Source organism: Eumetopias jubatus, unplaced genomic scaffold (genome assembly GCF_037043125.1).
Source record: "Eumetopias jubatus isolate StellerSeaLion01/CBP00866 unplaced genomic scaffold, mEumJub1_p1.0 scaffold_7, whole genome shotgun sequence".
NCBI classification, from domain to species: Eukaryota; Metazoa; Chordata; class Mammalia; order Carnivora; family Otariidae; genus Eumetopias; species Eumetopias jubatus.
In genome coordinates, this window is record NW_028274813.1 from 73,083,789 (window position 1) to 73,155,877 (window position 72,089).

At 42.0% G+C, this 72,089-nt stretch overlaps 4 protein-coding genes across 4 annotated transcripts; 3 read left to right on the forward strand and 1 right to left on the reverse strand.

Annotated features, from left to right (window-relative positions):
• Positions 1–15,819: 15,819 nt before the first annotated feature.
• On the forward strand, positions 15,820–16,239 carry LOC114202106 (large ribosomal subunit protein eL33). Its single transcript, XM_028095155.2, has one exon. It carries the CDS (start codon positions 15,870–15,872, stop codon positions 16,200–16,202), a length of 333 nt encoding a protein of 110 aa, XP_027950956.1. The 5' UTR covers positions 15,820–15,869; the 3' UTR covers positions 16,203–16,239.
• Positions 16,240–20,159: 3,920 nt separating this feature from the next.
• LOC148163921 (uncharacterized) lies at positions 20,160–27,818 on the forward strand. The gene is made up of 5 exons (XM_088025175.1): positions 20,160–20,252; positions 24,144–24,253; positions 25,441–25,592; positions 26,979–27,230; positions 27,460–27,818. Exons 1-5 carry the CDS (start codon positions 20,160–20,162, stop codon positions 27,816–27,818), a joined length of 966 nt encoding a protein of 321 aa, XP_087881301.1.
• A 16,005-nt stretch (positions 27,819–43,823) lies between these two features.
• OR4E1 (olfactory receptor family 4 subfamily E member 1) lies at positions 43,824–44,783 on the forward strand. Its single transcript, XM_028095175.1, is given in 3 exon segments — positions 43,824–44,372; positions 44,374–44,461; positions 44,464–44,783. Coding segments are annotated over 3 exon segments (957 nt in total).
• Positions 44,784–48,321: 3,538 nt separating this feature from the next.
• OR4E2 (olfactory receptor family 4 subfamily E member 2) lies at positions 48,322–49,248 on the reverse strand. The gene has a single exon (XM_028095176.1). The coding sequence runs from the start codon at positions 49,246–49,248 to the stop codon at positions 48,322–48,324; it is 927 nt and encodes a 308-aa protein (XP_027950977.1).
• Positions 49,249–72,089: the final 22,841 nt, after the last annotated feature.

A 72,089-nucleotide genomic window follows, 5' to 3' on the forward strand; every position in this document is an offset into this window, starting at 1 on the left:
GGATGGTGTTATACACACCTCCTGGCAGAGTTGTCCTATTAAACAGTAGATTATAAAGGCAATAAGAAAAGCCCTCAATGAAGGAGTTGAAAAATCAAGATTTTCCACATGGAGAGGCTGTTTAGAACAGAGTTCAAAAAAAGTGCATATTGAGTAAAGATTGATGGTTGACTGGGCTTGCGGTATTATGATGATAAAATGCTCATTTTAATGGGAGAAGAGAATAAAGTTTTTTACTAAAAATGCCACAATAACAGTAGAGCAATGGTTCAATAAATCCCATTGAAATGAAACAAGGAGGGGTACCTGGGTGGCTCAGTCATTAAGCATCTGCCTTCTGCTCAGGTCATGGTCCCAGGGTCCTGGGATCGAGTCCCGCATTGGGCTCCCTGCTCCGCAGGAGGCCTGCTTCTCCCTCTCCCATTCCCCCGCTTGTGTTCCCTCTCTCACTGTGTCTCTCTCTGTCAAATAAATAAATAAAATCTTAAAAAAAAAGAAAAGAAAAAGAAATGAAACAAGGAAGTATCAATATAAAGAAAATGTTCCTCTGATTTGCCTTAGTTTCCCTTTAAATAATGTCCAAATAAACCATATATTTCAGAAAGAGGATAGAAAATCTTTGCTTTGAATCAGGAAGAGAAGCGGATCATAGTTGTTTCTGAAAGTTTTGCTAAGTATCTCATATTTTAATAGTTTAAACCTTGACCTTATGATAATGTCTTTCTTTGGAATATGTAAATTATCTTCAGAGTACTCATCTTCAAGCCCCAGAAGGCCTGTGATGAATAGGAAACATCTAATAAATTTCTCTTTCTGCCTAGAGCCTAAGATGAGTGTTAAACTTGTGTCTTTGAGGGTCCTGGCAATCACCTCAAGAGGATGACTGGAACAAAGCTTAATGAAAGGGTTATTTTAAATTTTTTGTGGGCAGATTAAAGGGAAACATGCAAGAGAAGGTGAAGGACCCTGGGGCTAGCAACAGCCAGAAGACTTTACTGCTTCTAGGCCTGACAGGAAGGAGGAGGAAGAAATGATGGTCACCAGGGGAGGCCTGTGACTGAGGATGAATACCATCCTGTGGGCTTCAGTATAGGAAAGAAGATACAGCAATGTCCAGGAGCTTCAATCTGAGATTCCAGGTACTTCTTTAAGACTGCCTACCGCCTCTCCCAATAAACTATTTAGAAACATCAGAACTCTGTAATTGTCACTGATTTCCCAGGAGACAACAAAAGATGGCTCATGTAAAATAACGAGAAAGCCCTTTGCAAACATCAGACTCTGAAATGTAGGTTATATACGTTATAGAAGTATCAGAGAAAAATCAGCACAAAGTAAAGTTGTTGAAGCAAAAAGGCATTTTTTTTGGTCTTCTTTTTTTCCAATGCAAATTCTTTTTATTTAAATTTAATTAACCAACATGTAGTACATCATTAGTTTCAGATGTAGTGTTCAATAATTAGTCAGCATTTTTTATATGAAATTCTGACAAGGAATACAATCCAACTAAGAAAATTGTACTTTCTTCACAAGATATCCTGATGGAAGGATTGAGGTTCCACACTCATGGCTGTTGGTAGAGTTTCTCACTCATTGATTCCTTTCAGCTTCTTATGATATTATCCAGTGTCAACAAAACTATTCTTTACAAGATGGACATGTGTCTTGATAATACTCCTGCAAAGAGACTGAAGCTAGCAGATGCCATTTAAAAGCAAAAATAATCTAGTAGTCAGATCTCAAAAGAAATTCATCAAGAATGTTTCAATCATCAAGAAAACTATTTGAAATGCAGATTTACAGCACGCTTATTGATTCACTCCTTAGAAGCATATTTTCTTATGTACATTTGCTCATGTACACTGTGTCTGCGCTCAAAATGTTTTCTGATAGTGCCGAATGGAGATGCTTGGGGAGGAGAGCAGTTATTGCTCATCTCTTTTCCACCTCCTGCAAAGGCTGTGACCCTCCCTGTTTCTGTTCAGCTCTTCATAGGCTCAGTGCCTCTGTGCCCTCCAGAGCACAGTAGTAAATGGCAGCATCTGCCACCTGCACTTGGAGGATGAGCAGCGAAGACGAGAATCGCTCATATGTCATGTTGTAGCGTCCCTGCTGAGAAGGCCCTGAGCCCTTAATCAGGAGTCTTGGAGCCCTTCCTGGGAAGTGAAGGTACCAGAAGAAGTTGTAAGCAGTGGATATAGAGTGATTGCAGGAGATTTCCACCACAGAGCCCTCCGAAGCAGAGACGGCGGAAGGCTGAAGCACTTGGTCCTTGCCCTCTGCAACTGCAGGAAACAAATAAAGAAGGCTGTGACTTTTATGCCGTTCTTGGGCTTGCTGATTGCCCCTTAGATGAGGGGAGTATCAATAAATCTGGCTTTTCTGTTTTTTTTTTTTTAAGTGAGCCCAAATTTTAAACCAGTGGCATATGTTTTCCAAGACCAGATGGCAAAGGAGCCTACTCACCCTTCCAGGGAGAGCTGAGGAGGACCCCCAGCCACACTGCTTCCAGAGTGCTCTGCAAAGCCATGGTCAGAGTGCAGCTGCTCTCAGGTCTCAGCTGTCAGTGTGGTACTCCCAGGGAAGCTGGTTTAAGGCTGCCGGTTTTGCATTTTCTTCTTTGTGTCAGTGACATCATCAGCCAGAATTTGCCAACTGGAGAAGGGTGACTCGGGCTGAGGCTGCGTACTAGTTGCTTCAACGGTGCTCTGCTCTGAAAAGGTGGTTTTTGTTTGTTGGTTTGTTTTAGATTTTATTTACTTATTTGACAGAGAGAGACACAGCAAGAGAGGGAACACAAGCAGGGGGAGTGGGAGAGGGAGAAGCAGGCTTCCCGCGGACCAGGGAGCGCAATGCAGGACTCGATCCCGGAACCCTGGGATCATGACCTGAGCCAAAGGCAGACGCCCAACCACTGAGCCACCCAGGCGCCCCTGTTCTGAGAAGATGGTCTTAAAGGGAGTGTAACCTTTCAGAGGTTATAACAATTGGACAAGTTCATTTTAGAAGCTTGCTTTCCTTCTCTCAGAGTGTCAGAAGGAGTCCCATGATTGATGAAAGATGGCTTCATCATTCAAATTAAAGTGATGTATTCACACAACAAGTATGCTGAACTTATCACATGGGATAAAATGACATGCTAACCGTAAAAGACTCTTAATCTCAGGAAACAAACTGAGGGTTGCTGGAGTGGTAGGAGGTGGGAGGGATGGGATGGCTGAGTGATAGACATTGGGGACAGTATGTGCTATCGTGAGCACTGTGAATTGTGTAAGACTGATGAATCACAGACCTGTACCTCTGAAACAAATAACACATTATATGTTAATAAAAATAAATAAATTATAAAAAAATAAAAATGAAAATAATGATCATGAAATCTTAGTAACTGTGATGGATGAGAGATGAGTTGTTTTAAGGCACAAAAATTCCTATGCAAACATAGTCATCAAAACTTGTTATGTACTCCTGCATCCAAGATGGTCTCTGGAACAAGTATGGAAAGAAACTCTCAGTTATACATTTTCGTAACCAAAAGAAATTGGGTCGAGAAAGACCCAAAAGCTGCCTTTGGAGATGATCTCTTTTGGATGGTACCTCTTTTCATTTTGTAGCCTGACACTGTCCCCTCTGTTATTAATGCAAGACTTAATAGTTCTCCCCCTGGTTTTTATTGTTTTATACAGCTTTTCTTGGGACTTTATTTTGAAAAGAAAAGTAAACATTTGTGGCAATACGAAGTTTTTTCAGTGAAGAGTTTTATGTACACCACCACCTAGTGGACGATGTGGGAACTGATGGAACATCATTTCCCCTACATGGCCTCTGACACAGCCAGTAGCTTCTCACGTCTTGAAGTCATTTCATGACCTTTGCTTTTGTTCAAATTCTTCATCTTTATTCAATTTCCATAGAGATATGATGGTTAACCAGAGAAAATAGCTGCCTTCTTGGAAAGCTTTCTGATTATGAAAAGATGTTCTTTGTTCAGGTGAGTGGTTATTTAACACATACTTCCATGCAGTGAAATATTTCTCTTAAGATGGTTGCTTTATTCATATCCTTTCTCTTTTTTTTGATAGTCTCCCTTTCAGGTCAGGGGAAATTCGTTTCTTTCTTTCTTTTTTTTTTAACATATAATGTATTATTGGTTTCAGAGGTACTGGCCTGTGATTCATCAGTCTTAAATAATACCCAGTGCTCATTACATCACATGCCCTCCTTAATGTCCATCACCCAGTTACCGCATTCCCCTACCCCCCTCCCCTCCAGCAACCCTCTGTTTGTTTCCTATGATTAAGAGTCTCTTATGGTTTGTCTCCCTCTCTGGTTTCGTCTTGTTTTATTTTTTCCTCTCTTCCCCTATGATCCTTTGTTTTGGGGGGAAATTCATTTCTCTTTTTTTACTCTCCTTTCTCTCTTCTTTTTACTGGGAGACTCCTTAATAGTGATAAGACAATTATTTAGGTCCAACAGAGAACTTTTACTTATATTTTCAACCCCTCAAAATTTCCAAATAAAATAGAGAATACCAATATGGCTATAAAATTAGGATAGAAAAATCAAACATAAGTGGGCACAGAGTCATTAAATGGAAGGACTAATATAGCTACTGTGATCAATTTTTTTTTTTAAGTAGGCTCCATGTCCAGCGTGGAGTCCAACATGGGGCTTGAACTCACAACTCTGAGATCAAGACCTAAGCTGAGGGGAACTTGGGTGGCTCAGTCGGTTAAGTGTCCAACTCTTTATTTCAGCTCAGGTCATGATATTAGGGTCATGAGATTAAGCCTCTCCTTGGACTCCTGCACTGGGTGTGGAGCCTACTTAAGATTCTCCCCCTGCCTCTTTTCTACCCCTCCCCCACCACACGGGCACACATCTGCTCTCTCTCTCTCTAAAAAAAAAAAAAAAAAGACCTGAGCTGAGATCAAGAGTCAGATGCTTAACCTACTGAGCTATCGAGACACCCCACTACTGTGATTAAATTGAGCTCTGAAATTCCTGACAACTGAAACATAAAAGGAAACAGAAAGGGAATACAATTATTCAAATAGTTAAGTGTCCAAGCAGCTTCTTCCTGAAGCCAAGTGACATATAGGTATTGATAACTTAAAACTCTTTTTAGGTCACTGGTTATGTACTCCTGATTCAAAGTTTCCCACTGCTGGACCGTATTTTAGTATGTGCTTCCTCCACATTTACTTATACAGTCCCCTAGTGGTGGATTCATAGGCTGCCTCTAACCCACCAACACAGAAATGAACACATTTTTATATTTTCCCTTATGAACTATGTAGGAATTTTTTGGGGGTATGTGTCCAGCAAGGACTGTCCAAACATAGTATATACACATACTCCATTTCACTAAGAAATCATTCAAAGAAGTGATAGCCATTTACACTTCCACCAGCAGTGCATGAGCATTTGAGTCTCTCCAAATCCTCAAAATTTGGTATTTTAAAAATTATGAAAAAAAATTATAAAGTTGTCTAAATTTTACCAATATGGTGAGTGTGGAGTCTCATTTTAATTAACATTCTTTATTAGTGAAATTAAGCCATTTGTCTTTTCCTTTCCAATATTACCTATTCAAATGATTTGCCCATTTTTAAATTAGGCCTGTCGTTTTTCTCTAGTAAATTGCAGGAGTTCCTTATAGATAAATTCCTTGACATGTTTGACGTCACAAATACCTTCTTCTGGTATACCCTTAGTCTATTAACTTTATCTGTGGTGTCCTTTCTTTCTTTAATGGAAATCCTTAATCTTGATGAAGTCAAAGTTATCACTTTTTTCACTTATGATTTGAGCTTTAGGGATCTTGACTTAGGAATCATTCTCCACTCTAAGGCCACAAATGTATTTCCCCCATTTTATTTTACTATCTTCATCAGTTTTTCTTTTATATTTTGGTTTTAATTCATCTAAAATTTGCATGTGAATACAGTGTAAGAGGAGATGCAACTTTATTTTTCTCCATAGAGCAAGACAGTTTTCCCAGCACTATCCAATAAATAATCCACCTTTCCCCCTCAGATTTGTGGTACAATTTTTATTACATATAAAGTTACCTATGAACTTGGTTTCTTCCTGAGTTTTGTGTTTTGTTTCATTGATCTAGTTCTTTCTTTTGGCAACACTACCACATTGTTTTTATTATCTTAGCTTTATCAAGCAATGTGCTTTATCAAGATTCCCCTTTAATCAGTCAGAATTTTAGATGCAATTCAATGAGATCCACACTAGCCATTTTAAGCAGACAAAGAATATATTAAGAGGTATTAAGTAGATCACAGACTCTCCAGAAGAGGCACTATGTGTAATGAGGACTCAATGCTATCCAGGCAGAAACAATGCTCAAACACACCAGAGGGAACACTCTAATCAAGCAATCAAATATCATCACTGCTCAACACCAGCACTACAGATTCACTCAACCAGCAATGAAGACAGTACAGAATATCCAAAGCTCTTAGATTGCTACCCTGCTAAACACAGTCCCTGCTATACACACTAAAGGATACATCTGCACACCTACTACTGGAGAATGATAATGAACAGTAATAGTAATAGTGGCCCATCCCTGTCTTGCTTATGACATAAAGATATTGCGTTTAAATACCTCCATTGTAGAGACTTCTTTCATATATTAGGATATGCTCAATTTTTGAGACTATTCCATGTGTTTTGGAAAAGAGTACAATTTCTGTATATCTCACAAAATTCCCTTTGAATATATCTCAGTCAGCTTCCATCTCTATACTCCTGTCTCTGCAGAGAACTCAAAATCAGTACAAGAAGACTAGTGGAGAACAGACGCTATGCCTTCCCACTCCATTCTTCTCTTTACCTTAGCCCCTTTGCTCAGCAAAATTTTCTCTTCTCTCTCCAAGTGCCAAAAAAAAAAAAAAAAGTCTCATATTCATGAATGGAGAAAAAGGAATTCAGATGTGGAAGAAAAAGAAAGGAGGAAAAGGGAGATGTTGTTGATTTCATGGATAGTAGCCAGCCAGAATGCCTTGGAATAGACTGAATAGACACTATGAAATGGTCTATATACATCTCATCCAAGGATGAACTTAAATATAATATGTATAACAAGATTAAAGGATAGTCCATTTGAATTCTTCCTAAGAGAACTTCAATTCTTTATTTTTTTAAAGATTTTATTTATTTATTTGACAGAGAGATAGAGAGCACAAGTAGGCAGAGTGGCAGGCAGAGGGAGAGGGAGAAGCAGGCTCTCCGCTGAGCAGGGAGCTGGACATGGGGCTCGATCCCAGGACTCCAGGATCATGACCTGAGCCGAAGGCAGCCGCTTAACCGACTGAGCCACCCAGGCGCCCCTTCAATTCTTTAGAGTAGTGATTAGAGGGGAAAAAAATACCACCAAGTAGGTTTCAGAGGGAAAAGAATATGCTTATTATTACAGGGAGGAGCACACAATGACAAAGTGAGAGATAACTGAAGGAAAAAAGAAAGGGAAATAATGATGAAGTCCTCAGCTTGCAAAAGCAGCATACATGCAAAGTGACCTTATCTGTGAATTCTTCAGAGTCTTCTAATAGACTTTTATAAAGCCTACTGAAAATTACTCATTGTAATTGGAATTTTTTTGTGGAAAGTGCTGAAGAGACTCTGCTCTAGGACCCTGGCTGATTGAGACACAACAAAACATCATGAGGGAGGTTGGTAGAAATGGCAGAGTAAAGACCTCCAAAAAGTCATGCCTTAAAAGCAATGAGAACACTGACAAAAAAAGAGATTGTCAAATTGAATTTTTTTTGAACCTTGGAAATGAACCTAAGGCTTGCAACAACTGATGGAGCATTTATTCAAGAAAACTGGCTGACTTTTGGTAAGAACGAGGAACACCTTTGTGGCATTTTAATTTGCCCTGTGTTCAGCCCCTTCTCCCCAGCTCTGCAATAGCCTAGAAAGCCAACAACCTCCCAACCTGGTAATAAATAAATAAATAAATAAATAAATAAATAAATAAATAAATAAAATAAAAACAGCTGCCTAGAAGCCCTGGAGAAATGGAAACTGGTTTGGAACTCTAAAAACATATTCTCAGAGAACTGTCATTATCTGATGTGTCTGGCACATCCCTCAAACCTCCATTGCTAGCACTTGCATTTGTTTGACCTGACTCAGCGATCACTCATCGCAAACAACCTTTTCCTCAGGGGAATTAGTTGAAAATAATCGGCACCGACTGTTTAATATTCCCACTGCCTGAGAAGAGGATAACAACAGGACACACGAGAAGCTGACCAAAATACTTAAAGGGAAAAACTAAGAAATAAAATGTCCCTATGGGGCCCTGAGAACTCCAACCTATTCCTGGGAATCTACAGGGCCACACACAAGCATTGAGAAAGCCAAGGGCCATTTGAAGTCCCATGAAAGATGTAAAAAGGCCCTATTCTTTCAACTAGGACTAACATGAAAGCTCTGTGAAAGCAAGAAGTAAAGGCTAAGAAAGAGTTGTAAAGCCTAAATATTGAAAGAGTGCCCAAACGTGCACACAGAGCCCTTTGGCAAAGGGTAGGAAGCCTACTGTCTCCAGGCACTTAAGAAATCTCTGTCCAGTCATGAGCTATTAAGCTAATCAAACAGGGCACCTGGGTGGCTCAGTCATTAAGCGTCTGCCTTCAGCTCAGGTCATGATCCCAGGGTCCTGGGATCGAGTCCCGCATCAGGCTCCCTGCTCTGTGGGGAGCCTGCTTCTCCCTCTCCCACTCCCCCTGCTTGTGTTCCTGCTCTCGCTATCTCTCTCTCTGTCAAATAAATAAATAAAATTTTTTAAAAAAAAGCTAATCAAACAGAAACGCTGGTCACCACAAATGACAAAAAATACAGACTTGACTTTACAAATTATTTCAGGAAAGTGGACAAACTCATAACACAAAGAACAGCAACAAAATCTGATTTCCAGTCTTGCCATATTACATTATTTCAAATGTCCTGTTTTTTAATTTTAAAAAAAATGATAATACACGCATAGAAACAAGGAGATACAGTTCATGCAGAGAAAAAGGAGAGTCAAAAAAAAAAAGAAGAGCTAGAGGAGGTTACATATTAGACTTACCAGACAAAGACTTTAAATCAGCTATTTTAAATATGTTCAAAGAATTAGGAAAACCATGTATAAAGAACTAAAGAAAAGTGCAAGAATTATGCCACACCAAATACAGAATATCAATGAAGAGATAGAAATTTTAACAAAAGAAAGAAAAAAACTAATAATTTTAAAAGGATTGAAATCATACAATTTTCTTTTACCATAATGGAATGAAATTAGAAATCAATAAAAGAAGGAAATCTGGAACATTCACAAATATATGGAAATTAAACAAGACACTCCAAAATTAAGCAGTGAGTCAGAAAAGAAATCACAAGGTAAATTAGAAAATAATTTGAGATGAATGAAAACAAAAACATAATAAAATCCCACAACAAAGGGGCGCCTGGGTGGCTCAGTCATTGAGCGACTGCCTTCGGCTCAGGTCATGATCCCAAGGTCCTGGGATCCAGCCCTGCATCTGGCTCCTCCTTGCTCCGCGGGAAGCCTGCTTCTCCCTCTCCCTCTTCCCCTGCTTGTGTTCCCTCTCTCGCTGTGTCTCTCTCTGTCAAATGAATAAAAAATAAAAAATCTTAAAAAAAAACTCACAACAAAACTTATGGGATACAACTAAAGCAGTGTTTAGAGAAAAACTTGTAAACACTTTTACTAAAAATACCCCAAAAAACAAAACAAAACAAAAACCTCTAATCAATAACCTAACTTTCCACCATAAGAAACTAGAAAAAGAAAAGCAAACTAACCTTAAAACAAGCATAAGAGGGGAAAAACAAGCATAAGGACGGAAATAATAGAGTAGAAATAAATGAAAGAGTATAAAAAGAGATTAACAAATGAAACCAAAAGTTGGTTCTTTGTAAAAATCAACAAAAGTGACAAACCTTTAGCTAGATTAATCAAGAAGAAAGAGAGAGAACATTAGAATGATTAAATTTTGGAATGGAACCATTACTACCAACCTTACAAAATTAAAAAGGATTATAAGGAAATGCTATGAACAATTATATGCCAGCAAAATAGGTAACCTATGTGAAATGGACAAATTTCTAGGAAGACACAAGCTACCAAAACCAACTCAAGTAGAAGTAGAAAATCTGGGTAGACCTATAACAAGTGAAAAGATCAAGTTAGCAATAAAAAAAAAAGCGTGTCCCAGAAAGATAAACCCAGATCCAGATGGCTTTCACGGTGAATTACACTAAATACTTAAATAATTGATTCTAATCCTGCAAAAACTCTTCTAAAAAACAAAACAGAAGGGAATATCTTCCATCTTATGATTATGAAGGAAAAATGCTGAGAACTCTCATGATACTGCCCAAAACTAATTCTCCTAAAACTTCACAGACTATTCCTTTTTATTCTCCTTTCCCGACTTTCTGTCTTTTCATGGGCATCTCATAAGTTCCCATTTCCAGACCTCTCCCTCCTGCCTTTAACTCCTAGCAGTATCTCTATCTCTGATAGTCATTTCAAGGATAAAACTTTGGGGATGTAGGTAAACCATTTCTTTTTAAATAACTAATCTGACAGGGCTGTACATGATCGTGCAAGTGTGCACTGCCCAACCCCAGGAGAACTATTCATATCACACACCTATAGATGTGGATCTCCATTCCAATTTTTCACCTAATGGTAGTTAAGCAACTTTATTTCCCAAAAATCAGTAATCGCAACCACATTATAACTAACTGTAATTCACATAAAAGTGCCACAATGACCCTGATTTTGATATTCTTAGTGAGCTAGGACCAAAAAGGAAACTAATGATCTCTTAACAGAAAAATTTGATGCTCGGGACGCCTGGGTGGCTCAGTTGGTTAAGCAGCTGCCTTCGGCTCAGGTCATGATTCCCAGGGTTGTGGGATCGAGTCCAGGATCGGGCTCCTTGCTCAGCAGGGAGCCAGCTTCTCCCTCTGCCTGCCACTCCTCCAGGTTGTGCGCACTCTCTCTCTCTCTCTCTCTGACAAATAAATATATAAAATCTTTAAAAAAAGAAGAAGAAAAATTTGATGCTCTATACTCAAGACATATGATTATTATTAAACAAGCCAAAATCTAACTTATCCTTTTCAAACGAAATCTCTCTTTCTGACTTCCCATTTCTGAAATTGTTTCCAACATTCATGTAGATTTGAAATCTCACTAGCTAGCTAGCTCACTCACCCCTCCGATCTGTTATTCTACATAGCAGAGGAAAATTAATCTGTCCCTGAGACATAACAAGTGGCACAACAAAGGGGTTGGTGATATTTGCTGACTGCAAATAGGATGGTACCAGGTACACAGTGGTAGCTTGAGGACAGCCTCTTGAGCTGACCAGCCTCCCCTAACCACAAGGATTTTTATTTTGCTCCAGGAATCTATGCTAACACAACATGTACAAATTCTAGAACCGTTTTTTTTTATTTTTTATTGTTATGTTAATCCCCATACATTACATCATTAGTTTTTGATGTAGTGTTCCATGATTCATTGTTTGTGCATAACACCCAGTGATCCACGCAGAACGTGCCCTCTTTAATACCCATCACCAGGCTAACCCATCCCCCCACCCTCCTCCCCTCCAGAACCCCCAGTTTGTTTTTCAGAGTCCATCGTCTCTCATGGTAGAACCCTCTTTTAATTGTCTGTCATTTCATGTTGAGTGTTTTTGAATCAAAGACATCATTCTCAGGGGTTTTTTGTTTTTTGTTTTTTGTTTCATTTTTCTTCTGGAATTCACCTTTAAATACTACACAGTGTTCTCCTGAGTGTGACTAGGCTTTGGGATTCTCTGCCTCCTGGATATGTTCTGTGTGCATAGCTTGGTTCATTGGCTACATTGATTCATTTACATAAGTTAATCACCTCTTAACTACAACAGTTTTAATAAGGTCCACTGGGAATCCAACATACCTTTGTTAAGTGCTTATTCTTACCACAAAGAAACATTTAGAAACAGAGTAATCAGTGAGACACGAGTTATAATGAATCGCTAGAGGCATCCTCTGGACTTATCTATGATATTGGCAAGAGCCAGAGGACCACAGGAGATTAATTAAAAAGTTGAATTTTCCTCTGGGTCATCTTAAGAAATAGTCCCTATTGACCTGTAATTTGTCCAAAGTAACCAAACTCTAGGCTTCTTCCTTTCCTGAACTTTGTGCATGTTTGGATTAAAAACACCTAACCCCTTGAGTGCCATTTGACCCAGCAGGGCAGAAGCAAATTAGTACCCTACCCTATTCTTTGTGCACAGCTTCCTTCATTATGAAGAGAAAACACAGTGTGCACAGAGAATTTTTAATCTAGATTATAGTTAACTACATCACCAGGACCCTGGGTGGGTACTTAGTCCATACAATTCACTTAATCTTTTCATTTCCGTCTGAAATGGTCTATCATCTTAGGTCTAATTAGGGAGGAAATTCAAGATAATAAATTCTTATCATATAAGAAATTTGGAGCTGGAAGAAGCTGTAGTACCTGTTTTGTCCATTCATTTTACAGGAGAGAAAACAGATGCTGCAGAAGGCTATACAACTTCCTTATACTCACAGAAAGTATGTGATTGAACCAGGTCTAGAACTCTGGTCTCCCAGAACAGTGTTCTTCCAAAAAGAAAAATTGGAAGAGCATCTGGTCCCTGAAGACAAGTCTGGAAAAGAATTAAGAGATTGCTTTCATTGAGTTTTGGTTAGAAAAATAAGATGCATATTATTTCTTCCTTTGAAATTGTGAACTCTATTTCATAGTTTCCCCTTCTTCTCCACTCTCATTGCCATTGTTCTTATTAACTCATGCTCCTAAATGCTACCACAGCCTCCTTGCTTTGGCTTCTATATGCCAATCATTCCTATTTCTAATCTATGCTGCATACCACTGCCAAATAATCTTCCTAAAAGATCATGTCCCAATCATTTAAGAAAATAAACTGTATAATCTTAAAGTCCTTGCTCTGCTTTGTTACCATGCTGTATCAACTGAGGGGAGAATCTAATTATACTTTTGCTCCAAACTCCTGTTCAATGACTCCAAAATAATTTGTTTAAATTCATCTAATTCAGGGGTGCGTGGCTGGCTCAGTCTGCGTTAGGCTCAGGTCATAGTCCCAGGGTCCCAGGTTTGAGCCCCACATCCTGCTCAGTGGGGAGCCTGCTTCTCCCTCTCCCAACCCCCTGTGTATATTTTCTTTCACTCTCTGTCAAACAAATAAATAAAATCTTTTAAACATTTTTTAAGAATAAATTGATCTAATTCATTGACTTATGCTTTCCATTTTAATCACATGTGAAATTCTTAGATATGGCATCATCTACTATGGCCCTTTGCTGGTGATGTTCCATGCATCTTTCAGTTAATTGTTCTGTTCCCCTTGTTCTGACAACCACATCGGTCTAAACTGGAAAACAAACTGTGGTATATCTACACAACAGAATACTACTCAGTAATAAAAAGGAGTAAACCTCTAATACAAGAAATGACATCAGTGGATCTGAAAATAATTATGCTGAGTGAGAGAAACGAGACAAAAAGACCATACATACTGTCCATCTATATAAATTCTAGCAATTCTGGAAAGGACAACAGATCAAAAGTGACAGAAAGCCCATTTGTCGTTGCCTGGGAAAGGGAGATAAGAGGCAGGAAAGGGCAGAAGGAGATTGCCAAGGGGCACAAGAAAACTTTGGGGAGTTATGGTTATGATCATTAATTTAATTGTGGTGATAGTTTCATGGGTGTATATACATGTCAGTATTCATCAAACTGTACACTCAAAATATGTTCAGCTTCTTCTATGGCAGTTATTCCTCAGGAAGGCTATTATGAAAAAGACAAAAAGCATTTTGAACTAACCATTATGAGGTCACATCAAAAAAATGGGATCCACACGTAGTAGGTGTTATGGACTGAGTATGTCCCCACAAAATGCATACGATGAAATCTTAAACCCAGATATGATGGCATTTAGATGTGGGGCCTTAGGGAGGTAATTAGAGTTATATTAGGGTCATGAGAGTGGGGACCTCATGATGAGATTAATGCCCTTATAAAAAGTGGAGGAGACACTATCTGCTCTCTGCCATGTGCCATCTGCAAACCAGAAATTGGGCTCTCACGAGAAACAAGTCTGCCAGCACCTTGGTCTGGGACTTCTCAGCTTTTAGAGCTGTGAAAAATAAATGCTTCATGTTTAAGTCACCCTGTCGATGGAATGCTTGTTATGCCAGCCCAAACAAGGCTAAAGCAGATATAGAAACCCAATTGCAAGAAGAAAAGTGTGAGTGGATATTCAGGTATTGGAAGCACATAATTTGTCGATGAAATAAAGAAGAAATAAGAAAGTAGCCCGATCAGGCAACAAGACTGAGATTAGAAATTTTTTGTAGGGAAGTTCTAAGCATGTTTACAGGCTGAGGGAATTGATTCAGTGTGTATAAAATAAAAGATGTCAATGAGTGAGGCAGTAATTGATGGAGTTGCATCCCAGAGGAGAAAGGAAGATATTTACCACAAAAATTCAGAACCTCCTTCAAACAAAGGATTGGGGAGATGACCCCAGATATACAAGATAGAGATATATCTCTGAAAGTCTCCTTACAACATCAAAATCTACATGCATTTATCCAGTTGTCTTCAACACCAATTCTACCCCTGGGATGTTTTCCAAAAGCATCTTCACTAACTTCTCACAAAGTTTACTTTAAAGCACCATCTTACTACAGTCTTTGAACACAGACTGTATATGGATCACAAATTCGATTTAAAGCCTTGGCAAATTTCTCTCTGCTCTAAGTCCTGTTTTGTTAACTTCACCTTGCTGTGTACTCTGAAGCAAAGGGTTTCAGTCTCTGAGCTCTTCTCATAGTATTTGTGACAGCACAGAAATCTGTGCCACTCTGACTCTATTCTGCCCCCTCCCAAAGAGAGATTAGAAGACGGAGGGGACATTCTTGTTTTGATGAGAAAAATTCCCGCTACTACAAGTCCATAAGTAGGATTCCCAAGAAAATGGAGCCCTGTCCTCCAACTTCCCTTGGATTTCCGGGATCAAGACATGGTATCAGGGATGATGGAACCGTGGCTGCAGGAGATCTAGATTTTTCCCCTTTCTTGAAAGATCATCAGAGGACTCTAGAACTTGAAAGATAGCAGGTCTGCATTCCACTGAAGAAAGAGAAGAGTAAAATTGTATGGAATAATGGAAAGATGGGCACAAGAATTTCATGCAAAGAATGCTCATGAGTTGAAAGATAGCCAAACCAAATGTGAAAACTTTAGCATATTTAATTCTGCACTCAGCATCTCACCTTCATAAAAACATAATGTTAGAGCTGGAAGGTATCCTAGAGGACTCTAATGTAACTCCTTGATTTTATAAATGAAGGACTGAAAGCAAAAAAGGTGAAGGCAACTGTTCAAAATCACACAGCTAGTGGGTGGCAGGCTAGAACTCAGATCCCCCAACCATAACCAGACTCCACAGCAGAGCCCACAGTCAGATTTGTTCACACCACAACCTTCTTTGTCATTGTTAGCCTAGTTTCCAAGAGCCCTGGCTAAATTCAGGAAGTACTGAGGTGAAGACATTAGTAGAACTTCCTCACTGCAATCTTCCATGTGTTCATCAACATTTCACACAGTAAACTCTCCTAAACACTGTCTTTATTGACTACTCATCAAAGAGCAAGATTCATATTTAACTATATGGATTTAATTATTTAAATAACTAAATTATGGCCATCTTGGAGCCTGTGGAGGCCTGCTGGGAACAGGACTCCTGTAACGCCAAATAATGTCTGGAAGGCTGTGGTCCAAGGCCATTTTTGCTGGCTATAAGCGGGGTCTCCGGAACCAGAGGGAGCACACAGCTCTTCTTAAAATCGAAGGTGTTTATGCTCGAGATGAAACGGAATTCTATCTAGGCAAGAGATGTGCTTATGTGTACAAAGCAAAGAACAACACAGTGACTCCTGGTGGCAAACCAAACAAAACCAGAGTAATCTGGGGAAAAGTAACTCGTGCTCATGGAAACAGTGGCATGGTTCGTGCCAAATTCCGAAGCAACCTTCCTGCTAAAGCCATTGGCCACAGAATCCGTGTGATGCTGTACCCCTCAAGGATTTAAATTTAATGAAAAGTAAATAAAGGTGTAGATTTGTTCTCTTGTTAAAAAAATAAATAAATAAATAAATAAATTATTTCCATTTTAATACATCTATTTTAATTATATATACAAGCTACACATAGAGTTTCATGAATGTATTCATCTTTATATCAATCCCATAAAAGAGAAATATTACCATTTTCAATTTTCAGTAAGAAAAATGAAGCTTGGAAAAGTGAAGCAAATCTCCCAAGATCACTCAATTAGTAAGAGGCAGAGTTAGGATTTGAAGCTAGCTCTTTGTGGCATCGATTTCTAGATTCTTCCCTCTTCCACACTGCCATTCTCTCCCATGGAATCATCATTATAATTCTTGCCTATAAACACATTATTTATATTGGAATGAATATTTGTGCCCACAATTCTGTATATGTTTGTCAGAATCCAGGTGGTGAAGCCAATGAAAGCAATTTTTTTTAAAAATTGCTAATGATTTTGTTTTCAAATTAGTTGGACAACTTATCTCAGGATGGGAGTAGGGATAGACTAGAATCATATCTTAATTTGCTTCTGTTTCCATAGTTGCCACAAATAAGCACTTCACAGATATTTTCAAGAATGTAGATGTTGATAAAATTATATAATATAGGGATGCCTGGGCGGCGCAGTTGTTTAAGTGTGGGACTCTTGGTTTTGGCTCAGGTCGTGAACTCAGGGTCATGAGATCAAGCCCCAGGTCAGGTTCCACACTCAGCACAGAGTCTGCTTGGGATTCTCTGCCTCCAGCCCTAGCTCCACTCCCTCTCTCTCTCTCTCTCTCTCAAATAAAGAAATCTTACAGATATATAGATATATAGATACACACACACACACACACATATATATAATGCATATATATTCAGTAATGGATATAATCTTCAGAATAATGTCTCCTCCGGAAGCATTTGTGGTCTCTAATAATGGGGTATTAGCCAGTTTAGATACTTCCTGAACTAGGATCAAAAACACTGAGCACAATGGTCATGGCTTATCTGTTAACACCCCCCACTTTATTTCCATTTCTGTGTGCAATTATATCGTTCTCAGTAGAGTCATTGCCACATTGACAAAAAAGGGAACATCTAACAACTCAAGTTATTTGGCACCAACACCCTCCACCCCCAGATAACAGCCACATCACACTGTCTTCTCCCAAATCTGGCTCTCATCTGTCTCTTTCTGGAGTGAAGCAGTCCCCTTCATCACGGAAACCAGCTACAGTGATTCCACAGAGACATGAGGCTTTTTTATTTATGCTAAAAAAAGGAGAGAAAATTATCTCTCCCCAGGGCTCACTGGTTCATGCTATCCATCGGTGGGTGAGAGAAGTTCCTTCAGAGCTAGGACAAACGTGTCTCTAAGTAGTAAGTCTGTGGTTTTGAAATTGGTCATGATTTTGTGTTATAGAGGCTATTCCCACTGCTATGAAAGGAAAAGGAAGAAAACAGAGTTACATTTAAGCATGTTTGCATTGTTATTGAGTCCATTTTTTTTTGAAAGCAGATCAGAATGTAATCTCTAGAACTAGTCAAATTAAAATCATAGGATGTTGTTAAAAGTTGAAAAACTCTAATACATTCCTTTTTTTGTCGTCTTTAGAGAGAAAGAGAAAAAAAGATAGAATGAGCATGGATGGAACTGGAGGAGATTATGCTGAGTGAAATAAGTCAAGCAGAGAAAGACAATTTCATATGGTTTCACTCATATGTGGAACATAAGCAATAGCGTGGAGGACATTAGGGGAAGGAAGGGAAAACTGAATGGGAAGAAATCAGAGAGGGAGACAAACTATGAGAGACTCTGGATTCCAGGAACCAAACTGAGGGTTACAGAAGGGAAGCGGTTGGGGGGATGGGGTAACTGGGGGATGGGTTTTTAAGGAGGGCATGTGTTGCGATGAGCACTGGGTGTTATACACAATGAATGAATTGTTGAACACAACATCAAAAACTAATGATGTACTATATGTTGGCTAATTGAACATACTCTACGCCAGAACTGAGAACGAAGACCAATATATATTTCTTATTAAAAATCACATTATCATAGGTCTTCGTTTTTATGGCTACAGTGTGTTCTTTTGCATGGATGTTCACTAAGTTTTTTAATCAGTAATGTCTTACTGAGGGATATTTAGGTTATTGCCTATTCTTTGCCACCACAAAAATTCCACAATAAATCACCTTGTACTTTTTAGATGTGTGCACATAGCTAAAGAATAAATTCTTCGATGGGGCACCTGGGTGGCTCAGTTGGCTGGACATCTGCCTTCGGCTCGGGTCATGATCCCAGGGTCCTGGGATCGAGCCCTGCATCAGGCTCCCTGCTCAGCGGGAAGCCTGCTTCTCCCTCTCCCACTCCCCCTGCTTCTGTTCCCTCTCTCGCTGTGTCTCTCTCTGTCAAATAAATAAATAAAATCTTTAAAAAAAGAAGAAGAAATTCTTAGAAATGGGGAAGTTGGTTCAAAGGATATAGACATTTGTACTTCTGATAGATATTGCCAAATTGCCCTCCAAAGGCAAAGGAAAAATTTATATTCTCACCAGTATCAGAGAGGCATGCCTGTTTTTTTGCATCCTCAAGTATTAACCAATTTTTAGATCTTTAGAAATCTGACAGGTGGGGGCACCTGGTTGGCTGGGTCAGCAGAGCATGCAGCTCTTGAACTCAGGGTTGTGAGTTCGAGCTCCATGTTGGGTGTAGGGATTTCTTAAATAAATAAATTGGACCTCTGTGGCAGCATGAACCCTGACAACAAGCATGCATTCTCCTCTCCACTACTCCTTGCCTGCACTCACTGCTTACTTTACTAAATACCACAAGCCCTCATCTAGTGTAACCATTATAGAAATGCAGAAGGGATTGATGTCAAACTTTCTGGTTAAAACTCCTAACCTTTTTCAATTTTGAGATATTTTCCCAATTCACATCTCTCTTATTCTCCAGGACTTTTCAAAGATTAAAAGAAACAAATCAGTATCTCCCCCAGTGTTCATCGTTCATCAGCAGGATCACCTGTGACCTGGCTCAGGAAGATGCAAGGAACCTGACAGCCACCCGCCAGACCAGAGAACCAGCAAAGTCAATGCCAGACCCCATCCTGAGTGGCCACCACCAGCCACCACACTTCCGAAGGTGCTCGGCTCTTTAGAGGTCCCTCGCTCCCCACCCTACCCTGTCCCACCCCTTGAACTGGGCAGGCTGCAAGAAGCAGAAACACTTGGGTGCTTTTATGTCAAAATAGCAAACCACCAAAAAGGAAGTTGAGAGAATCCCACTCTTTACTATCCAAGCCACAGATGAGTTTTCTTGACACTTCCTTAACTGTGTGCCTTGCATCAAGTGGAACATAAACTCTAAGCAGCCAGCAAAAACAAAACAAAACAAAAAAAAAGCAGAAATAAAAGAAACGTGTTTCTCTGCAAACAAGTCCAGTCCTCTAGGATCTATTTTATCCAGGCCTAATGACATACGGCAATTTTCAATGGGTAGGTAGTCTTAAGAGTATCTCTTTACCTTTCTTGGACTTCACAGATTTATTAACCATGTTCAGTTTACCATTTTCAGTTTTAGAAGGATTATCCCTGATTTGGAAAAGCATTTCCTAAACTTTTGTTTAGGAAGATTGGAGTGCACCTTGCATCAAGTGGAACATAAAATCTAAGCAGCCAGCAAAAACAAAACAAAACAAAACAAAAAAAAGCAGAAACAAAAGAAACGTGTTTCTCTGCAAACAAGTCCAGTCCTCTAGGATCTATTTTATCCAGGCCTAATGACATATGGCAATTTTCAATGGATAGGTAGTCCTGGCTGGCTCAGTCAGTAGGGCATGTGGCTGTTGATCTCAGGGTCTGAGTTCGAGTCCCACGATGGGCACAAAGAAATGGAGAAAATTTTAATATTAGTGCCATGCACAGGAACAAACAGATATACCCAGAGATGACGGGTACAGGGAGTTTAGCCAGCCCGGATCCCCCTGGCTGTCCCTACAGCAAAATGGTCAGTATTTCTGAACCCTCACAATACATCCAGGTACCTCATGTGGTAGGGAACACTTCTGACATGGAATGTGTATGCTCAGCCAAGATTAACAAATTATGCCAAAGTTTCTCTCTTATTCTCTGTTACAAGTTTTACTTTGGTTTATTCTGTGTTTAAAACCTATTTACTCTATTTTCACAGCTTCAGGAAACAACCCTATAGATAATTCTTGGTTACCTGTGACTTCCTTCACCACACACACACACACACACACGCACGCACACACACATTTTTACTCTGCTTTCCTTCATACAGACTGTACTTTAAGTAGAAAATTTTCCTTCAGCAGGAAGAATTACCTTTTGTATTTTTGTGGTGAAGCTCTAGAGATGCATTTTCTATGTTTTGTGGGAAATGGTTTCTTATACACCGCTATTTACAAATCCTTGCCTTTAAAACAAAGAATGAGCATCACGGTAGGCATTTTAGGCCTTCTAGACCAGGCTGGAAACACCCTGCCGTGCATGTTTCTTTGTCCTCTTTCCCCTTGTCAGCACAAGGGGACCTCCAAGGGAGGGAGAAGGCCCATGGTGAAGGGACTCTGGGGTCCTGAATGACCACACGAAGGAGTTCAGTCTCCGATCTGAACAGCCACTCAGCACTGTCCTGTGGGGATATCTATGTTGACTCGCTACTGAAATTAGGGGAGTTATTTGGTAATTCAGCATAATGTAATATAGCTACCAAATGTGGAAATCACTGAGTTAACTTAAATAGTTATCCACCTAGTACATGGACATTTAAAAATGTCCAAAAATAACCCCACTCTTTACTATCCAAGCCACAGATGAGTTTTCTTGACACCTCCTTAACTGTGCACCTTGCATCAAGTGGAACATAAAATCTAAGCAGCCAGCAAAAACAAAACAAAACAAAACAAAAAAAAGCAGAAATAAAAGAAACGTGTTTCTCTGCAAACAAGTCCAGTCCTCTAGGATCTATTTTATCCAGGCCTAATGACATACGGCAATTTTCAATGGATAGGTAGTCCTGGCTGGCTCAGTCAGTAGGGCATGTGGCTGTTGATCTCAGGGTCTGAGTTCGAGTCCCACGATGGGCACAGAGTTTACTTAGAAAACAAAACAAAAGAAAACAAAAGTATTTACAAATGACCAAGGCCAATTAGGCTCTAACAACTGAGCTGGTCAGTGGTGGGATGGATCCTCTCACCTGTTCTTTCAGCCACTGGGCCCTGCGCACTCAGTGCCAATGCTGCTAAGCCAACCAGGTCCTCCCGCTAGGAGCTCAGGGTCTAGAGGGGAAGATGGACAAAACATGAAACAAAACCGTGAATGAAAAGAGCAATTGCTCTACAGAAAAAGAGCAAGGTGCTACAACTGGGTCCTGAACTCCCACCAGGTGAGGGGTCTGAAAAGGCTGACCTGAGGCCACAGTGAGATTTCCTACAGCAGGAGGAGGAGGAGCCAGTCCTGAACCAATCCGAGTCTATGTCGCCCGGCAGAGGGCACCATGGTGCAGAAGATTGCTGGAGGCAGAACTTGATGTTGCCAGAGTGGAGGTTAGACAGGAGGTCTGGGTGGCTGGAGGAAGCTGAGGAGAGCAGAGGCGGGGGTAGGAGGGGCAGGGCCGGGCCAGCTCGACAGTCTCAGTGCCCTGCTCCTCCTGCTGTGGGACCCCATTTCCCCCACACTCAGTGGCTTGATCAGAAAACATTTACTGTCTCACCGTCTCAGGGGACCAGGAATCCAGCAGTGCTCAGCTGGGGGCTCCTGGCAGAGCCTCTCAGGAGGTTGGGGTTGTTGTCAATCCCTAAGCAGGACCTGCTTCACTTAGAACCTCAGTTCCCTCAGGGGGTGTTGGCAGGATTCAGTCCCTATCGAAGGCCTCAGTTCTTCTCTGTCTGTTGTTGACGCTCAGGACTAGGCTATGTGCTTGTGTCTGTGTCATGGTTCCCCATAGGGGCTTGTTCCCCAGTGTGGGGATCTGAGAGAGGACACAGGTCAGAGTGAGCACGTGGCTGGGCACTGAGCTATTCAAACCAAATCTCAGAAAGGGCTTTGGTCATGCTGCCATCTTTTGTGGCATGGAAGTGTTCACTAAGTCCAGACCACATTCCAGGGGAGGGGGTTACACAAGGATGTATCTACGTGAGCTGGGGATCACAGGGAGCCACTGAGGGGAGAAGGGGAACACCCCAGCAGGGTCAGTGCCTTGCCCGGAATCACAGACTGGTAAAGGCAGAACCAGGCATGAACCCAGCTCTGTGAATGTCCTCAAAGTTGGGGCCATGGCTGCACCTCACTATTCACTGGGAGCTCCGGAAAAGGTTGTGTTTTGTAACTGGCTGTAGACATGGAAATGGTACAGGGGTGAGGATAAGCATCGACATCCTAGACAGGAGGCATTCCAGCACGTTCCTGTCTGAGGAGGAGCCCAGGGCAAGGCAAACCACTGAGTGCCCCCGTGTCCACATGTCACCCAGAGGAAAGGAGGGAATGGCTCGTGACACATGACTGGCAGAGTCTAGGGTAAGGGTGGGCTCAGTCCTTCTAGGCCAAGGCTCCAATACCTTCTCAGGGATTGCCTTGGAAATTAACAGCCCAGGACCTTGGGAAGCTATTTCTCATCCATCCCTAGGTGGGACTGTCATCTGGACCTGCAGAATGTGAGCACTGGTGCACACACATGTGCCCACAGGACCATGCATGTCCCTGTGGGCACATACACACACACACCAACTCTCTCTCTCTCTCTCTCTCTCTCTCTCACACACACACACACACACACACACACACACACACACACACACACACCCCATTAGGACTCTGGGGTGGGATCTGAGGAGGGGCAGGCTCAGAGAAGGTGAGAAAGGAAGAAAATGTAGTTGGAGGTATTGTCTACATGGGATACCACTCCTTCAATTTCATAGATACTATCCCACCTCTGCCTGTGGACTTCTGGAGGAAGTACATGCTAGAATAATGCCTATAGCATGGGCAAGACACAGAGCATCCCTGACAGACACAATTGCTTATCCAGGGTCAAAACAGGTAAGAATGGAGAGCTGTGTCAGAACCCAGGTGTGTTTCCAAGCTGCGGCCCTGGCTGCACCCAGACTTTCCCTGGGGCTTGTGGAGCGGGGTGTGTTGGTGTCACTGGGTACAGATGTGGCATGGTATGCAGAAAGGGGATGAGCAGCCAGCAGCCCAGAGCACTGTTGGTGTAGGTTCTAATCCAGGAGTGGACCCAGGTAGCGGATCCCAGGCAGTGAAATCACAAACTTGACAACAGACCCCAACAGAACATGGAATCCCTGTCACCAAGCACCCGCATTCTAGTGCAGTCCCATATTAGGCTCACTTGGCTGGAGACATCCGACTGTGAGAGATGTTCTCGTACTGCTTGCCCACTTCCTGGGGCTCTGGCTTCAGAAACCCCAGTGGAGGGATTTTTCACCTGCTACAGACACTGGCTCAACTCACGCCCCCGATGCCTCAGGGCGTTTGCCAGGAGGTGCAGGAAGGTAACACCAAGCGAACTAGCCCTGGCCAGGCCACCTCTCCAAGCCATCCCTGAACAGCCCCATCCCTTCCTCTTCAGTTTCAGGGAAAGAGGGATTGTGGGGAGGTCCTGCCCTGGGCTGGAGGGGGTTGCAGGGCAGTGGATACCCTGGTGATGCCTTCATGTTCACACCGATGGCATGGTGGGCACGGTGGAAAGAGGATTCCTGAGGCGCCTCTCACCTGTACCAGAGTGAATCCAAGGCCCTCAAGCTGTGTCACTTTTCTCTCCATGGTGGAGCTGTGTGCATCCTGGGGTGTGGCGTGTCTGGAAGGGAGTCCCCTGGATCTGAGGACCAGCAAAGGCAGCCAGACAGGACTCTGAGGCCTCCTGCCTGGCTGCCGGGCACTGTCTTTACAGAGCTCCCCACAGGAGGTGGGGCAGGAGCTAAACGATGGGATCCCCTGCCCCACCTCCTTGAAGGACAGGAAGGAGTCCCCACTGCCAACAGAACCCAGCGCTGGCTCAGGGTGAGTGCAGGTGCTGGGGAGACCCAACACCCAGGGCCCCGATGCAGCAAAAAGGGCCCCGGGTCCCAGCAGCCAGCCTGCTCCTCCCCTGGGCTCCCTCCTAAACTCCTGCTCCCACATGAATCTGGTTCCGCATCTCCTCCCCAAACTTGCCCTCAGGGGCCTGACCCGGCCTTGACCAGATGCAGAGTCACTGTTCGACATATTTGTAAGAATAGCAGAAAAGAGACTTTAAACCATGTCTCATGACATTCAGTCTAGAGTCCTTTTGCACTGTGTTATGCATTTTCCTAACTAGTGCTCCCTGGTGTCCCCGTTGGCCTGACAGTCCTTCCCCACCTTCCCCAAGTCTTGCACAAGATCATGGTGAGTCGGGGGACTTTTCCCCAAAGGGACATGGGGCTCATGGTACTATGTCTGCTGTTCTGCCATTGGGTTGGGAAACAACACATTCCTGGGGACCCCTCAGGGTCAGGAACAGGGGCCTCATTGTGCTGCACAACATTCCAGAAGGCCGATCAGTCACCCCAGCCATTGAGCCCCTCACTGATGCAGGACTTTGATGTGATTCCCTTCTGTTGCCAACTCACAGTGCTGCACTGAACATACCACACGCCCTAATAACCTGAGCAGTCCCACCCAAGGAACAGTCTCTGTGTTCTCCTCTCAAGACTGGGATATGCTGTCAGAACTCACAGGGACGATGCCGTTAATGCAGGGAGGTGCTGTCAATACTCAGCTAACAACCTGACCTGAGATACCAACATGGTCAGACATCCTCCACTTCACATCCTTGTATTGTTGCCAAGATCCTTTTTCCTTAAAAAGATTTAATTATTTATTTATTTGAGACAGAGACAGAGACAGAGGGGGTCGGGGGAGAGACAGAGGGAGAGACAGAATCCTCAAGCAGACTCTGCCCTAAGTGCAGAGCCTGATGAGGGGCTGGATCTCAGGATGCTCAAATCATGACCTGAACTGAAACCAAGAGTTGGACCCTTAACTGACTGAACCACTCAGGCACCTTGCTCCTTTTGTCTACTGTGGGCCCTCCTGTCCTACCTCTTTGCACATGTCACCGAGAGCCCAGGGGTTTGCTCTGGGCTCCAACCCCCAACCCTCCTGGTGGCTACAGTGCTGACTGCATGTCTTCCCTGTCCTACCTCAGGGTAAAAAAGCCTCAACAGTGAAGAGCAAGGAGACCTGCGTGGTGTGGCCCCACCGGGCAGAGCTGCTGAGGAAGTGAGTAGAACACCTGGTGCCCGCCTTCCTAGACAGAGACCTCAGCTACGTCTCCATGTTCCTGGGCATGTACAGAGCTTTTGCCACCACCCACAAGGTGAGAAGCCTGCCCCTCCACAGCCCAGTGGGATTTGGCCACTTACGGGTTGGGAGTCTTGAGAATGTCACCAAACTTCCCTGAGCCTCAGTTTGCTCCTTTGATTGGGACAGAGCTATTATAGGGACTCAGTGGGGTCCTGTAGGGAAAGTACCCCTGGGTGCCTGGCCCTGTGGAAAGGTCCGCTAGAGGGGCTGTGGTCATGCTCATTTTCATTGTCCTGCTCCCCGCGATGAAGCCTCTGCCTCATCCCTCACTGTCACCGTAGTATTGAGCTGAGCTCTTTTCCCACTGGAAAAGGAGATTTGAGACTCCGTCTGGGGTCTGTGTCCTGGCTGAAACCAGAACAGGGATGCCTGGGGATAAGCAGGGGACCCCAGGCCCACTCATATATCTGTGATGTAGCTGATTGGGACGCTTTCATTCATCAAGCATAAAGGATGCCCTCCTAGGTGCAGATATGCAGACGTTTCTCTGGGAGCTGACTGTGATCCCATGCCCAGAGCAGACAGCACCCTGGAGCACCCCAGGGCACCATACTAGTTGGGAGTCAGATAGTGACACTAGACATGTTGAGAGGTAGGGTGGTCCACAGGGCATTTCATGTGATGGCCCCCTGGCCTCCTCTAGCTATGGATGCCTCCTCTCTTACTGTGATGAGATCAGCTGAGCCCAAGAATAGTGGAACATGTGAGCGAGCTTATCTAATGCAGGAAGGCCTTCCCTCTCAAAGAAGGGAGCAAAGGGACTGTGATTTGGAGGGGCTGCTTTACCCTCACCCCAAACATCTGAGATTCCTGTGAGAGGGTCAAGGTCTGAGGGCTTCTTCTGCAAAAGAGGAAAGGGGTCCTGGGGAGCCGTGGGTGGGGTGTGGGCACTGGGGAAGAGCAGAGGGGGCTGGAGGACAGCTTCAGCACCTAAGAGAGTCATTCCCAACCCCAGCCCCCTCCCAGACCTGTCTCTACCCCAATCCTGGGACCCAGAACAAAGGGTGTGGGGAGCATCACACTTAACCATCTGGTGGAACCTGGACACTGGGCTCAGGAGACCCAGTGGGGGTTCAGGGACTGGACATCCCCCACCCTGTGAACAGGCCAGACACCACCCCTCCCTGCCCACATGCAGTTGAAGTCAAGTGGCAAGCGGGCAGGGAGACAGACTGAGGAGTGTGTCCAGCTTCCGCAAGGAGGACAGAAATGGTCACACCATGGGTCAAGAGCTCCCAATCACAGAGGTTTTTGCCAACCCCTCCTCAGTGACCAGGCCTGTCTCAGGCAGGACTGCCAGATCACAGGTAGACATGGAGTAGGAATGGTCTCTGACAGCCAGGAGCTGGAGACCGAGGGGCCCAGGTTCCCACAGGGGTTCCCTGAGGCATCGGTGTAGAGGGCGCCCCGTCCTCTGACTCCTCTGCCCACCTGTCTGTTCCCAGGGCCATCTCCTCCATCCTGGGCACCTGGCTGGACCACTACCCTGAAGACTTCTTCCAGCCCCCAGAATTTCCCTGCCTGAAGATGCTGCTGGCATACTTAGGGCTCAACATGCCAGGCTCAGACTTGGAGCGACGTGCCCAGCTCCTCTTCTCACAGCTGGGCCACCTTGAGCCCATTGAGCCAGAGGCTGAGGCTGAGGAGGACTGTGGGTGACTGATGGGGGCCTGTGGAGGGGAGACGGTGGGCCACACAGAGCAAGCCTCCATAGACTGCAGTTTGGTTGGGGGCAATGAGTAGTCTCAAATCCCTGCCCCATGGGCTGCAGTCCGGGGAGACCACCCAGGGACCGGATCTTGGACTCAGACAATATTGAGTGGTGGGCAAAGTTTCCCTAATTTAGACAATCACGGTGATGATACTTTCTCTTCTTGGAGCTACAGCAGCAACCCCAGAGCAAGATCCTGAACCACCCCTAGAGCTAGCCCCAGCGCCCTCTGCGGGGCCTGCTGCAGCTTCACAGCCTGAGCCGGTGAAAGCCATCACTGCGGCTGGAGCTCAGCAATTAGAAAGAGCAGTGATGCCACCTGCCATGTCGGGACCAGCGCAGGTGACAGTCACAGCTCTGATCCAGGGACAGGAGCTGGAAGAGCCCCCTGCACCTCTGGCAGCCCCGGAGACTGACAGGCTCCAGCAGCAGCTATGGGGGTCCCAGAAGGGCTTGAGCAACCCCCTGCCTCAGTGCAGCAACCAGCCTCGGTCCCTGAGCAACAGCTCCTATCGGCTGCAGCCCTGAAGGACGGCTTCCCCTCCCCTGTCATTCCAGTGTTTGTAATTTTGTGTTGTTCATGCACCTATTTAATGGCTTAATATATTTTGTTCTATAAATAAACTATAAATTGAGTTCACATAAAATTTTACTCTGATCCTTTTAAATTGTACATCCGGGTGCCATCAGGTCCACTCAGAGTGTTGCACAACCTTGTCCTTCTACAACATTTCCCTCCCAGAGACCCCTGTGCTACTCATCAGTCATTGCTCATTCCCTCAGCCCAGTCCCTGCAGCCACTGCTCTTCTCTCGGGCTCTGGTGGTTACTTCTTCTGGGTTTTCATGTGTGTGGAATCATACAGTTGGCCTTTTGTGTCTGGCTACATAACATACGAGTGATTCATTATTTTTTCAGGTTTAAAAAAATAACATTTTACTACAAAGGAATATTCCTGATAGAATAAAGATTATGTGAAGCCCCAAAACGAAATATTTTCATTATCTGGGATAGGTACATACATACTTTCGTAAGTATGACTCGAGAGCCAGAAATATCTGGGTCCGTGAGACACCTTTAAAATCTTTCATTTTCCTGGATAAGCCATGTTTCAATTATTCTAATGTGCCTATTAAAAAATAAGATTGCATATTAAATCTTCTCTTTTATTACAAACATATCAAGTAATTAAAAAGTTCCCTAAGGTTTTAGCCAGATTATGTTTTGTTAGTAAAATAGTGATTTAATATGAAGAAAAGAAGACACATTCCTTCTACCAAGAAATGATCTCCCATAAACATGGTGTCCCTCTTCCAGTCCCTTCCCTCTGCGTGCAGTACGCGCATGCGTGTGGATATGTGTGTGTGACGGCTGGGAGGGTTCCACAGCTGGGCTCTTGTTCTGCCTGAAGTCCCCACAGCGGACAGGCACTGTGCTCCTGTCCCCTTGTGCATTTTCAGTGACCACACATCATTCACTCAGCAGGAGCATCTGTTGAACAACTGAGCCATTTCCAATTATTTGAGACTCATCGTTAAACTGAAGAGTACGTCTGTGCCATAAATCTCTCTTTCTTTAGGACTGATTCCTATAAGCACAATTTCTGGAACACACTTTAGGCACATTCTTGGAGTACTGGCTGCAGGGTCCTCTATCTATGCTCTCTTTATTAAAGTGGAGACTTGTTCGGGAAAGGAGAGACCCTGGAGACTAGAGATGAGCCCTGAAATCATGAGGAGGACAAGCCAGCAGTGAGGCCATCAGGCTACCTGGGAGTGACCCGTGGAGCAGGAAAGAGCCTGCCCATACCCCCTGCATGGGTCCTCTCCCAACAAGCACCCCTGACCGGGTCCCAGAACACACCTCATCCAGGCCCCGTCCCAGGACACACCCCAGCCTCTCCAGCACCTCCTGCTCCATTACTCAGCTTCTAAACTAGAGAACCAGGCCCTGCTTCCAGGCCAACAGAAGGATGTCGGCCAGGCCACACCTGTCTGCTTGCTCCCTGTCCCTCCTCGCTGGGCCCCTTCCTCTCACGAAGGAACTGCTAATGGAAGCACAGGTCCATGAGTTACAGACATGACCCGAATGTGTTCATCCAAATGTACATTTAGTGGCAACAGCAAGAACCACTTGAACCTCTGTGAGCAAGAGAGACCGTTACAAAGCACACTGGGTGCTCATGGAAGCTGCAAGATGGACAGAGCCTCAACCAGAGGCTTTGGCACTGGGCATAGCCCCTCCACACCCCTGAGGCTCCTCCAGCAGTGACCCCTTGCCCCTGCCAGCCCCAACCTTGATATCCCTCCAGTTCAGTTTTTGTGAGAGAGGGGGCTATGCTTCCTGCCCAAGACACAAGTGAGGAGAAGGGAGAGATCCCTCTCCTCCCACAAAGTCAGCTGAGGGGGAGTCCACTTGATCTGAAGCTCTCCATCTGGGGGGCCTGCAAAGGACAGAAACCCTGTGACCCTCCGCCTTCCCCAGGGAGGTTCAGTGTGGTTGGGCACTGCAGGAGTCTGCTGAATTTGGGTCACAACATGATCTCGGCTCCGGGGCTGGAGATATGGGTGGCCATTTTAATTTTCATCCTCTAAAGAGGCAGAGAAAGCCTTCTGGGAAGAGAAGCCACAAAGAGCAACCAGCTTACCCTGAGCCCCACCCAGCCCCCTGGCAAGGGGCAGTACATCTCTGCCCAGGCAAAGACACTTGAGGATCAGTGCAGTAGGCCCCTGCCCCCCAGAAAACCAGGTGGAAAAACAGGTGAACAGCAAGTTTACAGACCAAACAGGACTGCAAAACTCCAGCACCAGGGGAAAATAGTATATAAAACTCGAGGGTTTTTTCTCATGATTCATTTATCTTTCCGTTTAAAATTTTCCATTTCTTTCTTTTTTCCCTTTCAACTAGTTTTTTTTATCAACTCTTATTTTTAACTCTTTTTCTTTCATTTTTTACATTTACATTTTATAGATATATTCTTCATTTTTGGATTCCTTTCACTGTATTCAATTTTATTTTTGTATATACGCATAAGTTTTGCTTTCTTTACAATTTTGGGATTTAGTGTCTTCTAACACACAGACCAAAAGACACTCAGGACCAAGTGGATCACCCTGTTTTGTCCACCCTGTGAGATCATATTCTCTCCTTGCCCCATCCATTCTTCTCTGGGCAAAATGACTAGAAGGAGGAATTTACAACAAAAGAAAGAACTACAGGTAATACTCTCTGCTGCAGATCTAATCAATATGATTATAAGTAAAATCCCAGAGCTGGAATTCAGGATAACAATTATAAAGTTACTAGCTGGGCTTGAGAAAAGCATAAAAGACACTAGAGAATCTCTTAGTGCAGAAATGAAATCAAATTAGGCAGAAATTTAAAAGGCTCCAACTGAGATGCTGTCTAAATTGGATGCTCAACAGCTAGGGTAAATGAGGCAGAAGATAGAGCAGGGACACAGAAGACAAGTTGATGGAAAGGAAGGAAGCTGAGGAAAAGAGAGAAAGCCAACTAATGGGCCATGCGGGGAAGTTTTGAGAAATCAGCGATGCCATAAAAGGAAACAATATTCGAATTACTGTGGTCCCCAAGGGAGAAGAAAGAGACAGAGGGACAGAAGGCGTATTTGTGCAAATAATAGCTGAGAACTTCCCTAATCTGGGGCAGGGATTCAAGTCCAAGAGGTAGAGAGGGCCCCTCCCCAAATCAATAAGAATAGATCGATACCCCGACATAAAATAGTGAAGCTTACAGATTTCAGAGATAAAGAGAAAATCCTGAAAACAGCTTGAGACAAGAGGTTCTTAACCTACAGGGGTAAGAACATTAGACTGGCAACAGACCTATCCACAGAGACCTGGCAGGCCAGAAAGGGCTGGCATGATCTATTCACGGTACTAAATGAGAAAAACATGCAGCCAAGAACACTTTATCTAGCAAGGCTGTCATTCAGAATGGAAGGAGAGATAAAGAGCTTCCAGGACAGAAAGAAACTCAAAGAATATGTGACCATTAAACCACCCTGCAAGAAATATTAAGGGGGATCCTGTAAGTGAAGAGAGACACTAACAGTAACATAGACCAGAAAGAAACAGAGACAATCTATAGAAATAGGGACATGACAGGAAGTACAATGGCACTAATCTCCATCTGCTTTTGAGATTTTCTCTTTATCACTGGTCTTAAGCAATTTTATTAGGATGTATGTTGATAAGGTTTTTTTCATGATCCTTATGCTTGGGGTTTTGGTTTGCTTTATTTCTATATTCTTGAATCTATAGGTGTAGAGTGTTCGTAAAATTTGGATAATAATCAGACATTACTTCTTAAATATTTTTTTCTGTACCTCAGCTAATTTCTTATCTACCGGGCCACTTGAAATTGCTCCACAGCTCACACATAGTCTAGTGTTTGTGTGCAGGGGCTGGTTTACACCCTTCTTTTTCTATGCTTTATTTTGAACAATTGCTATGGTCATACATTCAAGTTCATTTTTTTTTCTTCTTTGGTGTCTAATCTGATAGTAAGCCCATCTACTATAGTTTTCATCTTAGACATGGTGTTTTTCAGCTCCAGAAGTTTGGTTCTCCTTGTTTTTATATCTTCTATGTCTCTATTTAACTAAATCCTTTGTGTACATTCTTATTTATATGAAATCTCTAACAGTTGTTTGAATGTACATGTGCAGTACTTCCATCATCTTTTTCATTTCTGGGTATGTATCTACTGTTTCATCTTTCTCCTCATTACAGGTTGAACTTTTCTCCTTCTTTGCCTTCTGGTAATCTTTTATTTGAAGGCAGGTATTGTGAATTTTAATTTTTACATATTAACTATTGCTTATATTCCTACACATATTCTTGAGGATTGTTCTGATGGTTAGGTTCCTTAAAAACTATTTTATCCTTCCAGACTAGCTTTCAAAAAGCTTTCTTAGGTGGTATCAGAGTAGTCTTCAATGTATTCTGCATTGTTCTGATGGTATTCTGAGTACTCTTTACAATGTGTCATGAATTATGAGGTTTTCCACTCTAGCTGCTGGTACCACAGACATTACCTGATTGTGTGTGAAATCTAGTGACTTTTTCCCTTCTGCTTCTCCTGGGCTATTATTTTCTCCAGACCAGGTACATTCCTCACTCACGTGCCATTTAAGAATTCTATGAAACTCAAAAGTGATCCTGTATGGGTTTCAGAAGTTCTCTTTCTCTCTGCAGCTCTCCTCAGTATTCTGTACTGTAAACGATGGTCATACTGACGTCTCTGAAATTACATCTTGCTGTCTCAAATTCAAGGAAATTTTTGGGCTTTGCCTGTATTCCTCATCCCTGACCTGTAGACTAAAAACTAAATCTTTAGGCAGTAAGTCAGGGAAATCCAGAGTCCTCCCCATGTTTGTTTTCCCTCTTGCAGAAGTCACTTTCCTGCATTGCCTGGATATATATAGAAAGTGTTATTGCAGGGCACCTGGGTGGCCCAGTTGGTTAAGCCTCCGACTTGTGATTTTGACTCAGACTCAGGTCATAATCTCAGGGTCTTGGGAACAAGCCCTGCATTGGGCACCACACTCAGCACAGAGTCTGCTTGATATTCTCATTCTCCCCCTCCCATCCCCCCCACTCTCTCTCTCTCTCAAATATATTAAATCTTTAAAATAAAATAAAGTAAGTTATTTAAGAGACAGTCTATGCAAGAAGGACACTCAGACCCTCCTCTGTTCCCCTGAAAGCAGGAACTAAACCTCCCATGTGAAAGACACCTACCCTGTTCCAGGAGGTAAAGAAATATCCTTATCACAAGAAATAGGAAATTAAGAGCCAAGAAAGCTGCATAAACAACCTTGTTCCTTTTTACTAATTTACCACCCCAGCCATTCTGTTTTCCAAAGTGGCTGCACCAGCTTGCATTCCCGCCAACAGTGTAAGAAGGTTCCCCTTTTTCCACATCCTCGCCAAATTTGTTGTTTCCTGCCTTGTCAATTTTTGCCATTCTAACTGGTGTAAGGTGATATCTCAATGTGGTTTTGATTTGAATTTCCCTGATGGCTAATGAAGATGAACATTTTTTCATGTATCTGTTAGCTATTCGTATGTCTTCTTTAGAAAAGTGTCTGTTCATGTCTTCTGCCCATTTTTTGAATTGACTATTTGTTTTTTGGGTGTTGAGTTTGAGAAGTTCTTTTTTTTTTTTAATTTTCAATAAGTATTTTACTTCATTTCCATGGAAACTGGTTTGGATAGTATATCTTTTTTTTAATTTTTTATTGTTATATTAATCACCATATATTACATCATTAGTTTTTTTTTTTAAAGATTTTTTTTTTATTTATTTATTGAGAGAGAGAGAGAATGGTAGAGAGAGAGCATGAGAGGGAAGAAGGTCAGAGGGAGAAGCAGACTCCCCACTGAGCAGGGAGCCCGATGCGGGACTCGATCCTGGGACTCCAGGATCATGACCTGAGCCGAAGGCAGTCGCTTAACCAACTGAGCCACCCAGGCGCCCACATCATTAGTTTTTGATGCAGTGTTCCATGATTCATTGTTTGTTCATAACACCCAGTGCTCCATGCAGAACATGCCCTCCTCAATACCCATCACCAGGCTAATCCATCCCCCTACCCTCCTCCCCTCTAGAACCCTCAGTTTGTTTTTCAGAGTCCATCATCTCTCATGGTTCGTCTCCCCCTCTGACTTACTCCCCTTCATTCTTCCTCTCCTGCTATCTTCTTCTTTTTCTTTTTTCTTAAAATATGTTGCGTTATTTGTTTCAGAAGTACAGATCTGTGATTTGACAGTCTTGCACAATTCACAGCACTCACCGTAGCACATACCCTCCCCAATGTCTATCACCCAGCCACCCCATCCCTCCCACCCCCAACCACTCCAGTAACACTCAGTTTGTTTCCTGAGATTAAGAATTCCTCATATCAGGGAGGTCATATGATACATGTCTTTCTCTGATTGACTTATTTCACTCAGCATAACACCCTCCAGTTCCATCCACGTCGTTGCAAATGGCAAGATCTCATTCCTTTTGATGGCTGCATAATATTCCATTGTGTATATATACCACCTCTTCTTTATCCATTCATCTGTCGATGGACATCTTGGCTCTTTCCACAGTTTGGCTATTGTGGACATTGCTGCTCTAAACATTGGGGTGCACGTACCCCTTCGGGTCCCTACATTTGTATCTTTGGGGTAAATACCCAGTAGTGCAATTGCTGTATCGAATGGTAGCTCTAATTTCAACTGTTTGAGGAACCTCCATACCGTTTTCCAGAGGGGTTGCACCAGCTTGCATTCCCACCAACAGTGTGGGAGGGTTCCCCTTTCTCCACATCCCCGCCAACATCTGTCGTTCCCTGACTTGTTAATTTTAGCCATTCTGACTGGTGTGAGGTGGTATCTCATGGAGGTTTTGATTTGGATTTCCCTGATGCCGAGCGATGTTGAGCACTTTTTCATGTGCCTGTTGGCCATTTGGATGTGAGAAGTTCTTTTTTTTTTTTTAAGATTTTATTTATTTATTTATTTGAGAGAGCGAGAATGAGAGAGAGAGCACACGAGGGGAGGAGGGTCAGAGGGAGAAGCAGACTCCCTGCTAAGCAGGGAGCCCGATGCAGGACTCTATCCTGGGACTCCAGGATCATGACCTGAGCCGAAGGCAATCACTTAACCACTGAGCCACCCAGGCACCCCGAGAAGTTCTTTATAGATCTTGGATACCAACCCTTTATCTGTAATGTCATTTGCAAATATCTTCTCCCATTCTGTGGTTGCCTATTAGTTTTGTTGACTGTTTCCTTTGTGGCATCACTTCAAAGTTTTTTCAATGGGTTTCCTTAAATTCCTAAAATAGAAGTCACCTTAATTCAGTGTACTGTAAATTCCTTACAGGAGCAAATCATGATTCTCATGGATCTTTTTATCTCATACTACAAAAAGTATGATATTGCACACACCCTAAATTATAGACCGCTTATTGATTGCTTTTAGCAGAGAGTCGGTGACCTTTCATAAGGGAGGAGCATGGCACTTTGATCTTTTGGAATGGAGAGAATGGAATGGGAAGGAGGAAACAGTCAGGAGGATCAAAAGATACCAAAAAGTGGGGCACCTGGGTGGTTCAGTGAATTAAGCATCTGACTTTGGCTCAGGTCATGATCTCAGAGTCCTGGGACCCAGCCCCCTGATGAGCCCTGAGCGGGGGCTCCCTGCTCAGTGAGGAGTCCGCTTGTCCCTCTCCATCTCCCATCACCCCTCCCCCCACTCATGCTCTCTCTCTTTCTCAAAAAATTATCTTTTTTTAAAAATACCAAAAGTTACCTATCCTGACACCGATAAAAAATTTCTATGTGATTCAACAAGCAACTCTTTTAAGTGTTGCTCCTCTATGAAGCACAGCATCCAAGTAAAGTAATAGAGTCAATATCAGTATCAGCAGCAGCAGACCTGGTTCAGCTGCTTACCTGAAATATAAACTCTGTGAAAAATCACTTAATGCCAAGTCCAATTTTCCTACGATGCTCCCCACCTCACAGGGATATTGTGAAGATCAAATAAATTAATGAGTGTGATAGAGCTTTGCAAAATCTCAAGTGCTATGCCAGTGTAAACAATTGTTCTCATTTATTCTGCAGAGGAAATGGGAACACACAATTTTGGAGCATGAGGGACTTCCGGGGAGGAAAATCCTGAGTGGGACATTTAAGTGGGAGCCTCTATACAGTCAGAGAGGGAAGTACTAGGCAGGGAAAGAGGGCTACCAGGCAGAAGGGGGAAAATACAGACACTGTATGTTAGGCCAAAACTCAATTTCTCAACCTTGTATATTATCAGTGACGGTGGCAATAATAATTGCCCCATAATCAATTGAACATCATTTTCTATATTATCCTTAGTATATTATGCCTATGATAAAGGATCTCATTCCAAAAATGCTTGAGAATGAGGGCGGGCAGTATATCCCTCTTCCTGATGCATACCCTAATTGCCAACATGACAATATAATACAAGCCCCACATTGACCAAGGAGCAATATCTGTAAGTTCTGGAAGCTCTGAGTTTTTCAGTCAAGTCTGGCCTCTGATCAACGGTAACAAATGCAACAAGAAAACTGGAGAAAAGGAGCCCAAGCCGCAAGTCCTTAGGAGTAAGAATTTTTGGTAATTTCTGACACTTTCCCTCTAATACCATCTTCTCTTCTACACACTGTTTCATGAAGAGTCAGCTATAAGGCTTCCTTCTAACTCCACACCCTTGATTTCATATATCCTAACCATCCCTCAAAACTCTTCAATCTTGAAATTTAAACTCAAAGTATAGGGGCGCCACACTGGCCCAGTCGGAGGAGTGTGTGGCTCTTGATCTCAGGGAGGTGAGTTCAAGTCCCATGTCGGGTGCAGAGATTACTTAAATAAATAAAACTTAAAAGAAAAACGCAAAGTATGATCTGTATTCTTCTCCTTTGGATTCTTCTTTCACCAACTCAAACTACCAAACTTCTATACCTAAACAGAGAAAGCCAAAGGGTAATTAGAGCAAGAGGTTCTAGATTTTCACTGCATACAAAACAATGAATATTGATGCCAAAAGAGTTGGCTGTTACAGGGTGGTGGCTTTTTTGTTTGATTGACTGAATTGCATATTGCGTAACTGTATTAACTTAAGCAACATATTCACCAAGTGCCAAATGCTTTGCAAAGATTTCAAGAGTTCTAAGAAAAACATTACTGTTGTTATTTATGTTTTATGGATGAGAAGCTGAGGCCGAGAAAGGCTAAATGCCTTGCCCAAATTTACACAACTAGGACATTGGAATTTGCACTCAAGACAATCTGACTCTGAAGTCCAAACACTTGACCCCTCTGGCAGAGAGCTGATTAAAATCTTAACTCATGGCCCATCCTTCATCTCTGTGTTTTTATATGGATTACATAAGAAAACACAAAAGCGCCTCACCTAATATTTAGCACATAATAGTTCATTTAATCATGTCTAAACACATCCTAAAGATTTAGAGGTGGAAGCCCTGCTTTCCCTTTAAATTTCCCTAGTGACTATTTCAAAGTCTGTAACTTTAGTCTGCACAGAATTAACTTTTTCTAACTAGTGACTAGGGCAAGCTGATGTCATTGCTTAAAAAGTCCCAAGGACATAAAACCTATATAATTCAGGTAAAAAACAAACAAACAAACAAACAAACACCAACACCGCAGCTGCCAGCCCCAGCTGTTTTCTTTCTGTACAGATTTCCTTTCAGTACTCGGTAGAATAATCCATCTGAAGCTAGCAATATAAAACTTACACCTAGAGAGTGTGCTGCCAGGGAAACAGAATGCCTCCATCACACTGGTTCTGAATAATTAGGTCAAGTTTGTGTTAGAAGTCTCCTGGTAAACTAGCATGGCCTGCAAAAGTGGTTGGTAGCAACTTTCAATCATTCTGCTGCCAATATCACCTGAAAAAAGTGCAAAAAATATATGATTCTTATACCACATCTCCAGTTGACTGGAAACCAATTCTAGAAAATCTTAGGGCAGAGTTACATGCCCTACATATTGAAAACGATGATAATAATATAGGTGCTAAGGTGTAATATTTTGCAGAAATCCTGAAACACTTCTGATAAAATATCACCAAAGGTATTTACTGTGACTTAGCACCAAAAACTGAATAAGACCCAAGGAAACTTTGAGCGTTCTGGCCATTCTTATGGAAAAATCAAGGTAAGCAGGGTTAGTTGATTTGTCCAACTTTAAATTTGCCCAATTAGTTATTTCTACTGGAAGATAATTCGCTATCAAAACTTGACATTGAAACTACAAGACCGTGACAATTCAGTTCTCTTTGGAGGGGCTGGGAGCATCGGAAACAACCCAGGGTGCGTTTTATAGACATTTTGTTTTATTCTGTTTTTGCTTTTAATTATTTTCCTCCATTTTTTCTGAAATGTATGCCACAGACATTAGATTTCCTTTTTGTGCACCATATTCTCAACATAAACCGACACCAAATTTCTCTTGCAGTTGGGCACATCTTCATTTCTCAAAGCATTTTTTTTCCTGCAGCTACAAAGAAATAGAAAAAAAAAAAGTGATGATGATGGAACACAAGTCTTCATATCAGACCTAGTTCTCCGTCCGCACAGCCTTTCTTGTGTGTGACGGTGAAATTCTCCAGATTGATTTAAAATAAACCCCTGGCTCCATTCTTGCTCAGTTCTTTAGTTTTCAATTTTGCAATCATCCTTTAGGAACTTAGTAAATTAAAAAGGTAAGATGTAAATCATTCACCATTTAAAATAGCTTTCTGGGGGCACTTGAGTGGCTCAGTTGATTGAGCATCTGACTCTTGGTTTCAGCTCAGGTCATGATTCATCAGGGTCGTGGGATGGAGCCCCACTTCGGGCTCTGTGCTAAGAGTGGAGCCTGCTTGAGATTCTCTCTCCTTCTCCCTCTGCCCCTCCCCCCACACTCTCTCTTTCTCTAAAAATAAATAAATAAATCTTGAAAACAATAAAATAAAGTAGCTTTCTAGAGCAGAAACTTTAAATGAACAATCCAAGAAAAATTTTTAAATAGTAAAGTTAAAGACACCATGAGTTTAATTCATATGTTAACTTAAAGACTTCTCCTGCCCCAGAAATACCTTCTTTTCCCATGACCCTACTTTGCTAGTTTCCTAATTTGACACTACCTTAGTCTTCCCTCTATTGATACAGACTATCAAAAGGGCCACTGTCTGCAGAAGACCAGCATGATGAGTAATAGGAAATATTAGAGAAGAAAGAGGTAACTACAAGCAGAAGAGAAAAAGTTCTCTAGGTTTTTTTCATAAGCAATGTGGAGTTGATTCATTTGTCTGCAAGAGAGACCGACCTTGAGGAAGTGAGGGAAAGCTCCAGTAGTAGTCAGTGATGGGAAGAAGGCAGCACAGGATGACAGGACCCAAGGAACCAAGGGGGCAGCTTACATGGGTGGGCACCCCTGGAAGACTGTGCATTCAGGCAGTGTCATGAAGACAAGTGAGAAAAGAGAGACCCAGCCAGGCTGGCAGAGGGCACCTAGCACAGGAAGAGGCAGGTCACCAAGACACATTCCACTTAGCACCCTAATTATGCCAACCATCACCTAAATGATTCAGGTCTGAGTGGTGGCAGAGAGAGTCCAGGCCAGGAGTCAGGAGGCCTGAGCTCCAGACACAGCTATTACTGCAAATCTCTGTGAATTTGGGCCCATTGTTTTACCTCTCTGTGTCTCATTTTATCTACCTATAAAATGAAAAAAGAGAAAAAAGAAAAAAGGAGATGAGGAAAATGCTCAGATCTTTGTAAGAGCTAAGATCTTGTGGGGTACCTCGGTGGCTCAGTCAGTTAAGCGTCTGCCTTCAGCTCAGGTCAGGATCCCAGGGTCCTGGGATCGAGTCCCATGTCAGGCTCCCTGCGGAGCAGAGAGTCTGCTTCTCCCTCTGCCCGTCCTCCCTCTGCCCCTCCTCCCACTAGCTCTCGCAAAATCTCTCTGTCTCTCTCAAATAAATAAAATCTTAAAAAATAATAATGATCATAATAATAAATACATTTCTTATAAAAAATAGTGAGAACCCTCTTGCGCTGTTGGTGGGAATGCAAACTGGTACAGCCACTGTGGAAAACAGTATGGAGATTCCTCAGAAAATTAAAAAGAGGACGACCCTACGAGCCAGTAATTACCCTACTGGGCATTTACCCAAAGGAGACAAAAACAGTAATTCAAAGGGATATATGCACCCCTATGTTTATTGTAGTATTATTTACAACAGCCAAGATATGGAAGCAGCCCATGTGTCCACTGACTGATGAATGGATAAAGAAGATATGGCATATATATATATATATGTATATATATACACACACACACACACAATGGAATGTTATTCTGCCATTTGCAACAACATGGATGGAGCTAGAGAGTATAATGCTAAGCAAAGTAAGTCAGTCAGAGAAAAACAAACACCGTAAGTTTCACTCATATGTGGAATTTAAGAAACAAAAGAAACGAACAAAGGGGAAAAGGAGAGAAAGGATGGAAGGGACAAACCAAGAAACAGACTTAACTATAGAGAACACACTGATGGTCACCAGAGGAGAGGTGGGCGGGGGGGGGGGGTGATGGGGATTAAGGAGTGCACCTGTCGTGATGAGCACTGGGTGATTAAAATTTAAAAAAAAAAAATTTTTTTTAAATAGTGAGCCCTGGGTCAAAAGGAAGTTAATTTAAAAGAAAAGAAAAGAACCACTACAGTTTGACTTGTGGGCCAGACAACAGAATTGGACTTTACAAAGAGCTGAGGATAACCTAGTCAGGACAGGAAGCTCTTTGGCTTGGACCTTGATCTGCAGCTGCAGGCTGAGCAAGTCCGGGGGCTGAGGCAGAAGCCAGTCTCCCTCGCCTCCTCGCCAGAGTTTCCAAGGCTTCCAGGGTTTTCTCCAGCCTCCTCCGAAGAAATGTTCCAAATACACCCCAGCCACACTGCACATGGCCCAGCAGCTTGGGAAAAGGCCTCTGCCAGCCACAAACCAGGTCATTGCCATGACAGTCCCAGGGCATCACCACAGAGCCCACAGGGGTGGAAGTGGTTTGGCCAAATGAAAAATGCAGTCAACAGGCAATAGAGAGAACTGTGCTCAAGGCCAGGACTTGTACGACTTTGAATATGTTACTGGCTTGGGGTAGAAAAATCTTCATTTCTTCTCCACTAAAGATTTATGACTAAATATAAGCACTCCCCTCTCCAAGGCTGCCTTAGATCTCTTGGTTAATCATGGTTCTCTGCACTATTATTCCAAAAACATGTGTGTGGCACCTACTGCATGTCCAGCATGATTTAAGTTGCTGAATGGGTTTTTTTTTTATTATGTTATGTTAATCACCATACATGACATCATTAGTTTTTGATGTAGTGTTCCATGATTCATTGTTTGTGCATAACACCCAGTGCTCCACGCAGAATGTGCCCTCTTTAATACCCATCACCAGGCTAACCCATCCCCCCACCCCCCTCCCCTCTAGAACCCTCAGTTTGTTTCCCAGAGTCCATCGTCTCTCATGGTTCATCTCCCCTTCTGATTCTACCACCTTGATTTTCCCCTTCCTTCTCCTAATGTCCTCCATGCTCTTCCTTATGGTCCACAAATAAGTGAAACCATATGATTAATTGACTTTCTCTGCTTGACTTATTTCACTTAGCGTAATCTCCTCCAGTCCCATCCATGTTGATGTAAAAGTTGGGTATTTATCCTTTCTGATGCCTGAGTAATATTCCATTGTATATATGGACCACATCTTCTTTATCCATTCGTCTGTTGAAGGGCATCTCGGCTCCTTCCAGTTTGGCTATTGTGCACATTGCTGCTATGAACATTGGGGTGCATATGGCCCTTCTTTTCACTACATCTGTGTCTTTGGGGTAAATACCCAGTAGTGCAATTGCTGGATCATAGGGTAGTTCTATTTTTAACGTTTTAAGGAACCTCCACACTGTTTTCCAAAGTGGCTGTATCAACTTGCATTCCCACCAACAGTATAAAAGGGGGGGGGGGGCAGTGCGTGGGTGGCTCAGTCATTAAGCGCCTGCCTTCGGCTCAGGTCATGGTCCCAGGGTCCCGGGATCAAGCCCCACATCGGGCTCCCTACTCAACGGGAAGCCTGCTTCTCCCTCTCACACTCCCTCTGCTTGTGTTCACTCTCTCGCTGTGTTTCTCTCTGTCAAATAAATAAATAAGATCTTTAAAAAAAAGTGTAAAAGGGTTCCCCTTCACAACCTCTCCAACATTTGTTGTTTATTGCCTTGTCAATTTTTGCCATTCTAACTGGTGTAAGGTGGTACATCTCAATTTAGTTTTGATTTGCATTTCCCTGATGGCTAATGATGTTGAACAACTTTTCATGTGTCTGTTAGCCATTTGTATGTCTTCTTTCGAGAAGTGTCTGTTCATGTCTTCTGCCCATTTTTTCACTGGATTATTTGTTTTTTGGGTGTTGAGTTTGAGAAGTTCTTTATAGATCTTGGATACCAGCCCTTTATCTGTAGTGTCATTTGTCTTATCTCATTCCGTGGGTTGCCTCGTTGTTTTGTTGACTGTTTCCTTTGCTGTGCAAAAGCGTTTTATCTTTATAAAGTCCCAAAAGTTCATTTTCACTTTTGTTTTGCTTGCCTTTGGAGACGTGTCTTGTAAGAAGTTGCTGTGGCCGATGTTGAAGAGGTTATTGCCTATGTTCTCCTCTAGGATTTTGATGGATTCCTGTCTCACATTGAGGTCTTTCATTTATTTAGAGTTTATCTTTGTGCATGGTGTAAAAGAATGGTTGAGTTTCATTCTTCTATATATAGCTGTCCAATTTTCCCAGCACCGTTTATTGAAGAGACTGTCTTTTTCCCTTTTTTTTTAAAGATTTTATTTATTTATTTGAGAGAGAGAGAGAGAGCACATGAGAGGGGGGAGAGTCAGAGGGAGAAGCAGACTCCCTGCTGAGCAGGGAGCCTGATGCGGGACTCGATCCCGGGATTCCAGGATCATGACCTGAGCCAAAGGCAGTTGCTTAACCAACTGAGCCACCCAGGCACCCAAGACTGTCTTTTTTCCATTGGATATTTTTTCCTGCTTTGTCGAAGATTAGTTACCATAGAGTTGAGGGTCCATATCTCAGCTCTCTACTCTGTCCCACTGATCTATGTGTCTGTTTTTATGCCAGTACCATGTTGTCTTGGTGATCACAGCTTTGTAATAGAGCTTAAAATCAGGCAACATGATGCCCCCGCTTTGTGTTTCTTTTTCAACATTTCCTTGGCGATTCAGGGTCTTTTCTGGTTCCATACAAATTTTAGGATTGTTTGTTCCAGCACTTTGAAAAATGCCATTGGTATTTTGATCGGGATGGTGTTGAAAGTATAGATTGCTCTGGGCAGCACAGACATTTTAACAATGTTTATTCTTCCAATCTATGAGCATGGAAAGTTTTTCCATCTTTTTGTGTCTTCTTCAATTTCTTTCATAAGTGTCCTGTAGTTTCTAGAGTATAGATCCTTTACCTCTTTGGTTAGGTTTATTCCAAGGTATCTTATGGTTTTTGGTGCTGTTGTAAATGGAATTGATTCCCTAATTTTGCTTTCTACAGTTACATCATTAGTGTATAGGAAAGCAACTGATTTCTGTGCATTGATTTTGTATCCTGCCACATTACTGAATTGCTGTATGAGTTCTAGTAATTTGGGGGTGGAGTCTTTTGGGTTTTCCACATTAAGTATCATGTCATCTGTGGAGAGAGAGTTTGACTTCCTCATTGCCAATTGAATACCTTTTATTTCTTTTTGTTGTCTGATTGCTGTTGCTAGGACTCAACATTCCTCAATTTCTATGAAAAGCCCACAGCGAATATCATTCTCAATGGGGAAAAGCTGAAAGCCTTTCCCTTAAGATCAGGAACAAGACAAGGATGCCGACTCTCGACACTATTTTTTCCTAATTCTTGACAGAGTGTCCAACAGAGAAAATGGGAGAGGCAAACCTACTCAATCAAAGCGCTTCTGTAACATACATTCGGCTTGGAGGCTTATCTGTAAATCAGAAGGTTTTACAGATAACACAGAAGGCTGTGTTTGCCATGTTCCTCACTTTCTATGTCCTGACAGTGATTGGGAACATTCTCATTGTCATAACAATTATCTGTGACCACCGGCTCCATACCCCAATGTATTTCTTCCTCAGTAACCTGTCTTTTATTGATGTCTGTCACTCCACGGTCACTGTCCCCAAGATGCTGATAGATACGTGGTCAGAAGAGAAGCTCATCTCCTTTGAGGCCTGTGTCACCCAGATGTTTTTCCTGCACCTCTTTGCCTGCACCGAGATCTTTCTCCTCACCATCATGGCCTATGATCAGTACATGGCCATTTGCAAACCCCTGCAGTACATGACAGTGATGAACTGGAAAGTATATGTGCTGCTGGCTGTGGCCCTCTGGATGGGGGGCACCGTCCACTCCATATCACTGACCTCCCTCACCATCAAGCTGCCCTACTGTGGTCCTGATGAGATTGACCAGCTTCTTCTGTGATGTGCCTCAGGTGATCAAACTGGCCTGCACAGATACACACATCATTGAAATCCTCATCGTCTCCAACAGCGGGCTGACTCTGTGGTCCTTTTCGTGGTCCTCGTGGTGTCCTATGCAGTCATCCTGGTGAGCCTGAGGCAGCAGATCTCCGAAGGCAGGCAGAAGCCCTTATCCACCTGTGCAGCCCACCTCACTGTCGTCTCACTCTTCCTGGGACACTGCATCTTCATCTATTCCCGTCCATCCACCAGCCTCCTGGAGGACAAGGTGGTGTCTGTGTTTTTCACCACTGTTACCCCCCTCCTGAACCCCATCATCTATACTCTTAGGAATGAAGACATGAAGAATGCCTTGAACAAGTTCATGAGGAGGTTGGAGGGGAGAGGGAAAAAATGACAATGTCTAAGCTCTCAAGAGGCCTGGTGCTCCACATTGAAGAAACACCATGCAAAGAATAAGTCACCTAACATTTAGCAGGCTCTGTGACTTATAAAATTGTCTTCTGGTCCAATATCTGACAATCATAGCAGTAGGATCTTTTTAGGATCTTCCATATGCTGGAAATTTTTCTAGGCACACTGCATTTACTCCATCCTCACAGCCACTTGTGAGGTAGGTATTATGCTTGTTTACAATGATGGAACTAAAGCTCAAAGGGAGCTCAAAGAGAGCCAATGGCATGCCCAGCTAGGAAATGCTGGAAGCAGGCTATTAAGCCAAGTATATCAACACAAACTCATGCTATTTTCATGACACTATGCCGCCTCTCCCTGCTGTTGTTGTCTTAGGGTGATAACTAACATTTAAACAAACCTTCAGATTGTTGGGCACTTGACTACCTCATTCACTCAGATGCTTGCCTAAATGGCTCAGCAAACACTGGTGACTCAGACCAAGTGAGTTTGCTTATGACTTCAGTGATGTAGAAAGAAGACTTTGAGTCATTGAAGGTACTGATATCCTCAAGTGTCCAGGAAAAATCTGCCATCAGAGCAATGAAATGGGAATATCTTATTATTCATTCATTTGACAAATTTTTACCAAGTACCTATTATGTGCTAAGGACAAGGCTTACAATCACCAAAAAAAAAAAAAAAAAAATTCAGGGGCACCTGGGTGACTCAGTCGTTAAGTGTCTGCCTTCGGCTCAGGTCATGATCCCAGGGTCCTGGGATCGAGCCCCGCGTCGGGCTCCCTGCTCCGTGGGAGGCCTGCTTCTCCCTCTCCCATTCCCCCTGCTTGTGTTCCCTCTCTCGCTGTGTCTCTCTCTCTGTCAAATAAATAAGTAAAATCTTTAAAATATAAATAAATTAAATTAAATAAAATTAACTTAAAAAAAAATCAGTCCCTCCTTCATGCAGTTTAGAGTCTAGTGAAAATAGGAAACAAAAATAGAACCGAATACATTTTAATTACAGATCATAAAAAACCCTGTGGAAAAACCCACTGAATGCTGATAGAGAGTTTTAGGAAAGACTGTCTTCAGAGTGGGTAGGCAAGGAGGGTCTCTGACAAATGACATCGAAGATAAGATCTGAAAGATGAAAAGGAGGCACTCATGAGAAAAGACAGGTGATGCACATTCTAGCAGAGGAAATAGCAGGTGTTAGGAAAAGACCCCGGCTTGGTCCAAGCAGTGAAAGGGTAGAGTGGTTAGAGCTTAGACCCTAAGGCAGAGAATGGTGAGAGGTGACAGTGAAGAGGTAAAAAGAACACTTTCATGTCCTCTCAAGGGTCAACCAATTTTCAAAAAGGTGCCAAGATAATGCAAGGGGGAAGAAATCTTTTTAAATAGTACTGGATCATCTAGGTAGATGGGAAAACTTAATTTCAACCCTCATCTCACACTTTGTATCAAAGTAAACTTAAAATGGATCACAAACCTAAAATTTAAAGCTGAACTGTAAAATTTCTAAAAGAAAACAGGAGAAAATCTTTGAGACTTCCGGGTAGGTGAAGATTTCTTAGGACACCAAAGGCATCAATCTTAAAAGTAAAAGATTGATAAAGAAGACTTAACCAAAATATAAACTTCTGCTCTTCAAAATATATCATCCAGAAAATAAAACTGCAAGCCACAGCATGAGAAAAAATATTGCCAAGACATATATCCAACAAAGGTTTAGTATCCAGAATACACAAGAATACTGTTGTATACTCTTACAACACAGTGATAAGAAGACAAAAAATAATAATCTAAAATGAGCAAAATATTTGAACAGACACATCATAACACAAGATAAATGAAAGGATAATAAGCAAATTAAAAGATTCTCAGTATCATCAATAATTAAGAAAATGAAGAGTAAACCACACACTCACTGCAAGGCCTAAAATTAAATATTGACAATACCAATTACTGGATGTTAAACTCTTATACTTCTGATGAGAATATAAAAAGGCACAACCACTTGGGAGTGCCGGGCTGGTCAGTCAGGGGAGCATAAGACTCGTCAACCCAGGGTCATGAGTTTGAGCCCCCCAGCAGGGGTAGAGCTTACTTAAAAATAAACTAATTAATTAATTAATTAATTAATTAATAACTTCCAAAAAATCATACAACCACTTTGGAAAACAGCTTTGTAGTTTCTCACAAGTTAAACATACACTTACCATGTGATCCAATAATTCTACTCCTGGGTATTTACCCAGGAGAAATGAAGACATGTGGCCAAAATAACCTATACATAAACATTTATATCTACTTTATTCACAACTGTCAAAAACTGAAAATACCCAAATGCCCATCAATAAATAACTGAATCAACTATTGTGGTATACCCATACCATAAGATATTATTCAACAATAGGAAGAAACAAACTGCCACTACCCACAAAAAAACATAGGTTAATCTCAGAAACAGCTTGCAGAGCTAAAGAAGTCAGGTACCGAAAAGTTCATACCATATGATTCGATTTATATGAAGCTCTAGGAAAGACAAAACTAATTCATAGTGACAAAAATCAGATCCTTGGATGCTTGGGTGGAGATAGAGGGATTGGCTGGGAAGGGACTGAAGAAACTTTCTGGGGTGATGGAAATGTCATTGACTAGAGACATGGTTATGTGGGTGTATATATACCTTTGTCAAAATTTCTCAAACTGCCCAATTAAAATGCGTGCATTTTATGTAATTAAATTTTATCTCAGTAAAGTTTATTTTAAAGTAAGTTCTTAGGGCATCTGGGTGGCTCAGTCAGTTAAGCGTCTGCCTTCCACTCAGGTCATGAACCCAGAGTGTTGGGTTTGAGCCGCGCATCAGGCTCTCTGCTCAGTGGGAGCCTGCTTCTCCCTCTCCCTCTGCCTGCCGCTCCCCCAGTTGGTGCTCTCTCTCTCTCTCCCCTCTCTCTGTCAAATAAATACATAATATATTTTTAAAAAATAAAATAAAATAATTTCTTTATACATTTCCACCTTGATTTTATCAAAGTATTATGACAAATACAAAATAGATCCAGGAATAAGGAAAGGATCATGTTCAAGGTAACAATTTAATTCGCTATAAATCAATGGTGGCTTAAATAAACACCTTGAAACTATATTTGAAAGCAAGATTAAAACCACTATAATTTAATAGAACATAAGTGTTCTAACATAGCTTCCCAGAGGCAATAACCCACAGAATCCATAAATCAAGAAAATATGATCTCTCACAATTGTACCTGTTCCTGAAACTGAGTCCATGCCCCAAATTATGTTCTTTACTAGGGAAACCAGAAGATTTCTTTAAACTTTTCCAGATTCTTTTTCTTTTATGTTCCACCATGATCGTTTCCTTTATATAAGTAATAGTTAATAAGTCCTTTCCTTTATAAAGAAGTCTGCCCTGCTCTGGGCCATTTTATCTACTGATTTTGTTTTTTACTTCTGCTGTCTCATTAAAGATATGGCCATAATTATATTTGTGATTCCAAATCCATCATGTACCTGACTTCATGAAAAAATCTGTTTCTGTCTGAGATGCTTGGTGGCACTTTTTACCTCCTCATTCCTCAAGGTGTAAATGAGGGGATTTAGCAAAGGGGTGACCACCGTGTAGAAGACAGATACCACCTTGTCCATGGAGAAGCTGGTGTCTGGCCGAGTGTAGAGGAAGATACATGGTCCAAAGAAGAAGGCAACCACCATGAAGTGGGCTGAGCAGGTAGACAGGGCTTTCCGGCGCCCTTCGGCTGACTGTCTTCTAAGAGAAACCAGGATGACTGTGTAAGAGGTGACCAAAACCAGGAAACAGGTAAGGGAGATGGTTCCACTATTAGACACAATGAGCATTCCCGTGAGGTATCTATCTGTGCAGGCCAGCTTGATGACAGGGGGCACATCGCAGAAGTAGCTGTCAATAATGTTGGGGCCGCAGTAAGGTAGATGAATGGTCAGGAAGGTCTGCACCAGAGAGTGAACAGTACCCCCCAACCAGAGAGCAAAGACGAGCTGCACACAGACCCTGATGTTCATCACATTGGGATAATGCAGCGGAGCACAAATGGCCACATACCGATCATAAGCCATGACGGTCAGCAGAAAGATCTCAGCACAAGCAAACAGATGTAGAAAGAAGAGCTGTGCGATGCAATTATCAAAGGAAATCGTCTTTCTCTCCAAAAGCAAGCCCTCTAGCATCTTGGGCACAGTGACAGATGAGTGGCAGATGTCAATAAAGGACAGATTGCTCAGGAAGAAGTACATGGGGGTATGGAGACGCAGAGTAAAAACTATAGTAACGATGATGAGACTGTTCCCCAAAAGGGTTAGCACATATGTGATGAAGAATGCCACAGACAATAGTATTTCCAGCACCCAGTTCTCAGTGAGTCCCAAGAAGACGAATTCAGTCACTCTTGTTTGATTTAGAGCATCCATCTAATGAGTTTCCAAAGGACCTTTTTGGGGGGGTGAGGGGGACCATGAAAGCTAATTTAGCTTTAATATTACAGGACTAAAACTCATTGAAGTGACTCTACATTCCATTTTGAATTGCTTACTTATTATCAGGGCATATAAAATAGAAGACCAACCTAATAGCTATTGTTACAATATACCCATTATGTATCAGGAGCCGTTCCCAGCACTTTTTATACACCATTCTATCAACCACAACTGCACCATGGCATAGGCATTATTGTTCCTGGCTTGCAGATGAGATACATGAATCTCACAAGAATAAATACGTTGCCAAAACTCTTAGCCACTAGTTGGCTGGCTTTTCTCATTTCAGTCTAACCCACAGATAACACCAAATTAATCTTCCAAAATACAACTCCCAATTAAAATCATTCACTATATCACTCTTCCTAACAAATTAAATGTACATCCAAAGCCTGCAACAGACTAATACCTGTTTATTTTTCCAGTCTGGAATCCTCCTTTTTCATACGTATTCTTCTTTCCAGGCAAGCAGGTTACTATGTTTCTGCCACATTACCCCCACATTTAAGAAAACTTTGCTGAGGGGCACCTGGGTGGCTCAGTTGTTAAACGTCTGCCTTTGGCTCGAGTCATGATCCCAGGGTCCTGGAATTGAGCCCCTCATCAGGCTCCCTGCTCAGCAGGAAGCCTGCTTCTCCCTCTCCCACTCCCCCTGCTTGTGTTCCCTCTCTCTCTGTCAAATAAATAAATAAAATCTTAAAAAAAAAAAAAGAAAGAAAGAAAGAAAACTTTGCTGATACAATCAAATCCTATCTCTTTTCTTTCATACCTATTTTATAGTACTGAACTATAAAAAAAAAAAGACATTTCTTTCTGTTTTCCATTAAATTGAAATTTTCTTAAAAAGCAGTAACTACAAGGGCGCCTGGGTGGCTCAGTCGGTTAAGTGTGTGGCTCTTGGTTTTGGCTTAGTTCATGATCTCAGGGTCATGAGATCAAGCCTGGAGTGGGGCTCCATGCTCAGCGGGGAGTCTTCCTGAAGATTGTCTCCCTCTGCCTCTCCCCCAACTAGAGCATGTGCACATACTCCCTCTCCAAAAAAAATAAATAAATCTTTTAAAAAAAGAAATTTAACTTTTAAAATTGTATAATATGATCTGTCCTCTATGAGGTATTATTGTATAAATACTAAAGCTATTTTGCCCCTAATTTTTTAAGATTTATTTATTTATTTGAGAGAGAGAGAAAACATGAGTGGGGTGAGGGGCAGAGGGAGAAGGAGAGAGAATCTTCAAGCCAATTCCCCATGACGGCAGAGCCCAATGTGGGGCTTGATCCTAGAACCCTGAGATCATGACCTGAGTCTCCTAAGCACCCAAACTATCAAAAAGCTAAATGCAAAAAAATACTAATTACAGCATTATTTAAAACAACAGTCGTGGGGCGCCTGGGTGGCTCAGTCGTTAAGCATCTGCCTTCGGCTCAGGTCATGATCCCAGGGTCCTGGGATCGAGCCCCGCATCAGGCTCCCTGCTCCACAGGAGGCCTGCTTCTCCCTCTCCCTCTCCCCCTGCTTGTGTTCCCTCTCTCGCTGTGTCTCTGTCAAATAAATAAATAAAATCTTTAAAAATAAATAAATAAAAAATAAAACAACAGTCGTGGGATTTTTTTGAAGCTTGAAGAAATATAATGGAAGTTGAATAGAATTACATGCAGTCATTGGAAATGGTAGTAACAAAGGATTGCCAATATGAAAAAATACTGAAATATGATGAAGCATAAAACAGGAGATAAAATTTGTTTATGCATTCTCAACAATTTAAAATATATATAGTGCCATATAAATTATCAAAATGCAAATAGTAGACTAGAAGAAAATATTGCAACATATATGACCAAAAAAGTATAATATTCCTATTACTTAAAGGGCTCTTAAAATATGACAAGAAAGGACAAATGACCATTAAATATGGGCAAAAAAGTATGAAAGGGCAAGTCACAGAAAAAGAAATAAAAATGACAAATAAGTATAAAAAAAAGATACTCAACTTCAGTAGTAGGTTAAAAAATGCTTTTGTCTCTCTTCAGATTGGCAAAGGCATAAGAAACTGAGCATTCTAAAGACTGCTACTGGAGGTAGATATTATTATTTTTTTTTTGGAGGTAGATATTATTAAGACCTTTTTGGAAAATGATCTGGCAGTACCTATCAAAATTCTAATGCCCCTACCTCTAACCAAGAAGCCCACTTCTAGGGCTGTATTTCATAGAAATAAAGGAATCCATAATTAAGGGTAAATGTTTACTGAAGCATTTTTAGCAAAACAAGAAACTGGAAATAAATTGGATGTTTATAAATAGAGAAATAAGTAAATACATTTTAATACAGCCATGATTTGGAATATTATGTAGCCATGAATAAGAATGAGTTGCATCTGTGCATACAGACTTAAAGCAGTGGTTGTCAACGTGGCTGCACCTTAGAACCATCTGGGGAGGGGACGTATGAATTCTGCTGCCCAGGCTTCACCTAAGACAATTAACTCAGAATCTTTTGGGGTTGGACCCATCAGTACTTTTAAAGCTCTTTGGCACTTCCAACATGTAGCCAACATGGCAAACTATTAACTTCAAAGAACGTCAACCGTATATTGTTAAGTGAAAAGAGTGCATTATGAATATATTATGAACCAGGAAGGAAGGGAGGGAGGGAAGGAGAGAGGAAGGAAGGGAAGAAGGAAAGAAGAAACAAACAAAACAACAGAGGAAGGAAGGAATCAAAAGAGATGTGTGTGTGTGTGTGTGTGTGTGTGTGTGTGTGTACCTCTGTTCAAACATACATATATACATATTCATGAATTATGTGTATATGCATTTATTCCTAAAAGGATAGAAAACAGGTGTGGAAGAATACACCTTATTTCAATATTAGTTACCTGTGGAAGTATAAAATTAAAAAGAATAGTAAGATTGTATTAATTTTTACGTTATACTCTGTAATTGTTTAAGTTTGTTTAATAAGCATGGGTTACTTTGTTTAAAAAAAGAAAGTATTAAAAACATGCATAGGGGCGCCTGGGTGGCTCAGTCAATAAGAGTCTGCCTTCGGCTCAGGTCATGATCCCAGGGTCCTGGGATCGAGCCCCATGTCGGGCTCCCTGCTCGGCGGGAAGCCTGCTTCTCCCTCTCCCACTCCCCCTGCTTGTGTTCCCTCTCTCGCCGTGTCTCTCTCTCTGTGAAATAAATAAATAAAATGTTAAAAAAAAAAAGGCATGCATATGGGGAAAAAAGGAAAGGAAATGAAAACGCTGACTTCATGGGATTATAAGTACATTTTTCCTTCTCCACGTCTAACAGTGTATAATCCGGTTATATGCTTTATAAGGCAGTATTGTTAAAATGGGGAAGATCTTTCCCATAAACTGCTGGTCAGCAATGCATTAGTAACAGAGAATCGAGAGCTCTTTCACTTTCAGCTAGGAAGAAGAGGGCAGAGGCTCTTCATAAGAGCACATTCAGTGAATTCAAATAACTATGACCTTTGGCCTTCACCTCCCTAAGCCTCAGTTTTCCGAGCTATAAAAGAGGAACTAGATGCATCTCTTATACATGATTCGATGTAGCAAATATTCAGGTCTCCCTGTTGAAAAGATTAAGAAAGAAGCAAGGGAATGGGAAGAATGTCTGGCTTTGTTAGGGGTTCTGGGGCACAGAAGATCGTGGTTAAATTTGAAGTTCATATACGCATTTTACTTGAGAAAAATCTAATGAAAAGGACTGACTCTTGGGACTGGCTGAAATTCACAAAGCCAGGATAACTCCCTTGAGGTCAACAGATGGTACCTGCTACATTTCCAGCACCAAAGGAATCTATACTGTGTTAGGGAAAAGGGTTTTTGCTACAGGGCAACAGATGGTAGTTGCTACATTTTCATCACCAAAAGAATCTACACTGTGTTAGGGAAAAGAGCTTTTGCTCTGGTTTTAAAAATAGGTGGGTTAATGGGGTGCCTGGCTGGCTCAGTTGGTAGAGCATGTGACTCTTGATCTCAGGGTTGTGAGTTTGAGCCCCCTGTTAGGTATGAAGATTACTTAAAAGCAAAATCTTCTAAAAAAAATAAAATAGGGTCACCTGGGTGGCTCAATCAGTTAAGCTTCTGCCTTTGGCTCAGGTCATGATCCCAGATTCCTGCTTAGTGGGGAGTCGGCTTCTCCCTCTCCCTCTGCTGCCGCCCCCCCTCCCGGCTCCTTCTCTCTCTCTCTCTCATAAATAAACAAAAATATTTTAAACAAATAAGTAAAATAAAATGAATAAAAAGAAGTGGGTTGAGATTTTTGACTCCAAGATTGGGTCTTATCTCAAATATCACCTCAGCATGGAGGCCCTCCTAGTGATTATACCAAGAACACTCCCCAATGACACGATATCCTAGTGCATCTTCTTTGAGGCACTTAGAAACACCTGCAATCTCCTGAATGATTTACATCTATGTTTATTGGCTACCTTTCCAAATATAAACCCCTTGAGGGCAAGGACTAGATCTGCCTGTTTGCCGCTGCGTACCCAAAACTTGCGTTCAGCAGTGAATGAGATCCCAAAACCCAGCCCACGCTATGATGAGCACTGTGACTAAGACTTCCACACTCCAAAACTACCAAGCCCATCAAGAAATGTGAGGCAGTTTCTGTTCTAAAGAATCCATAAAAACAAAAACATGTGTGTCTAAAATTAATAAGTATATTAAAAAAAATAATAAATAATAATGATTAACTTTCCCTAAAAAAAAAAGAAAGAAAGAAACTAACAAATATACAGTGCCTGTTGGAAGTAGGAGGCTTAGCACTCTTCTGGGTTTCTTAAGATTTCATTCTATTCTCCTTCTGAAAAGATGCAGAGCACCTCCTTCAACCATCCCATCATATCTTTCTCTATTCCTCTTGAGCCTTTCCCATTGCTTGCTCACCACCATGCTGATGTAGTTTGTCAAATCTTTTTTCTTCTCTCTTTCCCATCCCCTGAAAATAAGAGGAAAAAATCTGAAGGGCTTAGCAAGCTTAATAAACCATGTGGACAAAGTGAGGCACACTGGAGTGGCCCGATAAACCTGGAGGAAAGAAAGGTACACAGAGTGTGTGTGACACATGTGCAGTGCTCACTCGCTGCAAACCCATTACATTTCACTCATTCCTTCAGTCATCCAGTAAATTCACAGATGGATTGATCCATGAATAATTTGGCAGATGGGGACTTTCAAGTGTAGAAAAAAAGACTCAGGGCTTGCAAACTAAGGATGTCAAATAGAAAATACTGAATTCAAATTATTTAGGTCAAACAAAAATTAGTTGTTAAATACCTCTTTTATTGACTTAACAGTGGGCTTTTTAAAAAAAGAAAATGTCTTAGAGAAACAGCTTCCTTTTTAAACTCACAATCAAATATATCAAGATTTAAGCCATGAATTAAACTTTTCTCATTCAGAGCTTTCATCTTTTACTTATTTTTTTAAGTGGGCTCCATGCCCCACATGGGGCTTGAACTTAGATCCTGAGATCATGACCTGAGCCAAAACCAAGAGTCAGACACTCAATCGACTACACCACCCAGGTCCCCAGCAAAAAAAAAATATTTTTTTTTTAAAGATTTATTTATTTATTTGAGAGAGCGAGAGAGTACATGAAAGGGGGGAGGGCCAGAGGGAGAAGCAGGCTCTCCGCCAAGCAGGGAGCCCGACGCGGGACTCGACCCCGGAACTCCAGGATCATGACCTGAGCCGAAGGCAGTTGCTTAACCAACTGAGCCACCCAGGCGCCCCCAAAAAAATACTTGAAAAGTAACATTGCATGTAATGAACATGAAAAGTCTCAAACTTTGGGGGGATGTTGATCTGTGCATTAAAATAATTGCCCAGGTTTTTAAGGAAATCAGGAGGGGTAATTGAATTAAAAAGACCAGAATCCCCACTAGACATCAATATTGTATATAGTAATGTGTATTGTGTATACTGAAATCCTTCATAAAGCACTGAAGGACCTTGAAAATCTGTCCCTTTCTGCCCCTCACCCTTTCCTTTCACCTTTCACCCAAGGGCTCTGCAATCCCCACAGCAGCTACAAAAAAGGAGATAATAACAACTTTCCCCTTTTGGAAATCACTGCTCTGAAGAGTATAACAATTTTCCGGGGATCAGATGTGATGAGCAGCAGAGTTTAATCCTTTACTAACTGACTCCCCAATTTCAACCTCGTCGTCTCTGCCATTTCCTCCGAGATATCCCAAATCCCATCCTTCTCTGTCTCTCCTCTCTGTCTGCATCTGACTGCTGTTTCAGCACTACAGGCTCAGAACCTTGGCAAAGACACACAGCAAAGTCTCCTTCTGCCAAGAGGAATCGGAGTTTTCATCCTACATTCTTATTATATGTTCCTTACATCATCATTTCAGCCTCAAGTCAATTTGATCTTGAGCTGCCAAGATCTTGTCTGAGAGAACTGCCTGATTGTGTCAAGTGAATGCCAGGGGCTTCAACCCAAAAGAGGAGACAAGGGAGAAGCTCATGGGAGCACATGAACTTTGCATGCCTTTGCCCCGCATAACTGGAATTCTGTCCCAGGTCTCCTGCCCTTAGATTTTTCCACTACTCAGCAGTGGCCTCTAGAGAGCCGAGGTAGATTAACTCTTAAATTTCTTTCAGTATATTATACTTAGTTTCTTTTTTCAAGATTTTGTTCTTCACAGTAAGTTGTTTTGTTTATTTTTTTTAAAGATTTTATTTATTTATTAGAGAGTGAGAGAGAGCACGAGAGGGAAGAGGGTCAGAGGGAGAAGCAGACTCCCTGCTGAGCAGGGAGTCCGATGTGGGACTCGATCCCGGGACTCCAGAATCATGACCTGAGCCGAAGGCAGTCGCTTAACCAACTGAGCCACCCAGGCGCCCTGTTTATTTTTTTTTTTTAAGATTTTGTTCTTCAGCGGCACCTGGGTGGCACATCCAACTCTTGGTTTCGGCTCAGGTCGTGATCTCAGGGTTGTGAGATCAAGCCCCACGTCTCTCTGTTTCTCTCTCTCTCTCAAATGAATAAATAAACTCTTTAAAAAAACAATATTTCATTCTTCATAGTATATTATGATATTATCTACCTGATTGCCAATCAAAACAGGGGAGAAATAAAGCTTGCCTGAGGTTCTTAACTTTTTTTTTTTTTAAAGAGCAGGAGGCAAGGCAGAGGGAGAGAGAGAATCTTAAGCAGACTCCACGCCCAGCGTAGAACCTGACCTTGGGGCTCAAACAGCCCAAATCTAATCTGTATGCTGACTTTCAAGGCACAGGAAAGACAGGCTTTCTCTGGTGGTAATAAATATTCCCTTGCTTCCACAAACAAGCAAAGGCTGAATGACCATCTGCCAGTAGAAGAGACTCTTTTCTTTGAAAGAGTGTATCTTATTCAACATTCATTCCACAAATATCTGTGAATGTCTAGCAGGCATTGTGCTAGTGATGGTATTGATCCCTTCCAACCCCAAAACTCCATAATTCTATGACTTCTTTGATGACTAGAAAGAAGGAACAAGTGTTGTGGCAAAATCTAAAAGGTGACAATAATCCTAGACATTTTGAGGCATCTTAGAGGGTGTATCTATTTGTTGTATGTTGGGGGCACAGGGATACCTTTGCAGAAAGAACACATTGAAAAAGTATATTGAGTCTGAGACAGAAGAGAGGTTAAAATAATTCTCATAAGTTAAAAGGCCTTCTACTAAATGTATAAATTCTACACACTTATGCAACATATCAGACAAGTGTTTGAGAATGGGTCTTGCTTAGTACAATGAACACATATGCATACGGGTGCATACCCCAGAGAAGGCATGGCAGGCAATGCAAGTAAAGAGGTGGTAAAACTCACCAATGTTCTCCAATGACACAGGGGTGATGTAGCTCACTGTTAAAATGTTCTTTCTTCCACTTGTTCCATAATCTCTTCTGAAATGAAACAGAGAGCAAAATATTTTAAAACATTATGATTTGGACATTAGTAACTGGTTTTCTGTTAAAATAATTTCACCCTTTTAACTGGGTCTCTGGATTTTTTTAATCTCTTTCCTTCTGTGTAAATTTTGCATTTTGCCCTTTTCAATACTTCTGTCTTCTTCTAGCCAAATAAGGTAGAACTAAGCCTACTTGCCCTTTCCACTTTAATCAGTAACTACTATGGCACCATTAGAACTATATTTGAACAGGTTTCAAAATCTGTTCCTCAAAAGCCATTCATTCATTCAACAAACATTTTTGTATAGAAGGTGAATACTCATTTTTAGTTAGTATAAATAAATAGCATACTTTATGAGATATATGCAAATACTAACTTGAAGCTTAAAATTTTGTATCAAGAAAATATAGAAGTGTCTTGAGCACAGTAATCATGTCACAATGTATACATATATCAAATCATCACGTTGCCACCTTAAGTACATTCAATCTTTATTTGTCTGTCAATTATACCTCAATAAAGATGGAGGAAAAAAGAAAATATAAAATTTTTTGAGAAGTTGTGCCAAGTAAAGCCAGTCTTAGGTTCTATTGTTGCCCTGCTGAACTAATGAACATTACTGAGTAAAGACCTATTTTGTCAGACAATATATCTAAAAATTTGGATTCTGGGGTACCTGGCTGACTCAATCAGTAGAGCATGCCACTCTTGATCTCAGGGTCATGAGTTCAAGCCACATCTAGAGCTTAGAGGCAAATCAATCAATCAATCAATCAGTCAATCTAGCACTAATCTTAAAAACCTTTGGATCCTGCTGTTTTTTACCCCTTTAACCAACTGATCTATCATAACTCTGGGTATACTTGTGCAGGTCACTTGACTTTATTTTCATTATCTGGAAAGTAGATAATAATTTGATCTCTTTAATATTGTGATGGTTAGTTTTATTTGTCAACTTGGCTAGGCCATGGTACCCACTTGTATGGTCAAATACAGGTCTAGATGTTGCTGGCAAGATGTTTTTCAGATGTGATTAACATTTAAATCAGTAGACTTTAAGTAGATTAGCTTCCATAATGTGGGTGGGCCTCAGGCAATCAGTGCAAAACCTTCAAAGAAAAGACTGAGGTCCCCAGCACAAGGAATTCTGCTTCCAGACTCAAGACTGAAAGACTGACTCCTGCCAATGTCCAGCCTGCTGGCATGCTCTGCAGACTTCAGGTTGGCCAGGCCCCAAATCTCATGAGCCAATTCCTTAAAGTAAATCTTTCTCTCTTTCTCTCAGTCTCTCTCTCATTCTTTCTCTTTTTCTCTTTCTATATATACAATTTATTTTGATGATAGAGAGATAGAGATAGATAGATAGATGATAGATAGATAAATAGATAGATAGATAGATAGGCAGAAAGATAAATATCCTATTGGTTATGTTTCTCTGGAAAACCCTGACTAATACAATTACCTCCCTTGCAACTGTCATAAAGATGGGAATGTGGTTTAGGTTTAGGAAAGTTTAGGTATATAGGAAGACCATTGTCATTCATCACTCTCAGGAGATACACTTCTCCTGAAGATCTTATTATATTGTCTCTCTCTCCATCAACATCTGCCTTAAATAAGCAACAATAGTCATTATTATTTTATAAAGGTGAGGCGGAAAGAGGATAGGAAAACTCAGTGTCATCAACCCAAATTGATCAACCCACTAACTCTATTAAACTCTGGCTCTCTTCTAAAGGCCAAAGCAATATTCTTCAACGTATAACCAGTAACATTCATTCATACACTTATCTTGCTTTTTTCAAAGAGACTTTCCACTGACATCAAACACTTACCATGTACTCCTGTACCTCCTCCTGATTCAATGTCTTCTTATACCCTGTTACAGAAGCCCAGGATGGAAAATCCTAGAGGACAAAATTTTACATGAGGTGAATTTCAGGCTTGAAAGCTTTGGGATTTTTATCTGCCTGACACAGGATTTTGAAGTGATCATTGGATGACCAGAATTGAACTTGCCGTCAGTGAATACTCAAGGGTATTATTATGAGTTTTCCATTTCAATGATTTCCTGTTACTAGTCTCCTTCATTTACTAATTTAAAAAGTGGACAATAAAACAAGCAGCCTCCAAATATGGATGAGTTCCAAACCTTTGGCAATTAGCATGGCATCAGTTTGTTCAGCCACTGTACTAACCACTGCAACATAGACCAGAAAGTTGAAGTCCACTGACAAAGGGAACCTCACCCATGAATCCTAAGTAAATTGCTATCAATCCATGGGCTCCCAAAATGCCCAACAGGCAGCCTGGAACTCACTAAGCTTCTAGAAATATCTGACTCGACACCTCCTCATTTGTCTTTTCTAATGCTTGAGGAAAAGTTCAAAGCAAAAAATTACAATCCAGTACCAGTGGGTTTTTCAATCTCCCAAAAAGAGTTTTGACTACCTAAGGCAAAAACAATACTAATGCATTGTGGAACTGAAAATATGCAGGAATAAAATGTATGAAAATAATAACAAAATGACTGGGAGGAAGAAAATGGAAGTTGGAAAGATTCTTATACAGGCAGTGGTATGATATTTTTTGATATATACTGCATTAAAGATGTATTCTCTAAATGCTCGACAAACAGCTAAAATAAAGTGATATGGCTAATAAGGTAATAGTGGAGGTGAAATAAAATATTTTTTAAAAGCGCAGTGAGTCCAAATGATAAAAAAAATAGAAGAAAATGAGAATAGAAAACAAATAGCAAAATGGTAGATTTAAACCAAACCCCATCAATAATCACATTAAATGTATATGGTCTCCCTTGTTTCCAAAATATATCAAGAACTCTTACAACTCAACAATAAGACAACAAATAACCCACTTTAAGAATAGGCAAAGGATTCAAATTGACATTGTTCCAAAGAAGATAGACAAATGGTCAGTAAGCTCATGAAAAAATTTTCAACATTATTAGCCTTCAGGGAAATGGAAAGCAAAGCCACAACAAGATACCACTTCACATGCTCTAGAATAACTATGATCAAAAAGACAGAAAATGACAAGTATCAGAAAGGATGTAGAGAAATTAATATCCTCAATAATTATTGACAGGAATATAAAATGATACAGGCATTTTATCAAATAATTAGGCAATTCGTCAAAATGTTAAAGACACATTTATCGTTATCCAGCAGAACCACTCCTATACTCAAGAGTATTGAAAACATATGTTCGGAGCGCCTGGGTAGCTTAGTCATTTAAGCATCGGACTCTTGATTTTGGCTCAGGTCATGATCTCAAGGTCATGAGATCCAGCCCCACATCAGGCTCTGCACTGAGTGTGGAGCCTACTTAAGATTCTCCCTTTCCCATACAGCCACTCTGGAAAACAGTATGGAGGTTATTCATAAAGTTAAAAATAGAGCCACCCTATGACCCAGCAATTGCCCTGCTAGGTATTTACCCAAAGGATACAGGCATAGTGATCCAAAAGGGCACCTGCACCCCAGTGTTTTATAGCAGCAATGTCCATAATGGCTAAACTATGGAAAGAGCCCAGATGTCCATCAACAGATGAATGAATAAAGAAGATGTGGTGTAGGGTGCCTGAGTGGCTCAGTCAGTTAAGCATCTACCTGGGGCTCAGGTTATGATCCCAGGGTCCTGGGATCAAGCCCACATTGGACTCCCTTCTCAGCAGGGAGTCTGCTTCTCCCTCTCCCTCTGCCCCTCCCTCCGCTCGTTCTCTCTCTCTCTCAAATAAATAAATAAAATATTTTTAAAGTAAAATTTAAGAAAAGAAGATGTGATATACACACACACACACACATACACACACACAATGGAATGTGATTCAGCCACGAAAAAAAATGAAATCTTACCATTTGCAACAAGGTGGGTGGGACTAGAGTATATTATGCTAAGTGAGATAAGTCAATCAGAGAAAGACAATTACCATGTGATTTCATTCATATGTGGAATTTAAAAAACAAAACAGAAGATCATAGAGGAAGGGAAGGAAAAAATAAAATAAGATGATATCAGAGAGGGAGATAAACCATAAGAGACTCTTAACTACAAGAAACAAACTGAGGGTTGCTGGAGGGGAGTTGGGTGGAGGGATAGGATAACAGGGTGATGGGCATTAAGGAGGGCACGTGATGGAATGAACACTGGGTGTTACATGCAACTGATGAATCACTAAACTCTACCTCTGAAACTAATGCTACACTGTAGGTTAATTAATTGAATTTAAATAAAATAAAATTTTAAAAATAAAAATAAATTAAAAAAAGATTCTCTCTTTCCCTCTCCCTCTGCCCTCCCTCCACTCATACTCTCTCTCTCTCAAAGAAAAAAGAAAGCATACGTCCACACAAAAATTTGTACATAATTCATACAATCCAAAAAGTGGAAACATCCAAAATGTCTATCCGTTGACAAATGGTTAAACAAAAGTGGTATGTCCATAAAGTGGAATATTGTTCAGTAATAAAAAAGAATGAGGTACCGATACATGATACAACATGTATCCACCTTTTCAGTGAAGATGAAGAGATTGCGGTTTGATGATATTGAAGAGCAAAGAATATGGAGGCAGCAAATATCCCAGGCCCTGGCCAAGTTCCATCTTTGCAGGACAGTAAACAAACAGCAGAATATAGCCTTGATAGATGCTACACACGTGGTAGGGGTTCCACACAATTACTAGAATCACGAGAACAGTAAGAGTCAGAAAAAGAACAAGGGATGGGAGACTGCTCCTGAAGGCCAGGCACAAAAGCAACAACCCTACCTCAGACCGTGGGTCTCACTACATGCATAGACCCCACCAGCCTTGACCAGACTATTACAACCCTCTGGTGCAGGAACTGATGGAGGATGCTGACAACCTGGGTACAGGACCGGTTGACCAGTGGGACAGAATATGAATCGGAGTTATAGACCATAACTCTTCAGGGGCTCTCTTCACCAAAGACAGCACTGTGAGGACAGCAATGAAGAGATGAGACCCAAGGTCAGCAGCCACCTCAATCAATTACCTCCACAGATGTAAAAACCTAAACCACAACATGGCAAAGAGACAAAAGCTGTTGGTCCACCAGCTGAACATTCATCTGCTCTTGAAGCTGAGCAAGGTGGGGCTGAGTAAAGGTCACCTTACCACCTCTGCCATCATCCCGTTTAGTCATCCAACCAGTAGAAATAACTATGAAATTCCAGTAACAAGAAATTAATGAAATATGGGAGCCGATGATCTTAAGTGCTTGCTTTTTGCCATTGACTAGATAACTAGAACTATCTGCATTATCTATGCAGCTTGGGGTTTTTAATATTTTTACTTGAAAACCTATCTTTTGGGTAATGACAAACATGCGTTTGTTTGGTTTTTTTATGCCTGGTTTTTCTCATTACACTTTATAGATTTTTAAATTGTTTCTTACCTGGCCAAGTTGACAATTTTAGGAATTTCATTTATAATCTGTAACAAAAGTTCATAACTTGATTTTTTAAGTCAACTATAATATTGTGATTTATAATAAGAAATACATATTTGGTTTTCATCCCCTTTTCTGGCACAGAACTTCAAAAACCCCAGGGATTTCCAAAGTGATGAGAGTGATAAAGGTGTCTTTTTTTTATGTAATGAGGTGACTTTGAAAACATCTCAGGATCAACCTTGTAATTAAAAGGTTGCTGGGCACCTGGGTGGCTCAGTCGGTTAAGCGTCTGCCTTCGGCTCAGGTCATGATCCCAGGGTCCTAGAACGGAGTCCCACATCAAGCTCCTTGCTCAGCAGGGAGCTTGCTTTTCCCCTGCCTGCCCCTCCTCCTGCTTGTGCTTGTTCTCTCCCTCTGTGTGTCAAATAAATAAATAAAATCTTTTAAAAAAATAAAAATAAAGATTTGGAACTTTCAGTCCCACTCCCTGACCCCCCAGGGAGTGGAGAGAGCCTGGAGGTTGAATCATTTGACAAAGGCCAAAGATTTAATCAACCATGTCTATGTAGTGAAGCCTGCATAAAAGTCCAAAAAGACAAGGTTCAGAGACATTTGTTGAAACCATAAAGATTTGGGGAGAATGGTACACTCTGAGAAAGCATGGATGCCCATACTTTGCCCTATGAATCTCTTACATCTGGCTGTTTCTGAGTTATATCCTTTTGGAATAAACCCACAGTCTAGTGAGTAAACTGATTTGCTGAGTCCTGCGAGCCACTTTTGCAAATTAATCAAACCTCAGGAGGGGGTCGTGGGAACCTCTGATTGACAGCCAGTCAGAAGTACAGGTAGCAACATGAACTTAGAATTGGCATCTGAAGTGGAGTGCAGTGTTGTTGGATTGAGCCCTCAACCCGTGGAATCTAAGACTGTCTCCAAGCAGTTAGTGTAGTGTCAGAATAGCACTGAATTGTAGGACATCCAGCTGGTGTCTGAGAATGGCTTGGTCATGTGTGAAAAACCCACACACAATCAGAATTAATAGCAGAATCATTATCAACAAACTGCAAGCACTTGTTTAAAAAAGGTCTTAAGTAATTAATTTTTTAAAGATTTTATTTATTTACTTTAGAGAGAGAGAGAGAGAGACAGAGAGTGCAAGGGGAGGGCGGTGCAGGGAGGGGCAGAGGGAGAGAATCTTCAAGCAGACTTCCTGCTGAGCATGGAGCCTGATGGGGGGCTCGGTCCCTCGACCCATGAGATCACCATCTGAGCCAAAACCAAGAGGTGGACACTCAACAGACTGAGCCACCCAGGCACCCCCTAAATAATTAAATTTTCAAAAAGCTCTCCCTCTCTCTCTCTCTCCCTCTACCCCTTACTTTCCCCAGATTACTCTCTCTAGGGAAAGCCTGCTACCATGTCTTAAAGACACTATGGAGAGACCCATGTGATGAGAAACTGAGGCCTCTTCACAACGGCTGTGTAACTGAGCCATCCTGGAGGTGCATCCTCCTGCCTGGCCAAACCTTTAGATGATTACATCTCATCTAAAACTTCATGAAAGACCCAGAGCCAACACCACCCAGCTAAGCTGCTCTCAAATTCTCGTCCACAGAAATTATGAGACAATAAAATGTTTGTTAGCTAAATAAAGGTTTAGCTGCCATGTTTGGAATAATTTATTATGCAACGATAGATAACTAATATAGTGGTAAATACACCATTTCCTCATTCTTCTAGCAGTATCTAGTACAATAATGTACACTTGAATGGTTTCCTTCCTCTTCCTGTCTCACTTTCCCACTCTCTTACTGGTGTTTCCTGGGATTACCTCTCAAGTAACTACTTGTACTCAAACACATGCCTCAGGGTCTGCTTTCAGGATATATATGTGATAGATAGATAGATAGATAGATAGATAGATAGATAGATAGATATCAATCACAGGGACAGAGAGAAGAAAATCTATATATACTAAGATTGAGTAAGGGAAACACAGTCGAGAAGGAGTATTGTAATTCCTCCCATCTTGTTTTTCTCTTCCTAAAGATTTTTACACAGTTATAATTATTCTATATGTTCAATTATGTACCTTACTCTTCTTGATTGATTACTATATCATTAGCAACTCAGAGTTTTTTATACAATCTTTTAAAGATTTTATTTACTTATTTACTTATTTATTTGAGAGAGAGAGAGCAAGAGAGTGGCAAAGGGAGAGGGAGAAGCAGACTCCCCGCTGAGCAGGGAGCCCAATGCGGGGCTCCATCCCGACCTGAGCCGAAGGCAGAAGCCTAACCGACCAAGCCACCAAGGCACCGCAGAGTTTTTATATAGTCTTATGAAAGTCTTTTATTGGCTGTGTGGCAGGTAGAATTTCAAGGAATGGCTCCAAGATTCCATGCTCTAATCCCCAGAAACTTGAATACGATGAAATGTCACTCTGATGATTGTGCTGTGTTATGAGGCTTAGCTGATCTTAAAAAGGAGAGATATCTAGGTAGGTCTAACCTAATCACATGAGATCTGAACAGCGCATGAACTTTGGTGGCAGGCAGAAGATAAAGCCAGAAGATTCCAAGCCTCAGAAGAACTTGAAGTGCTCTCACTGGTTTGAAGGTGGAGGGCATCATGTGAGAAGGAATACAGGGGACCTTAAGGAGCTGAAGATGCCCCCAGTGAACAAACAGCACAGAAACAGGGATCTCAGTCCCACAGGTGCAAAGAACAGAACGCTGGCAATAACAAATAAATGGAAGAAGACCCTGAGCTCCAGATGAGAACTCAACCAGCCAATACCTTGACTTTGGCCTTGTGATAACCTAAGCACAGAACCAGCTGAACCTGCCTACACGTCTGATTTACAGAACTATAAAGAAATATATGGGTGCTGTGGGAATTTGTCATACAGCAATACAAACTAATACAGCTTTAAACTCATTTTATGAGGCCACCATTACCTTGATCCCAAAACCAGACAAAGACCCCATCAAAAAGGAGAATTACAGACCGATATCCTTGATGAACATGGATGCAAAAATTCTCACCAAAATACTAGCCAATAGGATCCAACAGTACATTAAAAGGATTATTCACCATGACCAAGTGGGGTTTATCCCTGGGCTGCAAGGTTGGTTCAACATCCGCAAATCAATCAATGTGATACAATACATTAACAAAAGAAAGAACAAGAATCATATGATCCTCTCAATAGATGCAGAAAAAGCCTTTGACAAAGTACAGCATCCTTTCTTGATCAAAACTCTTCAGAGTATAGGGATAGAGGGTACATACCTCAATATCATAAAAGCCATCTATGAAAAACCTACAGCGAATATCATTCTCAATGGGGAAAAACTGAGAGCTTTCCCCTTAAGGTGAGGAACGTGGCAGGGATGTCCACTATCACCACTGCTATTCAACATAGTACTAGAAGTCCTAGCCACAGCAATCAGACAACAAAAAGAAATCAAAGGCATCCAAATCGGCAAAGAGGAAGTCAAACTCTCACTCTTTGCAGATGATATGATACTTTATATGGAAAACCCAAAAGACTCCACCCCAAAACTGCTAGAACTCATACAGGAATTCAATAAAGTGGCGGGATATAAAATCAATGCACAGAAATCAGTGGCATTCCTATACACCAACAACAAGACAGAAGAGAGAGAAATTAAGTAGTCGATCCCATTTACAATTGCACCCCAAACCATAAGATATCTAGGAATAAATCTAACCAAAGAGGCAAAGGATCTGTACTCAGAAAACTATAAAATACTCATGAAAGAAGTTGAAGAAGACACAAAGAAATGGAAAAACGTTCCATGCTCATGGATTGGAAGAACAAACAGTGTGAAGATGTCAATGCTACCTAGAGCAATCTACACATTCAATGCAATCCCCATCAAAATACCATCCACTTTTTTCAAAGAAATGGAACAAATAATCCTAAAATTTGTATGGAACCAGAAGAGACCCCGAATAGCCAGAGGAATCTTGAAAAAGAAAAGCAAAGCTGGCGGCATCACAATTCCGGACTTCCAGCTCTATTACAAAGCTGTCATCATCAAGACAGTATGGTACTGGCACAAAAACAGACACATAGATCAATGGAACAGAATAGAGAGCCCAGAAATGGACCCTCAACTCTATGGTCAACTAATCTTTGACAAAGCAGAAAAGAATGTCCAATGGAAAAAAGACAGTCTCTTCAACAAATGGTGTTGGGAAAATTGGACAGCCACATGCAGAAGAATGAAACTGGACCATTTCCTTACAACACACACAAAAACAGGCTCCAAATGGTTGAAAGACCTAAACATGAGACAGGAGTCCATCAAAATCCTAAAGGAAAACACAGGCAACAACCTCTTTGACCTCAGCCGCAACAACTTCTTCCTAGAAACATCACCAAAGGCAAGGGAAGCAAGGGCAAAAATGAACTATTGGGATTTCATCAAGATAAAAAGCTTTTGCACAGCCAAAGAAACAGTCCACGAAACCAAAAGACAACCGACAGAATGGGAGAAAATATTTGCAAATGACATATCAGATAAAGGGCTAGTATCCAAAATCTATAAAAAACTTATCAAACTCAACACCCAAAGAACAAATAATCCAATCAAGAAATGGGCAGAAGACATGAACAGACATTTCCAAAGAAGACATTCAAATGGCCAACAGACACATGAAAAAGTGCTCAACATCGCTCGGCATCAGGGAAATCCAAATCAAAACCTCAATGAGATACCACCTCACACCAGTCAGAATGGCTAAAATTAACAAGTCAGGGAACGACAGATGTTGGCGGGGATGTGGAGAAAGGGGAACCCTCCCACACTGTTGGTGGGAATGCAAGCTGGTGCAACTACTCTGGAACACAGTATGGAGGTTCCTCAAACAGTTGAAAATAGAGCTACCATACGATCCAGCAATTGCACTACTGGGTATTTACCCCAAAGATACAAATGTAGGGATCCAAAGGGGTACGTGCACCCCGATGTTTATAGCAGCAATGTCCACAATAGCCAAACTGTGGAAAGAGCCAAGATATCCATCGACAGATGAATGGATAAAGAAGATGTGGTATATATACACAATGGAATATTATGCAGCCATCAAAAGGAATGAGATCTTGCCATTTGCAACGACGTGGATGGAACTGGAGGGTGTTATGCTGAGTGAAATAAGTCAATCAGAGAAAGACATGTATCATATGACCTCACTGATATGAGGAATTCTTAATCTCAGGAAACAAACTGAGGGTTGCTGGAGTGGTGGGGGGTGGGAGGGATGGGGTGGCTGGGTGATAGACATTGGGGAGGGTATGTGCTACGGTGAGCGCTGTGAATTGTGCAAGACTGTTGAATCACAGATCTGTACCTCTGAAACAAATAATGCAATATATGTTAAGAAAAAAAAGAAGAGGGCGCCTGGGTGGCTCAGTCGGTTAAGCGACTGCCTTCAGCTCAGGTCATGATCCTGGAGTCCCGGGATCGAGTCCCGCATCGGGCTCCCTGCTCAGCGAGGAGCCTGCTTCTCCCTCTGCCCCTCCACCCTCTCATGTGCTCTCTCTCTCTCATTCTCGTTCTCTCAAATAAATAAATAAATCTTTAAAAAAAAAAAAAAAGAAGAAGAAGAAGAAGATAGCAGGAGGGGAAGAATGAAGGGGGGTAAATCGGAGGGGGAGACGAACCATGAGAGATGATGGACTCTGAGAAACAAACTGAGGGTTCTAGAGGGGAGAGGGTGGGGGGATGGGTTAGCCTGGTGATGGGTATTAAAGAGGGCACGTTCTGCGTGGAGCACTGGGTGTTATGCACAAACAATGAATCACGGAACACTACATCAAAAACTAATGATGTAATGTATGATGATTAACATAACAATAAAAAATTTTAAAAACATATTCCCTCCATCCTAACTTACTTAAGATTGTTGCCCATATTTTGCCCTCATGAATAATGCTGCTATATAAACACTCCTTTCTGGCCTGCCTTCCTTTTTTTTTTTCTTTAAGGTGCATTTATTTATTTGAGAGAGAGAGAGCATATGACAGCAGGAGAGAGGGGCAGAAGGAGAGGGAGAGAAAGTCCCAAGCCGACTCCATGCTGAGTACAGAGACTGACATGGGTCTCCAACCCCCAGATCACAACCCAAGCCAAAACCAAGAGTTGAATGTCTAACTGATGTCCTAGACCTGCCTTTCTTTAAGTGAGAACTCAAAAATGGAATTATCAGGTAAAAGAAATATGAACATTTTAATGACCTTGATTTGTAATGTTAGATTGCTTTCCAACAGGATTGTGTACTTCCAAATTGCATCTCAAATTTCATTTTATAAATCAGAATGAAAACTCACCCATACTTCACCCAAAGAGAATTTTGTTCAGTCTTTGATTCCAAACAAACTGTGTAATATATGACTGATTATCATATTAACGTGGGGCAGCCCTCAATTTTCATATCCAAGTAACCTACAGTTTGAGTTTCAAAGCTCTGGTCAGCTTTATCTTGTGTGAGGACAAAGCCACAGCAATAATCATCTATTTTCTAAACCTAGCTGACAGTAGGCTATAATGCTTAACAAACTTCACTGAGGATTTGAAGACAATATACAGGGAATTACAAAGCAGGAAAGGAAAATGTTAGAATTGACTACACAATTTTACAGTTCGTGTGTGTGTGTGTGTGTGCGCGCGCGCACGCACGCGTGCACAGATTTTTACAGTTCTTAATGCCTGATGACAATGCCTTGTCATAAGAATCCCCTCCTGGCTCTCCTTCCTCACCTTGAATTGTAGCATGTCATTTATGCTCACCTTTCCCCCCTATCTCCTATGCGTGATTATGTCCCAGCTCCCAAGTTCAAAGCCCTACACCTCATGTCTACCCTTCCTTATAAGCTCCTAAAATATGTTGATTGTATTAATTTCTCAGAAATGCAAATAATAAAGATATCCTTACAAAATTAATCAGAATACACCTCATTTTTTAAAAGATTTTATTTATTTATTTGACAGAGAGAGACACAGCGAGAGAGGGAACACAAGCAGGGGGAGTGGGAGAGGGAGAAGCAGGCTTCCCGCTGAGCAGGGAGCGCGATGCGGGGCTCGATCCCAGGACCCCAGGATCATGACCTGAGCAGAAGGCAGGCGCTTAACAACTGAACCACCCAGGCGCCCCTTTTCACATCTCATTTTGAAGCATTTGGATTTGGATTTCCAAAGTTCAGGGTCACCCTAAAAAGAATGAGTATCACCACAGTGGTCTCTCCTGCGCAAAGAACCCACCCCATATACAAGCCCCATCTTGCAGCCTTAGATCCACAAGATACAGTTTGTTGTCAGGATTTCACCTTCCACGAACCAGAGGACAGAGAAATACTGAGATCTAGTCCCAGAACCTCTGCCACATAACACTGCGCGAAAGTTCAAGATTAGAAACGAAATAGCTAACACTTTCATATACGGCTTATTATTGCCAGCACTGTTCTGGATTACCTGTTATAGAGGTAGGTAAGCAGATAGATAGAGGCAGAGATATACATACATAGTTGTAACACACAACAACCTGTGAGGCAAGGTACTGTTATTATTCTCATTTTATAGATGAGGAAACTAAATCAGAGAGAGAAAGTGACTTGCTCAAGACCACGCAGCTAGAAAGAAGCAAATTCAAATCCAGACAGTCTGCTCTCAAAGTCCCCAGTCTTAACTCACAGCAGACACACCCTCCGGAAATAACACCTTCCCAGGCCGCGGCCGCCTCTGAGTTTAGCTGCAGCCGAAGACGCCCCATAGCCACCTGTTTGTCAGAGCACAAAGGTCAGAGGCAGAGCCTGTCCTCCGCAGCTCCACCGGGAGGAGGTAACTGGCTTCGTCAGAGTGACTAAGGCATGAAGAAAAACCACCTCTCCTGTCCCAGCCATCCAGAACAGGGTAAGACAGCAGCACCGGGGCTCGGCGGGCCTGCGGCCGGCGCCAGCACAGCGCGCTGGACCCGGACGTCTGGCCCGTGCAGTCCACCTGCTTCCGCAGCCGTCACCTGGTGGGCGGCTCAACGCCTTGCGGCGCAGAGCCCGCGAGAAGACGCAGACCCGGACCAGGGCAGCCCTCCGCGGAGCCCCATGGTTATTTTCAAGGACAACACCGCCACCGCTGGAGGAGTTCCTCAGAGACACAGAAGTGGCGGGGAAGTAGCAGCAGGGGTGAGAGGAGCGGCAGCAGCGGTGGGAGGGGTCGTGGAGGTAACGCGGGGACAATGAGCACCCCGTCCGGAAAACACGTACCAGAAGAGACACTTTTCGTTACAAAGACCAGAGGTTGCCATCATTTAGCTGGAAGAAAGCTATTGTGAAAACTGCCTGCCGTGTTTGCTAGCGACTTGACACTTACCTCCCACTGTCAGGGAAACATAAAGAAGGAACACTCCCCACATCTGCTGCAGGACACCCCCAGCCAGGCACTGCATCCCAGGTGCCTGAGCCACTGGAGCCGGCAGAAGGTCCTTGCCCTCCCTGGAGAGGGAGCCCAATCTGGTTGCAAAACCCAGAAGAAACACCAGGGGAGGGACTCCCGTCTTGACCCGTGACTTTCAGCTCCAATGGGAGCAGCTGGGGCTTCCCTTAGAGCAGCGTCTTGGTGGGACATTTTCTACTGAGGAATCCACAGACTTTAGTCCTAGAGATTCTGTGAACACTGAACAGAATTGTGTGTAAAGAACAGAGACAACTTGGGGCGCCTGGGTGGCTCAGTCGTTAAGCGTCTGCCTTCGGCTCAGGTCATGATCCCAGGGTCCTGGGATCCACCCCCGCATTGGGCTCCCTGCTCAGCGAGAAGCCGGCTTCTCCCTCTGCCCCTCCCCCTCCTCCTGCTTGCGCGCTCACGCGCGCCCGCTCTCTCTATCAAATAAATGAATAAAATCTTTAAAAAAAAATTCAAAAGCAGGGTGCCTGGGTGGTTCAGTCACTTACGGGTGCAACTGTTGACTTCCGCTCAGGCATGATCTCAGCATGAGATTGAACTCCACACTCAGCGCACAGTCGGCTTGGGATTCTCTCCCTCTCTCTCCCTCTCCCTCTGCCCCTCCCACTTGTGCTCTTTCTCTAAAATAAATAAATAAATACATCTTAAAAAAAAATTTCTCTCCCTCTCCCTATGCCCCTACCCCTGCTGGCTTGCTCTCTCTCTTAAAAAAAAACAACAACTCAAAAACAACTTGCAGAGTGATGGGCCTTTAATGGTCTTATCTTTGTCAATATATGTATTATATACATGTGTTTGTAATACATATGTACATATATATCCTTTTAGAAGTGTGGGGATGCACACATTGAACTGCTAACATCGGTTATGTTAGGCTGCAGTGGCAGAGTGGAGGGGATCGTTTTTCCTGCACACCTCT

What these genes read in the sequence shown, in the direction of transcription:
- LOC114202106 (XM_028095155.2), top strand. Translation starts at nt 15,870, where the DNA reads ATGTCTGGAAGGCTGTGGTCCAAGGCCATTTTTGCTGGCTATAAGCGG.
- OR4E2 (XM_028095176.1), bottom strand. Translation starts at nt 49,248, where the DNA reads ATGGATGCTCTAAATCAAACAAGAGTGACTGAATTCGTCTTCTTGGGA.
- LOC148163921 (XM_088025175.1), top strand. Translation starts at nt 20,160, where the DNA reads ATGACGGGTACAGGGAGTTTAGCCAGCCCGGATCCCCCTGGCTGTCCC. An exon ending in CTTTTGCCACCACCCACAAG is followed by an intron (nt 25,593 to 26,978) that starts GTGAGAAGCCTG and finishes GCATCGGTGTAG; the next exon opens with AGGGCGCCCCGTCCTCTGAC. An exon ending in GGCTGAGGCTGAGGAGGACT is followed by an intron (nt 27,231 to 27,459) that starts GTGGGTGACTGA and finishes CTCTTCTTGGAG; the next exon opens with CTACAGCAGCAACCCCAGAG.